The sequence below is a fragment of the Hetaerina americana genome, unplaced genomic scaffold, assembly GCF_022747635.1.
Source record: "Hetaerina americana unplaced genomic scaffold, ioHetAmer1.1.p SCAF_11, whole genome shotgun sequence".
In the NCBI taxonomy this organism is placed as follows: Eukaryota; Metazoa; Arthropoda; class Insecta; order Odonata; family Calopterygidae; genus Hetaerina; species Hetaerina americana.
The window spans coordinates 4,747,710-4,819,329 of record NW_027286181.1 but is presented as its reverse complement, the minus strand read 5'-3'; the positions used below and the strand labels follow the sequence as shown (position 1 = coordinate 4,819,329).

Genomic DNA, 71,620 nt, shown 5'->3' with positions numbered 1-71,620 from the left:
CGTTATAGCTGTTAGGGATGTCCAGACCCAACATCAAAATAGGACACTGCCAATACCATTGCTGAATGAATATACTATATTTTACCAACATTCCAAAAAAATTCACAATTAGATAATACACAGTGTCATAGTAGATGAAAATTTTTTACTAAAGCATTTGACATGATTTTTATAACTAATTTTACTATGTAAATAGTTCAAAATTACCTAAGTCAATAGTATGGTAGCAGCTGTAATATGCATCCTCTGCATGATCTCCAATTCTGAGAAGTTGAATGGACCTTACAATTTGATCTCCAAATTCCAAATCACTTTTTTCCTCATACAGATCCTTAGGAATCTTAAATATTCTCTGAAAAAAGAACCACCTCCCATGAGCTTTATATATTGAGCATGAATGATATATTACATCTCTGTTTGCAATTAATTCGTATCAACAATCGATTACTAAACCAAAACAACTTTAGCATACTATTTATTCAAACCTTATTCAAAAAAATTTCTTCATCTGACTTATAGGATTACATTTCATTAAAATTTGCTGGAAAATTCTATTGCAAAGCACATACATTTTTAGACACTCCTAATAAAAAGTTATGAAGTAGGTGTATGACCTATGATGTAATCCAAGGTTAAGCTAATAACCCAATACATATCTATTTCCAATATTTCTTTTGTTTATGTTTATCTTTGATTGTTGCTGATTTTTCCATGGAACAGTTGTTGATTGAGCAATGAAGATTGAGTGTTGCAAGAGGAAGGAATAAGGGTTTTTTGTTGTTCCGAGACTAGAAAAAGATAATGAGAACCTATTTGGGAAAGGTAGTGATATGGTCATTTGTCGTCACTACTAAGTTAAACTGGTGACTAGGACAGAACTCATCTAAAAAGAGTTTCCAAACAATTTCCAAGTTCTCATATTAGCAAATAAGGTGAAGGTATTTATAAAGGCTATGGGGAATCAAGATGGTGTGGTGGCTAACATACTGGCTTCCCATCGGGAGGGCCCAGATTCAAATCTTGGAGAAAACAAATATTTTTCAGTAGTATCCCAATCTCTACTTGGGTGCTCTGTGGAGTACGACATCCTTCGGATGGGACGTTAAACTGTGGACCCCTTGGTGCCTTTCGACAAGAGTGGACTGATGCCGATGCCGGGCCTCTCTCCACCCTTCCTTTCTCATCCATCCCTGATGGCGCAAATGACCTTAGCTGTCTGTCGCCTCCCAAAAAAACTACTACTATAAAGGCTATGAATATCATGCAACTCAAAAGATCTGGGAGAGACACGGCTGCTGACATTGGGATCAAAATATGATCTAGAAATGCAGATTCAACATGAGTTGCGGGCTAAAAAAGAGAATCATAATACTCAGTATCCAGGGAGACAAGTGATATCCTGTCAAATTTAACCACATTGGAAATATATGCACTGATCCAAATTCAGTTTCAGTTTCCCAACTAGTATTGTGATAGTGGAAAATCTATAAGAACTGAAGTGTTTACTCAACATTTCTGACAATATAGAACCATAAATAGGACCATTTGTGAGAACGTGGAATATTCTCATGGTTCATCCAAGTGCAACGAACACCATCAAGATTTGGGCTTTTCACCACATCATTTTAAAAGACTAATAGCTTCACATTTGCGGTCTCTTTTTCTCTTCCCATCATCCATAATAAATTCTCAGATTTTCAATTTCATGATTTACATATCCAAAAAAAATTTAATTTTAAACTCCAAAATTCCTCATCACTTTTCAGCTCTCATGTCAATCAGCTCAAAAGGTCATAATGAGTAGTTTAGTCTATGAGTATAAAACTATATAATAATCTACCTGAATGTATAAAAAGAGAAGGACGTGTACCTGTGTTTAAGAAAATGGTTCGAGAATTGCTCATTGAAAAGTTTTATTATAGTGTCAAAGAATACCCGAGGCCTAATTTATAAATTTGTAGCATTTTCTAATTTTGTAATATTTCTTATTTTGTAATATTTCTTATTTTTGTAATAATTTCTATTTTTGTAAATCTTGTACTTGACAAATCCTATGCACTTGCCAGTGTTATTACTGTGCACTGTGTCTCTTGGACGAATAAATATTATTATTATTATTTCAGGTGTGATGTAGTGCTATTCAAACATAACAAAGAATGGATAGTAGGAATTTTTCACTAGATAATTAATTTATCCAGAGGAAAATTGCTGTTATCCATTCTTTATCAGCTCAACAGATATCCAGTAATTGTATCATTATTATTATTATTATTAGGTGCAGTCTAATGGGTTAGGGTAGGTTTTTGATGGATTCTGGCACTACACACGACTATACCTACCCATTTCTCCTCAGTATCTCCTGTATCCACTCGTCCCGCCTTCTTCCAATATCTACGAACTGCCATTTATCTTCCCATACCATTCCAAGAATGTACATAACTGTATCACTTGTTTACCTTTCTGTCCATTTTATATTCTCAATTCTCCTCCACATCCACATTTCAAAAGTCTCCAACCTGAGCTTTTCCTCATTCCCCAATTCCTTCTAAACACGTTCTAAAGAGGTGAACTGTCTTACCTGTTCTAATTATGTTGCCCAACTAGTATCAACCCCACATCCTCCCAAAGAATAATATCAGCTGCCTCTAAAAGCTCCTTTTTTTGCTACAGTTAAGTACCCTAAATTTGATTTTCTTATACTACTGCCCTTTCTCACTCTCTTAAATTTAACATTATGTTTATTTAGCATTGAACTGTGATCCTAACCCGCTCTCAGGATACTGAGTTGATCAGGCTATTCCTAAATCTTTGGCTAACCATTATGTAATAATCTATCGGATATTTCTCAGTATCTTCCTGGATATTCCATGTGTACTTATGTCTACCATGGCGTTGAAACCTGGTAATAGTTATTATTAAGCTATTTATTTCTACAGCAAAACTACACAGTTTTCTCCCCATTGAAATTCCTTTCTCCTAAACTGCACTCTCCTGCCTCACTCTGATATCTCCCTTTGCCTATCACCACAAGTCCTAATACACAATTAAACATTTTCTTCCATGTAAATGTGCAAAATTTTAACAAAATGAATGTAACCCCTACCTACTTCTTCCTCCCAATGACTACTTGTCGGAATGTGCACCTGGACAATTACTAGATTTATCAGGTCTGCTCTGCATTCTACTACTAATATTCTGCCATTTATCTGCTTCACATTCACGATTCTTCCTTCTTTTCCTATTCAGTACCCCACTCAGACTCTCCTCTCCATTATAATTTACTCTGTACTTATCGCATTAATAATCCTCACAATCTATCTCACCTTGTGCTGACTTAACATATTTATATTCCCTCTCCCTATATCTCACTTGCTTCACAATTTCCGTCCTCAGCATATAGCATTCCAAATCTATTTTCATAAAGTATCCCTGATCTTTCTCTTCTTTTCCACTGTCATTCTTAGCTCAGCTGGGGTTTAATGGCATTACGATGTCATCTAACATATTGCCGAAAACAATTTTTTTCAAAAGGAATTCCTTTTGGAATCATTCGTATACCTTATTGCTACATTTTTTCAAGTTTTTGCTCCATGGGGTAATTATGCTGTCCACACTCAATCAAAATTTGATTGCAAATTGTAAGAAAGTAAATAATTTTTCATAGGGCAATTGATCCTAATAATATAGGATATTCAATCAAGGTAAGATAGTCCAGCAGTAAAGCGTTGGAATACTGAACAGGGGGCCCGGATTGGACTCCCGAGGAAGCTTTATGAGCACCCTCAGCTTCACCTAAGCTGTGCGATTTTTCGGGTACCTGATCTTCCTGGGAAACCACAACCGGAACCGGGAAAGGAACTAACCATCCTATATCCTGATGATGAATTATACACACCGCCGTTAGGCTTCGTGTTGGTGCACTGTAACATCACCTTAAAACCGACCTAAGGGTTGATAACTGTGTTAAGTTTTTTTATTCAAGTGACTTTCCGTATCTCTTACCTTTTTCCTCAATGACTTATCTCTCGACATCTTCATCATGGTCAAATGAGGAGAAAAGTCATCAGTCACAACCAAACCCTCATCAATGAGGGCCTTAAGTAATTCTACATGTATATTTTTCACTTGATTTAATGGCTCGCCAGGCTCAACTTTGGCAAACACAACCTAGAGGAGGTAAGCAAAGACGAGATGATTGATTTGCAAATTTCAAAACTTATGCACAGGATTACGTTTGAATAAATAATTTACCTCATTTTTAAAAGATCCAATCCCCTTGAATTTCAAATTTACCGGATTTTTCATCAACGTTTCTTTGACATCTTGTTCTAACTTTACTAAGGCTTTTTTGGCCCTAAGAAAATGTTGAAAAAATAAGCATTGTCATATGTATCCAAAAACTTCGGCATTGGCCTAAAAATGTGAAAAGTTTCAATTTATTTAAGCAACTAAATCCATACCGTCTGATTTCATCATTTCCCTGAAGACAAAGGGTGCATAAAGTGATATGCAATGTAATAAGTTTTATTAAAACAGACTTATAGAGGGGCTTTTTGGATGTTACAAGATTCTGAACAACACGAACTGCCCGATGAATCTGTAAGTTCAGGAAAATAAAGGTCATACATTTTTCTTGAATCTCAAATATTTCGTCAGCCTTAAGTTCAACAATACTAGTCCGTTACAATCACACCTCTGGATTAGACACTTGAATTGCGACAAAAAAATTAGGCCGCGTACTGCCCGCTGATAAGCTTCGTGTCCTCTTTGGACTTGGCTCTTCACCTAAGTAAATTAATATTAAAGCACACCAAATAGTTTCCAAAGGCGAACAAATGAACAAAATAGCATGCACCCAACCTGATTTATTCGCTTCCATTCTCTTTTATGCTTAGGAACAGAAATCCTATTCCACAAAAAATATGACCAGCTTTATGTCAAAGCTTTGACCTTCAAAGGCAATAAAAATTATAATTATTTTAGTCAGAATTGTTCAATTCTTGTCAATAAAACCTTCAATTCCACCAATGTAAATTAATTCTCACATACAATGCTAACACTGTAATCGAAGACAGTCTTATCACTTGGGAAACCAAGTTATTTTTTCGCTCTCAAAAGCAACAGACAGGTTTTTGGCATTCTTTTTGTACTATATCTTTCAATGTTTACATCTATTTTATTTGTAAACACCATACAACGATATTATATAGTTGCGATTTCAACTAATCGAACCACTACTGATATCGATTGATCTGAATAGTAACTCTCGATAGTTTAACCGGGTCGTTTATACGTGGAAATTATTATAGGAATTATTATTAATGCCAGAATTAAGCCAGGCAAAGAAGCTACACTGACTACATGATTTCCCATTTCGTGAAAATATAATTAATAATTCTAATTCTTTAAATCAACAGATACTAAAACTTTCCAAGTATTTTCCCTAAGAGTAAAAAGGTTGCCGAATATATATGTACCATCGTACATATAGATAGATGGATAGCTTTATTCGCCATAGAACAATACATAATTGTATGGGCTTAGTTAAGATTCAATTGCATTTATAGGTGCATTAACATATATACAAATCCATAGGAATAATAATGTACATGAAATATATGAGTGATAAAGATTTAAAAAACAGAATTCCCTATATTGGCTCTTTCTTGGTCGCTATAAAAAATATTATTTAAAAAGAAATTTTTCAACATGTTTTTGAATTTATTTTATTGAGGGAGTATTCGTTTTAACTCTTCAGGAAGTCGGTTAAACAGCAGTCTTCCTGAAACTTCTGGGATTTTTTGTAATGCTGCTACTCTGCAATGGCCATTATGAAGATTGTCCTTAACACAGGTGCCGTACTTTTGAACATCCCTATTTCTGACCAGTGAAGGGGTTTTGCCGCAGGCATACAAAATCACATTATACATATAGATACAGGGAATGGTCATGATATTGTGACATTTGAAGTACTCCCTGCAGGATTTTCTTGCATATAGTTTAAATATAACCCTTAATGCCCGATTTTGAGGTGAGTATTCTATTGATGTTTCCATGTTTCCATATAACATCAAATAGTTTTAGGGGCATAATCCAATTCAAGTGCAAGCCAATAATTTTCTGTAAACCGATTACCGTGAATCGTGTAAATCGTGATCTTCCTGAATATAGCTATTGTTTTATTTTTGACGAAATATATAATTTTAGTAGAAATGAAGATATTTTTCAGTACGCATACAATGCTTGTATGTTATTCACTGCAAATCTTCCCTTCCCCATTACCCAACACTAATAATTAAAATTTGTTTTTATTAGCTCTGTACAAGAACCACCACCACAAATGAAACGCTTACCAATTATTTATCTATAATTTGGAGGAATTCCACGATGACTAATTTGGCATGCAATTTATGCAGTCTTATTACCTTGTACAAATATAAATTGCAGCACAAAATTCATATCCATCCGTAATAATGCCCTTTCGGAAAAAGTTTGGCGGAGTTATTTAACACAAACTGTGTCAATACCGCAACATTAATTTATTGTAAAGTAAGATGAGGAGACTGTAAATGACTATGAGGAGAAATCTCACTGCCCCAAAACTTTAAATGCCAGGATAATAAAAATTATAGCATCAACTTTCTCAAATTTCGTCAATGATTATAATAGCTAAAATTAGATTAGATAATTTACATATATTTTACATATTTAGATGTTATAGTACAGTCCCCATTTACTTTGGACAGACATGGCATTCGATGGAAGGATTTGTGCCTTATGAATTGGATGATTAGGTAAAAAATTACTCTTAAATGAAAAAACCTTGAAAGCTAACGTCACTGGGAGCCTATTTTGAGCGTATGAACAAGATATTAAATGCTGTACAGGAATGTGCAAGCCCTACTCGCCGGAACAAAATTGTATGCCTATCGAATTATTTGCATGCTCCATTGGCTTCTTACAGAAGTTGAAAGTCCACCATAATAAGAGCGCCTCAGGCTCATTTGCCAAAGGAGGTTAAAATTCCAGCTTGCTCCGTCTCGACAGACGCGTCCCCATACCCGTCAAATTCAATGAACAAAGAGGAATAACGGAGGAAACTTGGCAATCATGTTCCCATGAGTTTCGTGATCGTAGAATCACGTAGATGGCCATCAGTTTCAAGAAAATTTCGTTTAAACGTAAAAAAAGTGTCCGACGCATTCTGTAATGAGCACTTCTGAAATACTATTAGCTACTGTGTTTCTTGTCAATGGTCTTCGCTACGCATGCAATATTCAATATTATTAAAACCCGATGGACTCACAATTTTGTTTTTCGAAAACTGCCGTTAGTTCGTTCTAAATGCAGTTTTGAATAATTTCGACAAAAAGTCAACAAATTCTAGCCTTCAATCAATATTTTGTTATTATTTGTCATTGGTAAATAACCTTTGGTTCATTTCATTGGTATGTATAGTGAATATTTGTGGTTCATATGACAATGCGTTTCAGCTTTAAATTTTCACTTGGCATAAAACATTTTGTCTGGTTCTGTTCAAGCATTGTAGGAAAGTAAAATATTTGTTGTCATTAATTTTTTTAAGCACTTCAAGGTTTCGAGCAAATGTTTTTTCCTTTCCTCTTCATTTTTAATCTGGTATGAAAAGTTAATACCCATTTTAAATTTGCTGGAAAATTCAAATCGGTCAAAGTTGAAGGTTTGGCAACTCTGCTTAGGGCCAAGTGCGTGTTTTGAAAAGCTATTATCTAAGTGAGGGGAGGGTGCAGCGTGATGAGCGAGATCTACGGGTGAGATTCGTGGAAGTAGCTGCTACCTTTTTCTTTCGACCGGTGTCCCATCACCAAGTGTGCCTGGTTATCAGAACTTGCGCCACCTTTTCGTGACTTGTGACTTCGAGTGTTGGAATTTGGTGCCTGTAGGTTACAATTATTCTTTGAAATCGCGAAACTTTTAAAACTCTTTGTAGTTGTGTAATTCGTAGTGTGAGACATCCACGGTTTTTAAGTTAAAAGGCACATCAAGCGTAATATTATTAATGCCTATAAGGTGTTAGACCTTAAATTGCTACTTACATGGTATTTCTTTATTCTTTTGGTATTTATTTGGGTTTCTCTTCATGGTTTTATTTCAGATTAAGCCGTCAGTGAAAATGGCTACTCTGACAATACCCGCAGATTATGGATATGTCATCTTAAGTGCTGTCGGCTCCTCCTTCGTTGTTGCTTGGCAAGCCATGAGGGTATGTGAACGTATTTTTGTTGATTCGCAACTTGTGGGTATCTCTTTTCTAGTCTTTCAAAGAAACCTGTCCAAATACAGCAGTCCCTACGCCGCAGATTGCCGGAATATGCAAGTTTTTCATCTTAGTTATAAAGAGTGGGCGTGCATGTGATTTCATTATTATAAATAATGCATAAATTCCATAAAGAACTTAATGAATGGGTTACAAGTTACACTCATTGCAGTGCGTACAAATACTCTTATTAGTAATGGGCAAAGCATCAGTTCAAGTTATTTCAGTAATTTTTCTTTGAATAGCCTATTCGACAGAAATACCAACTTCACAACCTTTGGCAAAATCATTTCTACACTTCATATGAATGTAGTTCTGCATTACCATAATTTAACTAAATATTTGAAATGATTTATTTCTGGTTTCGAAAAATCCTCTCTCCTCAGGTCTTCATCAGAAGTTTTGTTTGCTTGGCATTCTGTCTCAGATTTATATTGTCATATTCTTTAAAATATTTTATCGGTGGTCACTTAATAGAATTTCATGCCGAGACAGGAATCGTCCATTGTGCATACAGGAGGGAATGCAAAATCTCTGACTAGACTGAATATTTCCGCTCAAATTTCATTCTGCATCTCCCCTTCAATTCTTGCTAAAAATGCGACTATATTTTCCAGATTTTTCTTGGTGTTACCATTCAGAAAGGGTTGTTTAAGATTATGAAACATTTTGATTCACCGTTTTAATTTCGCCAGTTTTCTCTGTCAATATTTATATTTGCTTGCAGTTTCTTGTGTTTCTGCTACTGATGGGATGTCATCTGCAAACTAAATCATGTTGATTTCCTCGCCGTTTACTTGACTGCTTTGATGCCCGATTCTGATGCATCCTCTATTACATCTATGTTGAATAGTGCTGGATGAATAATCTGTTGAATAATTGTATGTTGAATTTTGAATAATCCTCATCTCATTGATTTTATTCTCCTTCTGTTTTTTATTTGAATGGCTGTTACCTCATTCTTGTAGAGGTGGTGGATTATCCTTCTGTCAATGTAATCTATTTGAAGCACTTATAGTATCTTGAACATTTTGTTCCATTCAGAGTTGTTGAATGCCATCTCCAAGTCCATGTATGATGGGTTGTTTATGTGTATAATGTTTTTGGTCCGTATCCTGTAGCTGAGTATTGCCTTTCTTGTTCCTTGATTTTTTCTGGGCAAGTTGATTTTCCATTGACATTTCTTATCTTTTTCCGTTTATTCTTCAGTTAATTATATGAGTAAGTAATTCCCATGTGTATCTTCTTCTTCTATTGTGTTTGCCACTACCATGTTTTTCTTGTTGTAGAATTCTATCATTTTCCCAGTGCAAGCTCTCCCATACTGTTTACCTGTTGGCCCTTTCCGACCACACCTTTCCAGTCTCCCATCATTATTAGGTTCTCCTTCCCTTTCACCGCTATTAGTCTCTCCTCCAGTTGTCTTCTATTTCCTCTTCTGAATGACTGAATTTTAGCACGTAAACCTGTGTAATCCGTAATGTGTCAATAAGCTCTCCCTGCAACTTTACATTAGAATCGTCGCATTGTATTGCCAGCTAGATTTAACTCATCTTGACCATTCCTTTTTGTGCATGATACCCACTCGTTCAATCTTTTGGTCGTCTCCTAATATATCACCCTACTATATTAGTCTCTCCAGAAGTCGCCAGCCCACATAATCCCGCGCACTCCCAGAATATCCCTTCTCAGTCTGCCTTGTTCTTAGTATTTTCCATTTTAACATGCACTTGTATTGTCAAAACATTCCATACTCCTATCCGTCATTTGTCCACCTTGACTGATGTTCCCATCCCATAATCCCCACCTAGAGATTCAATTGGGAGACTGCATTACTGGGAGTATTTACCATTGCAATATTTAAATCTTCTTGGAATAGTAATGCCTTCCCATTGCCTACTAAATCTCATTACTGTGGCTGATGCCATGCCTTGCACTCTGCACTGATTTTGTGTGCAGATCGTATGTCGAACTCATGATAGTTGATTTTAAAATTGCTCTTAACCTAAATTTTCAGTTAAGATTGGGAAATCAGATTGGTTCGCTGGGTAGTGTATTAAGCTATCCATCCAGAGGCCCTGGGGTTTGAATCCTGGCAGTTGCAGAATTTTTCTTAGGTTTTCTGATCCCTACTTGCGGTTCAATGTGGATAGCACTTCAAGTGGAGTGCAAAATCCATCAGATGAGACGATAAATCATGAACCCCTTGCCACCTCTGTTGAAGAGTCTGCTATTTCTCCATCCTTCCCCCATTTCCTGAAAACCATACCCTTACTGAATTACCCAATTATCCCTAGGGGCACAACTGACTTAAACTGTTGATCACTCCTCCTGCCAATTACTACCTACAGTTACTTCAATTGTGGTTTTATTTTTTTTTATTTTATTGCATTCTAATATTTAAAAAATAATTTTTGTATGCATATTAATTAGACAGTTAAGCTTATTTGCAATTTTTCAGGGAAGGTGGCCTTATGATTGATAAATTTTGTTTATTCTAGTTTGCTATATTTTTCCCAAGTAGGTAAGAACCAATGGGACATGTCCTTTTGACTTACAAGGCCAAAACGAAACTTAATAATTTAACTGAAGCTTTATATTATCATTTTAGGTAGGGGCTGCTCGTAAGAAGTTCAAGATTCTTTATCCCACCATGTATAGCAGTGATAATGATGTTTTCAACTGCATTCAGAGAGCACACCAAAACACGTAAGTTTTGATTGTGCTATATACTGATGATTTTTTAACCAGTTTTTATTCTGATTTGGAACATATTTGTTGTGTTCAATTTTTGTCATTGGGATGAGATTTGGAAGAAATTTTATTTTTATCTTGAATCCCATGACAGGGGTACATCAGTTATGACTTTTAGTAAATTATGTCTGTTAATTTGTAAATGAATCTCTTTACAGTTTGGAAAATTACCCACAATTCCTTTATATGCTGTTTATTGGAGGACTTGATATGCCACGCCTCTGTGCAGCAGGTGGAGCAGTGTGGTGTTTGGGAAGGATTGCTTATACTTTAGGATACTCAACTGGTGGTATGTTCAATTACATCATTGCAAAAGAGCAGCTAGAAAGTTATAAATTCGCCAATGAATGTGATATACTTGAGAGACCAAAATTTTTAAAAACTTTAAAGGAATCTTGGCTGTGGCATAACAATGATAGTTAAACATTTTTGTCTCGGCTGAATGCTGGTTTTTTTATAAAAAACTAAGAACTGGTACAGCTTCCTTGAGTGAGGACACTTTAAAATATCAACAGTATTTTTGCATGGCATGGCTAAACTCCCTTAACTGATTGAGAACTTCCTGAGAGTCTTTTGACAGTTCTTTGAAAGTATCTTTAGTACTACCTCTATTTTTGTTCATTTTTCCCATAATGTTTGCAGTTGGATGCCGAGTTGACATTGGTTGTGTTACTTGTGGTACTTGCATATCTGTGTTCATTATTTTCAGAAGTCTTTTCATTTTTCCTTAATGTTTTTTAGAATGGCATAAGTTTTGTAAATGTTGATAAGTCAAGATGATGGCATTAGATCTCAAGGGTTTGGAAGAAAATTTGCTTGTGATGGTTTCTAGTTCTCGCCCAAGACATAAGTGCTCTAAAAAATAGATGTTGAAGAGACATTGTAGTTGTTCTTGACCCTTGTGAAATTAAAATTTGCACAGTTTTCCGTGGCATGCATGGGATTGGACTTGAAAATCAGTATAAACCTCTTCCTCCATGCCGGACTCTGATTTGATCTCATTATTGAATATTATTTGAGATTATAATTCAGGTATCAAATAAAAATAATAACAATATTAATTTATGAGCAATTACAATATTCGGAGACCAGACTTTCAATATTTGATGAATTATATTAGTTATGCCAAATGACAATGAGGAACCAGAGCGTGTCACTAATCATTAAGATTAATGTCTGTCATCTGAATAATTGACTGCATAATTTTCTTTTGTTAAAGTTTCCATTTGATATAAAATTATATTCCCCTTATGTTTCAGACCCTAAGAAGAGAATGAATGGGGCATTTGGATATATTGGAACATTCATGTTGCTTGGTGCAACTGTGAAGTTGGCAGTTAATCTTCTGAGATGGATTTAAATTTCTTTGCCTCCAAACGTAACAGGATGTTGAGTAGCAAGCCTTAAAATTGTTCTTATTGAACGTACAGATAAAAATATTAGCTAAACATCATTGTTGTCATAAGTATTTTTGTAATAATTTTTGTTATAATCATTCATAATAATCAAGAATTTTGAATATTGTTTATTGCATGTGGATAAGACCTCAAAGTGTAACTACATTTATGTATACAGGTCCTGTATACATAATACAATATCATGCATATAAAATACTGTATTAATATTAAGCTTTAATTATACGTATACAAAATAAAGTTATTCACAGGCATGGCAATGGCATAGAGCACTTGGAACCACATATTAAACTTTGTTTAAAGTCGTGTATGGATTGATAAACATTAATATAAGACTGTGGAATCCCCCTGAAATCATGGGTGAAGTAATTCATGCATTGTAAAAGGGCATAAAAATTACATGCAAAGTCATGAGTAAGCATTACCTAATATCCAGTACTTAAGTACTTTCATTATCTTATAAATCAAAATGGGTAGTTAACTAGGTAAAGTCTACGGAGGGGTCAGGTTCAATTTTCTGTGTTATACTTCTGAGCTGTCTCAGCTTGGGGCAATACATCTTCCTTTTTGAGCTTAGTGTTGGGTGAGCTCTGCCCTCAATTATGAAATCAATCTTCTTATTTACATATTGTTTGGTATAAATCTGAAATCCATGAAAGCCCATATAGGGAAGGTGAAGAGGTGTGTGGTGGCGATTGATTTGAGATAAAAAGAATGTGAATTGTAACTGCATACAATTAATGTATGGTTCGTATTTAAAAAATAGCTTAGTCAAGTGGTTCAATTGTAATTACCGTTAGGATTGAAACATTCTGTTTGCTAATTTGTCATGAGTTTGATATCGCAAAACATGAGTATTTTATCTTAGAAAGCTTCATCTAACTCATTACCTTAAGAAATGCGTGGGGTCCCAGTTAATACCAGAGCACCATGTTTTTTTGTGTAAATTAACCAATCACTTCACATGTGTCTTAATGCATTAATTGTTTTCCGCACAACTATTTGTTCTATAAATTTATTTTTGGGCAGATGGTTTTGTCTCCCAAATGTTATATAATTGATAATGAAGTATCACAAGCACTGTTACGTAATTGCAGTGTATTTTATTCATCATCTGTTACAATTTGGTACATAAATGATATTCAAATAAATATATTTTCTGAGGAAGAGTTGGTTGCAGAGAGAGTTTTTATTTTATGTAAACTTACTGAGAAATGAAACCATCCCAAATCAAATGCCTGAAGACTTAATACCTTCTGCTTGAAACACCAAAATATGTGACATTGGTAAAGAAGCCTTATGCAAGTAATCCTTAATGACATGTGCTGCTTTCACTCAATGAAATTATTTTCCTTTTGTCGAACGCTGTACATAGACTTGTAGGCTTCTTTAGCGATAATGATTTTCATCTCCTTTACTTACAAAACTTTCAAATCCCCCTAATTATCACTAGAAGTTGCTATCTTAAATAATGAAAGTGGTGGTAAACTTATGCTTGGTATAATTGAATGTACACTGTAATTTTGTCATGCCGGAATGAAAAGAGATTAATACTCAATTTTGCACTGCTGAATCATTTGATAAGAATTTTGATGAGGCATCCTATTTTCGATTTGTGTGTGCTCTTTTATTTTTATTATGATTAGGACAGTCAAGTGACTTCATGTTGTCCAAGAAGTTAGGTATGACACAAGATGTATTTATTCATAATCTCGCAGATGTATTTTTGTATTCCTACAATTACATCTTATAAGGCAATTTGTCAGGGTAACTTCAATTTTCTTTGTTTTAGTTTATTTATAAATACATTGTCCGTTGGGAGATTCCGTCTGCTTATATCCTCTTCGTATCTCAATACTCCACCTGTTTGTTTCTTCATTGGAGCGCACATAAAATCCTGTTGCCTATACGTGAAGTTACTTCTATTTTTTATTTACTGCATATCATCATTAGTCGGAAATCACTTTTTATATAAATGTGGGGCGCATATATTATGAATATATTCAGCATCTAGTATGAATGGCACTACGGAATTTCGGATATGGCGCTCATTGCGTATAAGAAACCGACACGCAAGATCATATTTTCGATCGTCATTTTATTCTTACTTGGTTCCTCTAGCCAATCAACGTTAACCACGAATATTATGGAGAGCCTCCGTCGGAGTTCATGAGTTTGTCAGAATAGAATGTTATCGTGGCCAAGGAGTTTGAGTGTGTTAGAGGAGTTGTCAGTTGTGAAAAATTGTAAGGTTTGAACTGTTAGCGATGGGCATTGATATCAATCAGCTTAACGTCTGGCGAACGTGGAAATGGTTATTTATATTTTTGATTCAGTTATTGTTTGAAGGTCAGTGAATTTTTATTTGAAGTAATATTTTATTTACAAACTAAGTGTACTGTTGTAACTTCCCAAAAAAACTGGAATCCTACTAAACACAGGAATTATTTATGCAAAGTGATTTGTTTCTTCATTTTTAGAATCTTGCAGCACTTCTCAGGCTGATGTGAACAAACACCTTGAAATGGGGCGAGATTTGCTCTCCAGAGGGGAATTACAAGATGCTCTCTCGCACTATCATGCCGCTGTCGGTAAGTGGTAATTAAAATATGTGTCTTACAATTTTATTCTACTGCAATGGAACTAACGTAAGCAAATTTTATTCCAGAGGGAGATCCGAATAACTATCTGACCTATTTCAAAAGGGGAACTGTATATTTAGCATTAGGAAAATCAAAAGTTGCACTTTCGGATTTAGATAAGGTGTTGGAGCTGAAACCAGATTTTATTTCTGTGAGTCATTAGTACTATACTATGCTTATGTAATCATGTTGATAGTGATATACGTATTGACATCTAATGGCATTCCAAACGTTTCAGGCTAGATTGCAAAGGGCCAATATTTTGCTGAAGCAGGGAAATTTGGACGAATCGCAAGAGGAGTATGAAAGAGTGGTAGGTCTTAAGTATACCATAGAATGGACTTAAAAGTGCTCGCTTGTGAGCAAAATATATCAATTAATTTTCGAGAAATCTTATTTTTCCTCTTTCTCTCATGTCTCTGGATTGATTTCACACGGGCTAATGCTGCAGAATTAAAATCCCCTTAAAATACAACACAGTTATTATTCGAAACATCCAACCTCCTTATAACTCTTCTCTTTTAAGCTCATTTTTGTGTGCTAGTAATTCGAGCCACTTTTTGACCTTGATTGTTATTTTTTTGACAATACCATGGGTTTCCATTACCCCAACGTTTTTTTATCTACATTTGAAGTTCTGTTATTTTCGTTTACATATTTCTTTAAAGAATGTGTTAATAAATAACAAAATTAACAAATTAAGTTAACAAATAATAAATAACACTGGAATTGATGTGTTTTCGATGGTAGTAGATTAACAAGATGTATATGTGATTTATGTTGAGTGATCATTTATGTAACTATCAATGAAATCCTTTTACTCTCCATTACATCAGTCTTAAGCTCATTCAGTTCATTTTTGTTAAGGTGCTCACATTATCTGAATCAATTATTTCCGTTTCATTACAGCTATTGCACGATCCAGAAAATATAGAGGCATATAATGGTCATGCAAAAATATACCCAATCAAAGAAGAGGTATATCATGCAAAGGAATTGGTTCGATACCATGATTACCACAATGCAATTGAAGTTCTTAACAGAGTTATCGAGGTAATATCTTTAAATCATAGCTAACTGTTATGGTTCTTATAATGATTGTCCTTAAGTTATTTTTTTTTTATAATGGAATTGAAACTACTACCTTAGTTGGCGAGAGTATGTATATTCATTTCTGCTATTCTAGGTTTGTTCATGGGACCCCACTTTGCGAGAGCTACGAGCTGACTGTTACACAAATTTGGATGAGATGTCTCATGCTATTTCTGATGTAAGGGCTGCAACACGTTTACGCTCTGACAATACTGATGGTTTGCACCGTCTTGCAAAACTACTTTATCAGCTTGGAGATGCTGAATCTTCTCTCAAGTAAGTGCTTAGTTAGGTCTAATGATTAATGGAATTTTTTCCCATAAGGAGAAGGTTGTTTAATTTATTGCATATGATTAACCTGTTATTTCCTTTACAATAAATAGCATACATTTGAGCTGGCCTGGTTATCTCAATGGGTATATAGCTTACTAGCCAGTCTGTCCTGTTTTAAACCATGGTTCAAATCATGTATTCATAGCGTATACGGTTCAGAGATATATTTAGTGTCCTGTAACCTTAGCTGTAAGAGCTCCTTTAGGAGCAGGGTGCTATGATCTGCTTGGAATTAATTATCATATTATTGCCAAGATTAGAGGTAAAATCTCTGGGGTTCTTCAAAACCTCTTGGGGTATTATTTTGTGCATTTTTCAATGGAAAATTTCAGTGCTAAGGTTTAAATCACTTCATTTCCCAGTGGCCTAGCGGCTAGAATTTGCAACACTCATGCCTGAGGTGGAACTTGAACCAATGGCCTTTGGGTTTGCAGGCAGGTTCATTGCAACTGTGGCAAACTCGGCCAGTCATTTAATGTCTCATTGCCTTTTACTTAATGGGAGATAGCTTGGCAGCTCTGTGTAGTGAACAATGCTAAACTTATAACAGAAACTTTTTGTTCTGATGGATCACTGCATTCTGTTGTTTAACTCAAGGATTTTCTACACGTGGTGATTTTTGTGTTCATAAAATGTTTATCATCTTAATCGAGTGGATGTAGAACCTGGTTGATAAATCAAAACTGTTTCCCTGAAAGATGAAAAATATTTTTTTAAATGTTGAAATATGAGAATGTGAAAGGGAAGGTTATGCCCTGCTGTCATGCAAACTCTTAAATTTTTTATGTTGTTCTCTCCTGATCAATCATATATTTTGTTCATAATGTGCCCCTTTTGGTGCCCTGAAGGTTCATTTTTTTATTTGGAGTAGAACCAGTTCAAAATTTAGTAGTACAGTATCTATTTCACAGTTGTGGGTGTGCGAGGGGAAAGAGTAGGTAGTTCAGAAACTCATATTTTAACTGTTTTCAGCTTCCCTTTTACTCACCTCCGTAAAAGATTGAACTGAATTTTGGTGGAGTGGAATTGTTACAAAATATATGCTCATTGGCATTCTTAGACAATAGTTTCCTATGTTCTAATCATTGCTGATGATCTTATTATAGGGAAGTTCGTGAGTGCCTGAAGTTGGATCCTGATCATAAGGAGTGCTTTGCTTTGTACAAACAAGTGAAGAAATTAGCCAAAAACTTGCAAGACATGCAAGAAGCTGAGTCCAGTAAATCATACAAGGAGTGCATTGAAAGTAGCAGAAAGGTATGCTCTACTTTTTTCCTAGCATTCAAAAGTGAAGATATAGCATGCATTTGGTTCAAGTGTAACGTAATTATAGTGAACCTATACCTCATCTATTTACAAAGGCATGTTTCCAATTGACAAATAAATGCATCATACCATGAGTAATATGAATATTAGTTTTGAAACTTTTATTAAAAATGTATCCTCGTTCAAGTTGTTGTAATATCAACTTTCTTGAAGGGAAACTTAAGTGATGTCATCTCTTGTAATCAGTTAAGCCAGAGTTATTAATAGGGTTTCATTAATGGTGCATCTGTGAGGGAAGGCAAAGAAAAATTGTCCCTAATGTTTGGACTTGGGGTGGAGGCAGGAAGTAGAACCCCAATGCAACAACTTGAGCCGCAGTGTTGATGACCAACACACTAATAACTCCAACGAGGTCACACCCATAAGGCCAGTTCGTAAAATTGCTGGAAATAATCAGGCACTTTATTTAATGCCTTCTAACTCAAGTGATAGAGCCCAAGTTTTCATGTAGCATAAATTTTCAAAATTTATAGGCATTGGTTTTTTTTTAAATGAGGATAACTACTTGTTTACTTTGTGTGGTTAAGGTGGCTGGGTCCCTGAAATCATTGACTCTGGTATAATCACTAGATGTGCCACATTTTCCTGATACTTAAGAAGTGGCGGTGGTCATTTTGACCAGTGTTTTTTTCTCATTCTCTGGGTATTTTGTATAAATTAATGCATTGAATTCAACCTGAATTCATAATTGTTTTACTCTCAGCTCATCTTAGTTTTTTTAGAATATTGTTTTACAAGTAAATTAGAATACCAGTTACTGTGTGACCAATTCAATACTAACGACAGCTATTTTAATGTCTTCAGGGACCCCTATCCATTTTTCTGTCCTCGAATGAAACTGGAGTAATTTTCAGCTAACATAATTTTGTACGATCTCAGAAAAAGTAAGATTTCATAAATTGCATAAATCAGGGGCCTAGTCTGTGTAGTTTTACCACAAATTTTCAATTCGCTTAAGGAAGATCCAACTATATTTGCTTTTGAAATGAAATGCAATTAGTGGCTGTGTAATTCCACATACTTTATTTTTAAAATGCAACCCATGTTGTAACGTCATCATTAGGTCAAAAAAATTATATTTGCTTCGTTTTCATACTATTTTTAATAGTTTTTAATAGTCCTTATCCTGTGTGATGTTTGAGATTAACTCCTAAATGTATTCATAGAAATATTCTCACGGAACCTATCCCACTTCTGAAGCATAAAATAGTTTAATATCTCCCATTGCATTTAATGAACTAAAATGGCATCATTAAGGTAATTGGGAAGAGTATAATTGCTCATTTAACTGCTGGACTGAACTTATTAATCTACATTTACAGATGAACCCATTCATGGACTCATTTACTCTCTCATAGGTTCTGAAGTTGGAGACCAAAGTAGAGGCAATTGTTTTTGAAGCTCAGTCGCATTTATGTCGGTGTTTACATGAAGAAGGGCAAATCACAGCCAGCATTGAGGCTTGCGGAGCTGCCCTAGCCTTGCGCCAGACTCCAGACCTTTATTGTGATAGAGCTGAAGCATACATTACTGGAGAAATGTATGATGATGGTATGTTAGCTACTTATTCACTTGTATTTTCAGGTTTAATCAATGCTATCAGTTCCGTCAAATAGAAATGTTGAAGTGGAAGAGGTTATTTGAAGATGCCGGCCAAGAGGAAAAGATAGTTTTATAATGATATTTGTAAAATTAATTTTGAATTTATCATTGCCTCCTAGATATATATGTACATATACAATCTTTTCTTTATTTTTATTGCCAGAACTTGTGGATGGTTGTTGTAATAATTTGTAATGAAAAAATCAACCATAGGCTCAAATTAAATGAAAAAATCAACCATAGGCTCAAATTAAAGTCTCTGAATAAAATTTGGTTTGTTTCTCAGTGCTGCACAATATCTAAGATAGAATAGCTCTTTTTATTGTTATTTTTTCCAACTAGAGAAATTTTTGTTAACTTTTATTTATAATCCATCCAAAGCGCAGGATCTAAAAGGTTTGTAAAAAAGTATCGGTAATAGTTTTGGAAAAATAGATTTATTTCCGATATTGCTACAATGCCTTAAAATTATTCCAAATACATCCGTTTAGCATTGGTACACTTGGGCAAGTGGCTTTTCCACAACTCAAAGGCTCCCTGGTAGGCAGACTCTGAAAGGTCCTTAGGGATACACGCGCCAGCTTCTTCGACGGCACGTAGGGTCACATGGTGGTGTCCGTTGAGGATTTCACTTTTTGAAAGAGGAAAAAGTCTGTCGTTTTTCTTTTTTTTTCTTACCACTTTTGGTTGTCCCTCAAGACCTTTGAAATGTTTAGTGTGAATCTTTTGCAATGCCAAATTTTCAGTGATAATGGTGTACACTGTTATCTTATCAATGCCAATATAATTTGTGATCATGCATACACTTAACTGACGTTCTAAATTCAGCACATCATGCACTCGAACTTTATTGTCAGTTGTTGACATCTACAGCCATCCAACATGGGGCTCATCTCTCTCGGCCATATTTGAAGAGCTGGCGCCACTTAAAAACAGAAGTGTGTGACATGCTTTCATCCTTGAACACTAGGCGAATCATGTCCAACTTCTCCATTCCTGATTTCCCCAGTCCAAAACAAAATTTGATGGCTTACCTTTGTTTAATTGTTCGCTGCATTTTGAGCTTGCACCAAGTCACTGGACAGGGGTCCACTAAAAACACGATCTAGACTGAACAATTACTCGCAGGCAATTGTTGCTTAGCACAGGTTGAAGGTCAAAACCTCCCCACTGAGCCTGTGCATCTGAAGCACGCTGCGATGTACATTTACCTCAGATAAAAATTGTTTCTGATACTTTTTATACAAGCCATGTATTTGCTTGTCAAGTGCATGTCAAGTAAATGTCAAGTGAAATGAAATTAAATGTATTAATTTTTTTTTATTAAACAAATGTTTACTGTCTGATATGTAATTGTTTGAAATCTGATGACATAAATAAGCAATGTCTGATTCAATTATTTAACTAACATTGTGCACTTATCTGATAAGTAACAGATATGCACTGTGATATGTTTTTTAATTACGATGAAAACATAATGTATCAATGGCTATAGTTAATTATGTGAAGATTGATAGAAAAGTGATGATAAAACTGCTTTTGAAAGAGTAGAGTGCTAGTGGTCTAATATTTGCAATGGCATTATTTTATTCATTTAAGAATGCTTTTGGAAACTCTCAGAGGTGGATCAAAATCAAGATGGCATTAGGTAACTGTGGGGCATTTGGCGTAGCTTATTTATTAAATAATTTAGGACACATTAATATTCATTTGCTAAAAATGCTGGAATTGGCGAGAAAGCTTATTAGTTTGTCTGTTAGTGCTGCAACCAGCAATAGGCATGCATCAGGGTTCAAAGGGCAGCTGGAACAAGGTGTACATTTTAGATGAAGTGGTACAATATCCCTCTGGGGAGGTTTTGACTGGTTTTAAAATTCCTTTGGGTGAAAATTTCATTTGTTTTGGAATACTACCTTGATCAAAAAGTTCCCGGAATAACCACCGTGTGGCGCTCCCATCGTTCCGATTTGAGTTCTGTTTTTTTTGTTAAATTGGTACATCTGTTGTTGATATTCCCTTTAAATCTTAGTGTCATAACTTGACATTTGCAAAAGTTACGGTCGGTTTTCGGTATGTCCATCAGTGCTTCCTGCGATTTTTCCATTACTTCCTCTCGGCTGCTAAAACGCGTTCCCCGTAATGGTTTTTTAACTCGATTGAACAGAAAGAAGTCACAGGGAGCCAAATCAGGTGAATTCGGTGGCTGTTGGATGGTATTTGTTGTATTTTTCGTCAAAAAATTACGAATAATGATAGCACTGTGCGACGGTGCGTTATCATGGTGCAAAATCCACGAGTTTTCTGCCCACATTTCTGGTCTCTTTCGGCGAATTGCTTCACGCAAACGTCTCATAACGCCCAAATAATACTCTTTGTTTACTGTCTGGCCTTCTGGCAAAAATTCATGATGCACTACACCGTTGTAATCCATGAAAACCGTCAGCATTGCCTTCTTTTTTGACTGAAAACGACGTGGTTTTTTTTGTCTCGGCTCATTTGGTGAACGCCATTCACTTGCCTGATGTCTGGATTGCGTGTCGTACTCATAAACCCACGTCTCGTCTCCAGTAATGATCCTTTTGATGAATGTAGGATCGGATTCAGCCTCGCAAATCATGTCTTTTGCGACGTCAACACGGTCTCTTTTTTGCATGAAATTGAGGTCTTTTGGAACCAACTTTGCTGCTACATGACGGAAACCCAAATCATTAACCACAATGTCTTGGGCGGATCCATAGGCAATGTTCAAGTCCTCCGCTATTTCTCTGATGGTTAATTTGCGGTTATTGACCAACATTTCTTTTACTTTATCAATTTTTTCACCGACTTTCGATGTCGATGGTCTGCCACTGCGTTCATCATCTTCGATTGACTCACGACCACTTCTGAACCGCTCGTGCCACTGGTAAACGACCGTTTTTTTTTAGAGAATCGTTGCCGAAACACTTTTCCAACATTTCCAACGTCCGTGCGCCACTAAATCCGTTTTTTACGCAAAATTTAATACAAGTTCGTTGTTGCAAATTTAAATCCATTTCTGAAATTGTAAAAAATCGCCAACACACACAGAGATAGATGTACTCTTGGCTACATAACTTTTGCAAATGTCAAGTTATGACACTAAGATTTAAAGGAAATATCAACAACAGATGTACCAATTTAACAAAAAAAACAGAACTCAAATCGGAACGATGGGAGCGCCACACGGTGGTTATTCCGGGAACTTTTTGATCAAGGTAGTATGTTGATTGCTTCATTGAGATGCTGGTGTTTGCTTAACTACGTGTGACATCCTAAGGCTACTGCCTAAAGGGTTGCCTCCAGGCACTTATCAAAATCCCCCATTGCCAGGTATTACCATTTTTTTCCCCTCAGACCTAATATACTACCTTGATCAAAAAGTTCCCGGAATAACCACCGTGTGGCGCTGCCATCGTTCCGATTTGAGTTCTGTTTTTTTTTGTTAAATTGGTACATCTGTTGTTGATATTCCCTTTAAATCTTAGTGTCATAACTTGACATTTGCAAAAGTTACGTAGCCAAGAGTACATCTATCTCTGTGTGTGTTGGCGATTTTTTACAATTTCAGAAATGGATTTAAATTTGCAACAACGAACTTGTATTAAATTTTGCGTAAAAAATGGATTTAGTGGCGCACGGACGTTGGAAATGTTGGAAAAGTGTTTTGGCAACGATTCTCTAAAAAAAACGGTCGTTTACCAGTGGCACGAGCGGTTCAGAAGTGGTCGTGAGTCAATCGAAGATGATGAACGCAGTGGCAGACCATCGACATCGAAAGTCGGTGAAAAAATTGATAAAGTAAAAGAAATGTTGGTCAATAACCGCAAATTAACCATCAGAGAAATAGCGGAGGACTTGAACATTGCCTATGGATCCGCCCAAGACATTGTGGTTAATGATTTGGGTTTCCGTCATGTAGCAGCAAAGTTGGTTCCAAAAGACCTCAATTTCATGCAAAAAAGAGACCGTGTTGACGTCGCAAAAGACATGATTTGCGAGGCTGAATCCGATCCCACATTCATCAAAAGGATCATTACTGGAGACGAGACGTGGGTTTATGAGTACGACACGCAATCCAGACATCAGGCAAGTGAATGGCGTTCACCAAATGAGCCGAGACAAAAAAAACCACGTCGTTTTCAGTCAAAAAAGAAGGCAATGCTGACGGTTTTCATGGATTACAACGGTGTAGTGCATCATGAATTTTTGCCAGAAGGCCAGACAGTAAACAAAGAGTATTATTTGGGCGTTATGAGACGTTTGCGTGAAGCAATTCGCCGAAAGAGACCAGAAATGTGGGCAGAAAACTCGTGGATTTTGCACCATGATAACGCACCGTCGCACAGTGCTATCACTATTCGTAATTTTTTGACGAAAAATGCAACAAATACCATCCAACAGCCACCGAATTCACCTGATTTGGCTCCCTGTGACTTCTTTCTGTTCAATCGAGTTAAAAAACCATTACGGGGAACGCGTTTTAGCAGCCGAGAGGAAGTAATGGAAAAATCGCAGGAAGCACTGATGGACATACCGAAAACCGAATATAAAAAATGTTTCGAGGATTGGATCAAGCGCTGGCATAAGTGTGTTGCAGTCGATGGGGATTACTTTGAAGGGGACAATATAGATTTAGATGAATAAACTTGTATTTTTAATTTTCTGAATAAATTCCGGGAAATTTTTGATCAAGGTAGTATATGTGATGTACAAAAATGCTTGAGCATAAAGCCTGCAAAAATTATTTTTCAACGGTTGAAAATGGTTTGTACTATTATTTGTTTTCAGTCTGGTAAATCATTCCCACATGTTTCCTCAATGTTCGTTTCATCCATAGATACATTTTTTTTCTTCTAACTCCTTTCCAGCCATCCATGACTACAAAAGTGCCCTAGACATAGACTCTAATTTCCATCGAGCTAAAGAGGGTATGCAGAAAGCACAGAAACTTCAGAAACAGTCCGAGCGAAGGGATTATTACAAAATACTTGGTGTAACAAGGAGTGCCTCAAAAAAAGAAATAATTAAAGCATATAGGTATGTGTCTAATTTTAAATGTTTATTTTTGTAATTTAATACAGTATTCTTTACTGTAACATGGCAATATATGGTTATTTAGTCAGTATTGCAGGAGGTGATGTAAAAATTTAATGAGAGAGTATTTTGTTCAGCAGAGGAAACTAGTCAAGTATTTGTTTTGATATAACACTCCTAAGATTTCTAATACAGGAGTACCAATCCGCTCCTGCCTATTTATTCTGGTTACTAAACAAGGAATTGGAATATCAATAATTGATTATTTTCTTCTACCTATTTTGCATGTAATGTACATTGTTTGCCTACATGCAGCAAAAGTTGACAAGAAGAGTTTTTAATGTTCAAAAATTTTTAAATTTCCTACCGAAATCATAAATATTTTGGACATTTCATTAAAGTAGTGTCACTGACTAAGCCCTGCCAGGAGTTTAGACTCACTTTAAATAAACTGCATGAATGATAACTAATGGTTAATAAACAACTAAATGAATGGTTTGCAGTATGAAAACATTGCAGCGTTAGAATTTTATGAGATACCTGAAGAAGTACTGAAAATATAATGAAATATTTGAATCCAAACACGACACAAAGGCAGGAGTGATGCAGTGAGCTGAAACCCCTCTTGCTGTGGTTGCTTTGGTACAAGTATTGGGAATAGATAGATTACACTCCTGAGAAAAGCACTGAGCTCTGCTCTCTGTCATCAGGCATAGCTTCTCATTGTACCCCTGTTATGCCATTTCCTTTACCACTTGCTGAAAGCCTTCCCCAGTCCAAATATTTACCTGCCCACCTTGACAACATTAGTGGCTTGAAAGGCCCATTTAAATCAGGATATCCTACGTTAAGTGGCAGAATTGATAAGCAAAGTCCCGCAGCCTTTTTCCTTATGGTTTTTGTATTTGATGTCAATTATACAGTGGTAAAAAAGTGAGGTATAGGCTGGCAATTCTCAAATTCCACTTTATAACAAACTGATTATTATAGCAGTGGTTTGGCTGCCACACTAGCATAAAATTTAATAAGTACATGTAATATAAAATGTACTGTTAGTTACTTTTCATTTGTGATAATTAAAAGTGTTTAATCATGGATATGTGGCATTTGTATTTGGTCTATCCCTGAAATGATATTTGATTGTTTTTTAATGAGTCAGCTATTTGCTCATCCAATCCTTTGGTCTTGGCATGCATTGGTCAAAGAAAAATCTGCTTACTATACAGAAGTAAAAAAACTAAAATTATTAAATTTAATTTGGAATTAAATGTTATTACTACTACCTCTTCTATCCAATAGGAAGAAATAGACCCAATCTTTTTTCCCTCCTTTTGAAATGAAAGCAGTATCTCAATTCCATTCCATAGAAGTTTAAAAATGAGCATGGTGCCAATTGGAGTAAAAAGTTATATATTATTATTAAAAATCAATCAATTTTCTTCTTATTATAACTCATATTACATTACTAATTTTATTATTGATCATATAAAGTAGAAACTGCATTCAGTGTTTGTATTTGTATGCAGGGGGGACTACTGACAGGAGGACCCGGGTTCGACTCCTGGGCTCCCTCGTAGGAAAAATCATAGGTGGCACAGGGAAAGGATCTGGGCCCCCTACCCTGAAGTGTGAATTTCACCTGCCATCATATACAAGACCAAACTTTGGGTGGAAAACTCTGGCTTGGATATGTATGCACCAGAGTTGTAGAAACATTCCCAGATTTTTGTTTCTAAATTTGTGTTGCATTCTCCAGGAAAGCGGCCCAGAAGTGGCACCCAGATAACTTTCAAGGTGATGAGAAGAAACTTGCAGAGAAGCGATTCATAGACATAGCTGCAGCCAAAGAAGTTTTAACAGATCCAGAGAAGAGGCAGAGATTCGACAATGGTGAAGATCCTTTGGATCCAGAGTCTGGGAACCAGTACGGGGGTGCACATGGCTTCAATCCATTCCAGCATTTTCACCAGTTCCACCAAGGAGGCAGTCCGTTCCAATTCAAGTTTCACTTCAACTAGTGGTGCTCTTGAAAGAGATTCATTGGTCAACTTCTATTTTTTGTTCCTCGGTGAAACTCTATTAGTTAGAGTTTGTGGGGGACTGTGAAAAACCATTTCTCGGTGAAATTGTGCCCATGCTGTTTATTTTTTAAACTTTGTGTGGACCAATTATATGGTACTGACATTGCCAAGTGTTTTGCAGAATTGTGCAATGCATGTTCAGTGGGCTGCCTTATGAGTGCAGTTAAACTGTGATTTCTTGTGAGTAACAGGCCTTAGCCACGTATTTATTCTTTTTGCTGTGAGTGGGTATTGGCTATATTCTACCTCCACAAGTCAGCTATAGCAATTGGGGTTGTCTACTAGGCTCAAAAGGCTCAGTAAACAAATATATGAAAATGATTTAATAAATGATCACCAGTGTTGTGATATTCGAAGACATTTTCTATTCATTGCCAGTCAGTACCTTTATCGCTGGAACAGCATCAGCCAAGTTAAATGCTTGGAAAAAATGTCCTTTCATATAATTCATTTTTAGGTAGGGTATTTTCATAAGTTTTGATATTTTCGAGGCTCGAGATGTCGGGAAAGTGACAAAATAAATTTGATGCTTTTTTTATGTATTCTTCTTTTAGAAAATGTGTGATTTAGGAACATGGCTCTTATTATTAAAATGGTACAAATGTTGTTTTACCTCTTTGCAGGATCAAGTAAACTAATTATTTGGGGAGTTTTAGTTCAGTAACATTGACCTCAATTGGGTCGATGAAATTTGATTTATCACGAAGGAAATTGAAAAAGTATTTCTTATGAGTTCCCAGTATTATGTAATACATATCGGATGCCAAAATGATAGTTTAGTTTTGAATGCATACATATTTTAGGGTGTACATCAGGTCATTTTCTATGAATATTTGGTAGCATAAATGAGACCAATGTGCCACAGGCATTCAAAGGTGTAGTGGAGAGGACAATTATGGACCAGGTGCCCACATGATAAGAATCACAAAAACAGTACCGTGTCCTGAGTTCTAATTAAAATTTATGAATTTGAAATTAGTCATAGTTTATAGCTGTTAAGTGTTCTCTTTCATGAAATTATTTATTCTGGAGACTCATTCATAAAATGTAAAATTCTTATAATATCAGTCATTGTTGAATTGAGGAGGAGAACTTGATTTTTGGGATTTGGTTTAATTTTGTTTTTTTCCTGGGCTTTACTCGAAAACAAATGTGAACTGAATTAAGTTGTCACTCTGAGTGAACCAAGGATTGCATTCATTTCATTTTTCTATGTACTGCTGGTAATTATTTATATTTGATGAAGCTGCTCAAAAAAACACGGGTTGAAATGCTTACGTGTCAAAACATCATCGTCTTGAAAAATTGATTTCCTTTCTAAATTAAATGTTGGTGTCATTATCTGCCATGTCTACTTTTGGGTTTTGTGAAAATACGTGCTCCCCAATGGTTTTCAATTTTATTGGATGGAAATAAACTTATTATTGTAAAGTTGCAAAGTAATTTATAGTTGATGCAATTGGTGTGCTGTGATAATTGTATATTTTATAAGTACAGATGAGCTAAACAGGTATAGTTAATTAACAAATGCCAATCTTGTTTTATATCCTTGAGCTTTTTATTGTTGTTTTTACAATGTTATATTGCCAATGTGGTTGGTTATATGATTGTTTTAAGGAATATTTTTGCTCAAGATTTGTTTTCAAGCTCTGGATATGGTCAGTTGGAAGGTATTCAAATACATGGATTGACAAAAAATTAATCATGACTGAATTTTGCTGTTGTGCGCTTAAATAAAAATGTCAGTGAAATATTCACTATTTTCCAAGCAATTTAGTGCTTAATCTTTGGTGTAAAAAGAATCTGGAAGTAAAAGAATTCAAAAAATTTTTATTACAAAATGTTAAAAAGGAAATATAAGGGGATTCATTTTAAAGGATATGAATATTAATGGACAGTAACAACCTCTGAACAAACCTTGTTTGGTCTTACAATATTCCCAAAAATTGTTTTGTCTCATTTTCTACTTATTTCTGTAAGTTCTCCACTAGCTATGTTCCAGTGACTGGCATATGCACAAATTAATAGTGAAGTCAGTAAATAAATCTGAAGCATAGAGGTTGATTGCAATGATGAGCCACATTCTAAAAAAATGGAAAGATAAAAAAATCATATCTAACTTTATGCGGGATGGTTATTGGGAGCAAAGAAAGATATTAGTTTTCCTGATCTTTTACTTTGGTGGAGAGCAGAACAGCTTTCTATGATTGAGGCCTTGGAAAAAGACTGACCTTCAGGGAAGAGTTTGTGTGGCATTGCATTTTGCAGAAGTTTCTAGATAACCGTACTGAATCACCCATAGAACCCAGCTGTACTGTATTGGGACCTTACACCATTGTATTGCCCAGTCCACTTCAACACCGCCTCCATGTTAATTTAAAGAACATTTAGCTTGGTTCATGTAAGGAGAGAAGACTAATCTGCAACATATCTCAGGCTGCTCTGGTGTCAGTGGGGGACTGAGAGAGCACAGGTCTGCTGTGTTAGGAAGAGGAATAAGGAAGGGTTGTCCTTATCACCTGCGCTGTTCAACATATGTAGAGGCATGAGATAGGAATGAAAGTCAGTGGGTTATTCATAAAATCAGGTTTACTGATTGCCAATCTTTAGTTTGTCATTCCTCAGAGGGTTGCAAGCATTGCTGAGTAAATTGGAAACTCAGCACAATAGATATGGGATGAGAATCAATATAAATAAAACCGGTTATGCGATTTTTCAGAAAGACAAGGGCTAAGTGAAACGTTAAAATAGGAGGGCAAAAACCAGGGCAGGTGGAACAGTTTATGTATCTCAGAAGTATTTTGGACCAAATTGGTCCAAGTAGTTGGGACACAAGAAATAGAATTGTGTTAGACAAAGAAGCTTCCACAAGGAGGAGAGAATTGACGACAGGGATGTTGAGGAAGGATGTTAAGAAAAGACTCGTCATAACTTTGATATGGAGCGTAGTCATGTATGGCACGGAAACTAGGTCATTGAAGCAGGATGATCAGCATTTAAGTAGAATGATACCATCTTTTACAATCTTCTTCACTCCCACATTTCAAAAACCTTCAATCTATGCCTATCATCTTGCATCAATGACCTAGTTTCCTCCCCATACAGAATCGCAAACTGTATCAAATTTTAATGGACCTTTTCATAATGCCCTTACTCTACATCCCTGTCATTAATTACCCCCTCCTTGTTAATTAATTCTACCCAATTCAACCTCTCGCATGCATTTTTGAAATCTAAAAATCAGTCGGCCTACTAGGTATCTTCTATGTACCATTTCCTCATCCATCTTCCCTAATTTATCCTCTTAAATCTGATGTTTGACTGCATTAGTGCTCAATAATGATCTGAATCCAAATCTGCTCCCAGGAAACTGCATTAATATTGCTGTTCTTTAATTGGTGCTTTACCATAGTCTTGTTGATGTTTATCTAAATCTCTGGGTATTTTCCATGAATATCTGTAACTATTGCATTTAAGCCAAGTGTCTATTGTTGTTCAACCCTGTCTCCTACAAAACCTCATCCCTAAACCGTAGTCTCGTACCTCACTACCCTCTTTTCCTTCAATCACTGTCACATTCCAATTCCCCATAACTATCAAATGATTTCCATACCGGTACACCCAAAATTATTTTATCTATTTCCTCCCTATGATTGCTAAAAAGTATGTAGACCTGAACAATCACCCAGTTCACTGGTTCAGAGTTTAATTCTACGGATAATGTTCTGTCAAGACTCTTGCTTTTATATTTACTCCGATTCTTCTCATATTTTTGTTCAATATTGTTGCCACCTTTCACTGCCTCTCTTCCCTTCCCCTGTATATTACTCTGAAACTATCACTCCATTAATCCCTGCTATCCTTCCATTTCACCTTGCCCAGCCCTTTAGTATCGTTAATTTTTTTTCCATTTCCCTCGTACACACACAGATGCAAACATGCTTTTTCATACACTAAAATATGTTTGCACATATACATACCTACATATGTTAGCATTCATATGGATGATTCTATTTAATCCTTAGTTGATGAGAGTAGTCTCAAATGGTTTTCTGAAAAAAGGACGTATTAAACCTACCCATTCTAGAGTACTATTATATATTGCTATATTACAGCGGTAAATGGAAAGGTGGGCATGGCTTGGAAATAAAACTAATACCTACCTTTCTTTAAATAGCTTATAAGCATTTTTATTTATGATTAATCATCCGTATGTCAAAATATTTATAAAATAGGATCCTTTAGAAGAATAGAGGATAGTGAGTGCAAATGACAAATAAAGAATTTAAGTAAAACTGTTTGCATAATACATATATCACATGTACATCATAGGTCGGCATTATATGGTCATGAAAGAAATGGGAAATTTTTAAGCATTGTAGCATACAGGGAAATGGTAGCTGGAGGCATTTTGAACAATATTCAGGACTCCATGCAGCATTTCTTGAAAACATCCCAATCACCCAATTATTATTAGGTAGTATTTTACTGGGCAGGTGAAATATGGATGGCCAAAGATTGGACAATAATAAATTTCCTTGCTTCTCCTAACAAAATATAACCTGATATCCAGCATAACAACAAGGCCTTTTTCAATACAGCAGACTTCCTTCATTCTGTCCATCGTGCACATCTTATTCTCTATCTCTCAATATCAATCTTCAACAGTCTATTCCCTATTAAAACACACTGAATCCTTCTTTCCTGCCTCCTTCGGATTTCTCCCAAAAAAACCCTACTCTTCACTCACCATGCTTAGCACTTCCTGATTTGTTTCCATTCCTTACTCAAAGACCCTGTAACCAATTCCTTCCTCCTTGTGAAAGCTTCTTTTCCTAATGCAATTTGTTCTCCTTATTTCCCTACTACTTTCACCATTTTAGTTCAAAATACCTCTGAGATACACAAACCTTTACACCCGCTCCAGTTTACGAGTTCCTATTTTAAAGTTAAACTTCTTGAAAACTACATAACACCTGTTTTGTTTGCATTATTTTACATACCCATACCTATCACACTGATTTCTAATGTGCTCAGCAATGCTTGCAACCACTTGGATGATCAGCTAACCAAATCTTGATCATTCGCGAAGCTTAATGATTTTATTAATTCCCCACTCACTGTCATTCCCATCTCCAGTTTTTTTCATTCCTCTTTTACCTTTCCTACACATATGCATTGAAAAGCATGGGGGTGACACCCTGTTAACCCTTCTTTCTAACACTGTCCATCTCAACTCCCCATTAGCCAAATCCATCTGAGCAATCTGAGAGGGACAGGACTGGGAAAGGACATTTAGAGAGATAAAATTAAATAGCGCAGTGGGGTTGGACAGCATTCCAGCGGAACTTGTAAAAGGTTTAGGAAAATGTGGGAGGAAGTGTCTTCATGGACTAATTTGCAGCATCTATTTGAGGAAGGAATCTAGCTGGAAGACTTTGTGAGATCAGTGTCAGTTCCTATTCCAAAAAAGGTAAAGGCTACGTCATGTGAGGACTACAGAACAATGTTTGATTTCCCATGCAGCTAAAGTTGTTCTCAGGATCATCAACAAAAGGACAGAGATCAGGGCAAATGATTACTTAGGGGATGATCAGTTTGGGTTTAGGAAGGGGAGAGGCACACATGATGCCATTGCAGCTATGAGATCACTAATTGAGAGGAATATAGATTACAATCAGGACATATTTGCCTGTTTCATAGATTTCAAAAAGGTGACTCATAAGAGTGAATTGGGAAAAAACTAACGAGTATGTAAATATATCAAAACTTATGAGGCTAATCCGCAACCTGTACATGTCTCAGACTGCTCGGGTGCGAGTGTGGAACGGGGAGTCCGGATGGGCAGTGTTAGGAAGAGGTGTAAGGCAGGGTTGCCCATCTTCACCGTTGCTGTTCAACCTGTATCCAGAGGAAATGATTAAAGAGGCATGGGAAGAACTAGAGGTAGGAATAAAAGTTGGCAGGGTATTCATAAATTCAGTTAGGTTTACTGATGACCAACCTCTAATTTGTCAGTCAGCATTGCTGAGTGAATTGGAAATCCTGTGCGATGGATATTGGATGAGAATCAATATTAATAAAAGAAAGACTACCATTTTCCAGAAAGAGAAAGGCTAAGGTTAACATTATATAGGATGGCAAAAACTAGAACAGGTGGAAAAGTTAACGCATCTCGGAAGTGTTTTCAACGAACAATGTCAAAGTGGTATGGATGTAAGGAGAAGAATTGCCCGAGGCAAAGAGGCTTTCAAAAGGTGGAGGGAGTTGATGACAGGGACATTGAGCAAGGATATTAAGAGAAGACTTTTATAAACTTTGATATGGAGCGTGGTTATGTTCGCCACGGAAACGTAGTCACTGAAGCAGGAGGATTGACGTAGATTGGAAGCTTTTGAAATGTGGGCGTGGAGAAGGTGAAATGGACCAAGAAGAAAACAAATTAGGAAGTACTAGGTATCATGGGTGAGGAGAGGGGTTTGTCGGGAGAAATCCTAAGGAGGCAGGAAAAAAGGAGGAAAAGCATATTGATCAGCAGTGGGATGTTGAAGAATGTGATAGAGGGGAGAAATTTAGGCAAACAAGGAAAGTGCAGGAATAGGATAGGGATGTTGGACTGGATGAAGGAAGTACACAGAGATGAAGAGGGACTTGTTGTAGAGTAGGATTTTGTTTGGAGATATTTGGTAGTGGTGTCCATCCAAAAGCTACCTTAACCTGTAGATTACCTAATCAATCATTATACATATGCCAATACATGATGAGCTCCAAAATGGCTTTGTCACAAATGTCGCCACTTCATATTTTAATGTACAACTGTGCTTCATCTCTTTTCACATTCTCTAAGCAGTGTAAACAGTTTTGGTGAAAATAACATTTTAGTCAAATTTTAAATCTTTAGTGCATCTATAAATATACAGTCAGCTCAGAAATGGTCTTCACAAGCAAAAATTATTTTGAACATTATAGTAGCTACTTAACAGGAGGGGGATCAGGATGGTGTGGTAGTTAATGTTCTGCCTTCCCACAAAGAGGGACCACATTCGAATCCTGGAGGTGGCCTTTTTCAGTGGTATCCCGATCCCTACCTGAGGTGCTTTGGGGAGAGCACTTTAAGTGAGTACACTGTCCTTCGAATGGAACTTTAAACTGAGGACTCCTTGGCATCTTTCGTTAAGAGTAGGCTAATGCAGACATGTTTCTCTCCACCCTCCAACCCTAATGTCACAAATGAACTCAGCTGCCAGTCACCTCCCCAAAGACTACTACTTAGTAGGAGCATATAAAAACAAATGCATATTACATGGATCTGCCATTTATTATCATACAATTAAAGAATGTTTATTTGTATAGTTTTATTAATATTATTCAAAGTTTGAATTAGTCACAATTTACTTGAACTTGAATAATTGAAATAATAACCATGCCATCAAAGTATGCTAAATATGAATGGAAAACAATATGTAGAACATAAAATGAACCAAAAATCAATACCTCATGAAAGATTACAAATACATTTATTGAAATAATGACCTTTTTTTACAATATAGAAGTATTTTTTTTTTAAGTTTTATCATATGCTAAAGCATTTTTATGCAAGAATTTAACTGGAAATCCTTAATTCCTAATATAAGTATAGTTAACAATTTTAAAATTTTATCCTCAATAGTAAAGGCATTTCTTACACTAACACATCAGTACAAAGAGGAGACACATGTTACAAGAATAAAATATTATACAAAATGATATAAATGTTTTAATTTTTTAATTTTGCAATCCTCTTGAACCTGCTTCTGACAGTGGACAAAAATCCCTGAATGTCATTTGTTTCCTTTAACATTTCCATGAGTGCATCTCCATTTTTCAGTTTTGGTACCATTGCAGTGCCTGTTAGGGTTTTAAGCAAAATATAAATTATCCAACTCTAAATGAATTTATATTCGAAAGTTGTTTAAGTAGCATAGCTTGTAAGAAACACTTTTTGACCTTGGGCAATGCCATTTATGGCACAGTCATTCATTCAAAGTATTCTACCGAATACAATAGACTTTCGATTGTCCACACAAGATTATTATCAAAAGAAAATCCTATTGCTTTCCACACATTTTTTTGTCACTTGCCTCCTTTGCTTTACCGCTAATACCCATAATTCTTCTTCAATCACCGCTTGTCATCTTCATCACTCCACTACCTTCCTATATATCCTTTCCAATTTTAAATTGCTTATCAAAGTGTTTTATTGACATAATTTCATAATGATACATATTAATGCAAACAGTGTCTATTATAGAATCATACAGCTAAATTTCATCCTCGTGAAAGACCAAAGATTCATTACCACATTATTTTATAGATTATGATTACAACTCTGAGGACTGTTATGAATTGGGATCATATAATTACCCTGTTTTTCAACATGCTTAGAGATTTAGCAATTTAATGAAGTGAATCAACTAAAATAACTTAATTATCCCAACAAACATTCAAACAGATTAAGCATGCTGTACCACTAGGCTTCCTTGCTAATGGCTGACTACTAGGGGCAGTCAAATGAAAACTGAACACCTGCCAGAGCACTAAAGTCCACTAAAAGCTAGCTTTTAAGGCAACAATTATAAGGGAGCACTGTGGTAGGAGAACTAAATAGTGACAACTCACAGGTGCACACAATTGCTGGGTTTTTTCATTATCAATGAATGGACATTGCTGTAGCGGGTGTTTGTTTTCATTTGACTGCCCCTCATTTTATGGCATGTGGAGAGATACATAAGAGATTAAGTTACTATTAAATAAATGGTATTCTGATGAGGGTCAAAAAGAAACTGCACTTCCACATAAAGATTTAATCCGACTTCACTACCATGGTTTTGATGTTGCACAGCATCACCTGATGTTGATGTTCAGCATTGGAACCATGGTCATGAAGTATTAAATCTTTATGTGGGAGTGCAGTTTCTTTTTTACCCTCATCATGAAGGAATTCCACAAAGTCAAACCTGACACTGTTATGTTTAAAAGGTACATTGTTCATAGATAAATAAACACCAGCATTAACAACATTATTACATGACTAGACAATATATGTACGTGCCTGAAATCTATTTTAGCGAGATATTTGTATTCCCTAGTATGTACATACACAAGTTAACTGTAAAGGTAATGATTCTCAATGCTAATGCCGGATCTGCAAATTGACAAACAAATGGTACTCTATTTTGTCTAATGTACAAATGAAAAATTCTAGAGCAATAAAATCATTTCATGGTATACTCATTTTTGAAGGATATCCTAGTTTCTAAGGATGTAAATATACAAAAATGAGTTTAGCCTTCATCTGTGCAGCTTGTTGGTTAATTTCATAAACTTGGAATGACCCCAAGGGGAAAAATTAAGGTACAAAGAAAATGGGTGAATATCACACGAAAACATCAGCATTCAAGAATCTAGAAAGTTACTTCAAGGGTTATCGCAATTTAAGACTTCCATTAAGTAATTTTGAAACCGGTTTTTTTGGGGACAACCATTTTAAATAAAGGTGCCTCCAGTTGATCCCCAACAAATAACTACTTACTCCCTAATTTGATGGATTTCAGATTTAAATCTGCTCACATATGAGCACCCCAGCTATGACTCAAAATACCAAATTTAAAGCTTAACATAAACTCACCAATTTATGCAGTGCATGAATGTAAGAATGGGAAGTCGGTAATTCATATCAATGCAAAATACTCCGTTGCCCTGACAACCCTTGCCACATGCTTTTATGGTCGATTGCAATGTATTTTGTGCGTGAAATAAAAAATCGTTCTTAGATTTCCCATTCTAGTTAAAGGTTTATTTTGAGGTGGCTTTGTGGTAGAAAAGGGAGGAAACTAAGGCATGCAAAAGAGAGAGAGTGAAAAACATTCATGTGACCTAGTGCTTTAGATTTCGTAGGGATAGATAATACATCCTGAACAAAAGTAGGTGTGCAAACTTTCAAAATTAGCTTCAAGGTAAGGATTACAGTAACCATAAACACAGTAATCAACCCGAGGGTCGGTTTAGTAGGTGATGGTGGAGTTCACGCAGTACTAAGCCCTATACGGCCTGTGAAATCCACACATCAGGGTAGGGTGGCCAGTTCCTTTCCGTGTGCCGGTTATGGTTTACCAGGAAGATCTGGTACCTGAAAAATCACATAGCTTGGGTGACAGTATTGGGATATATATGATTGGCACTTAAAAGTTGCCCATGACCTAAGGGTTTTCCAGCCCTGCATTTGTGACTGCAGCCAAGCATACAAAATATTTGGTTCATAGGAATTCAATGACTAGCTATACTTACAAGACCACCTGTCATCTTGATTCTTCAATTTCACCATAAATGCTTTCTTGCTATCAACAGATAAATTGGTAAATGACCAAATTATTAAGTCGTCCAGGAGTTCTATGTGACAATTAAGTCTGCTCTTATAAAAATCTATGGCTAGTATATATGATTTCCAAAGATATCTGACATGTGCCACTCTGCTTTCTCGATCTAGATGGAAAAAATGTTATCATTAATATTTTTATATTATATTCTTTTTAAGTGCAACAAAATATAACAAAGAAAAAGCCAAAAATGATTGTTTTTAGCTTTTGGCCATAACTGTCGTTTAATCACCAAAATCAATTTTCCTAAAAACCATAAACTTAAAATGCTGACTTAAGCTATTCATACTATGATGCTACTCCACTGACGCGAGCATTCTTAGAGATTACTTCTGTTCTTAGAGATTCTTACTCTGTTAGACAATAAAACTTACGTTTGATAACTTCCTGCTCTTGAGTCTTTAGGTCACTTATTTCTTTTAAAAGGTTTTCCTTCTTCATATTACTTTCTTTTAACTTTTGTTTTAGTAGCTGATTACTCTCTAAATAACTTTCTTTTACTTTCTTCTGGTCTTCAACCTGTTGACGCAACCTTTCCATGTCACGCCTATTTTCTAAAACATAAAAATGAAATATATGATCAAAAAATAAGGGAAATAATCAGAAATAGGAAAACTATAATTTCAATATAATATTGATTCCTCATGCTTTGAATTCACTCACTTATTTGTATTGTCATGAACTGTGTAATAGCATCACAACGATGGAAGAACTCAATTCGAGACTGTAGTTTTGCCTTGAAGTCTTTCCGTATATCCACGCAAAAATCCATCATAGATGATTTGAGTACACTCAAGCCACCTTTCAAAGCTTAATCACAAGAGTTAAGAACACATAAACTGTTCCTGACGTAAACATTCACATAAATGATTCAAACCATTCAAACATTGTAACGTCCCTCCACAATTCATTTGCTTTCAAAATAAAAGTTATCCACCCAATCAGAACATTAGTAACAAAAGAAATGCAATATCATAGCTTTCGTAACCGTGTTTTGTTTTCTACCCGGCAGTAATGGGGTGCAGGAGATTTCATTAATGTCGATACTCGAGTTATCCTTGATTCTGGAAGATCTCATTTTGTCGTAAAATTTTGTCTTTTGAGTTTATTAACGGAAATTAGATCTTTTAACGGCACAATGGAAGTCGACGAGCCAGGGAAGAGTGTTATGGCATCATCTGGAACAGTAGGGAGTGTTTCCGTGTCACTTCATCCTCTTGTAATTATGAATATATCAGAGCACTGGACAAGAATAAGGGCCCAAATAGGAACGTCTCATCAAGGTAAATTAAATACACTGCTTTTCCCTTAAGTTTAGGCGGAGGGAAATTGTATGCATATATACGCTGTGCCCACTTTCAAAGTAATTACGTTATATCCGATATACAGTAACAATAGTTCGTTATTTTTATTCCGTTTCATTCTTATTCGTATCAGGAAAAAGCATCCGTTAATCAAGTTTGTTGTACTTAAAAATGGGCATAAAAGCTAAGTAGCGGTTGCAATTTTGATTGCCGCCCGTGAATGTCGACATTGGTTGCATAGGTTAAATATTGTTCCGTTTTGAGGAAAGGTCACTCACTTTAATTTGTTCGTTCTTTATTGACTAAAGTATGTTTAGTAGATGTTCCAATGGCGGTTTAACAGTTAAAGCTTATGAGACAAGTAATGTTATTGTGGTTCATCCTCATGATAAATCTGAATAAGTATTTATTTGGAATAACATGTCTTAAGAAACGTTCGTCATACGTGAACACATGGTGATTTTACCCTTCACTTTTTATATAGTGCATATCATTTCTTAAAGGTTGCATTTACTTACTGTTCTTATTTAAGTGGAAATTTCTTTCTTCTCCGACTGATGAAACTATCTTTACGCATACCATTTTATATTTTGCTTTAAATTTCCTTGGTTAACGTGGCCTACCGGTATTTTACTAATTATTACAAAGTTCACGGGTTATTTAGTTATGTAATCCTGTTGATCTTCAGTAATTTTGATACGGTCCCCATAAAAATTATTTTGCGATCATCAACGAAAGTTTTGATTAAAGCGGAATCGATGGCAGGAGCGAAGAAATAAAGAAGAGCGAACCAGTTGCAATAGGGCTATAGAATGTTAGGACATTGTTCTTCCGGTCATCTGGTACAATAATGTTCGAACGCATTACCTGAACCAATTGCCCAAAGTGATAACTTGCCCTGAACCATCAACATTATTTTTGCATTCCGCTTTTCCATTCTTAAAATAATTCAATATCGATGAAAACTAATTTTCAATTATATCAACTTCCCTGTATTCATTTTCATTATCGTTTGCATTTCTTTAAATAGGTGCATACTCTACACCACAAGAATGAAATCCATGAAAATACTCCCTCCAATGGTATCCAACTCTGCATTCATTCCATACAATATCCCTACCTCTTCTTTATTGCATACATCACTTTGGCCTCAACTTTTTAAGCACTGTGAAACCGATTTCTAAAACAGTTTTTTTTCAAAAGTTGTTTTTGTGTTTGCGATTCATGTTCATTTCTTACTTTCATTCATTCCAGAGAAATGTTTTAAACTCTCCCAAGTGTCATTCACACTTATGTTCTCAATATATTTTCCTTATTCCATCAGTTTCAAGTTAAGCTTTTTGTATTTTTTATTGCAGGAATGTATATAGGTAATTATAAATAAGCAAATTTAGCTTTTACTGCTTATAACCTACCTTGATACCATGGTTCTCCCCAGATCTAATTTTGAAATTCCTAAATAATATTTTTCACTTTTCATTAAATGAAGAACACAATGTATATTTCCACTGTTCTTCATTTACGTGCAACTAGTTTCAATGCCTAGGCGTCATCATCAGGCAAAAAGTTGATCCGGGAACAATCGAATATGTTTCACATTCAGAACCTTTCCTTGGATTTTTATCATACGCTAAAGCCCTCAGGTTTTCATCATGTACAACACGCTTTTAGAATTACCCCTTTGCTCTACAGTATATGCAGTGAAGTGATGTGTGCTTTCACTGAATACAAAGCAATTAATCTTTTCCCATGCATACACTCAACCAGTTTTTACTAATATTGATCACTAAATGGCCCTATTTCCTCTTAACAGGCATCACTTTTAACTTCAGGTGAACAATCATGTCTCCAATGGGGTCTCATTCAAAATGAACCAATTTTGTACTGTAGTCGTCCTATCTATGAACTGATCTTTTAAGTAATCATTGGCTCTCTTCTCCATCCTTTTTTGATGATTTTAACTGCGTATTACCTTTATTTGGAGTGAATTTACACTAATGGTCCTCAAAATCTGCTGCTTTTCCCTTTTTTTAGGATGAATATTTATACTGATCCAACAAAGTTTTCCAGCCAAATTTCACCCTTATAAATGCTGTGAATACATAATAGTATCATCATCAGTATTTAAATCCTGGGATTAGTGGACTGCAACCTCCATTTTTCTCCATTTAGTGTTAATTCCCTTACCCCCTAACAACTTCTATATTTTGCATTCTTTGCAATGTGTCATATTTTATTGTCTCTTGGACTTTCTTGTGGGAGATTCCCTTTGAAATTCCCTTCTAATATGTTCCTATCCAATCCCATTTTGTCTCAAGGTGTGTCCAATCCATGTAATTCTTCTTTGCCATAAAGTTCTCCGAATGATGCTTTACTCCTCTATGTTACTTGTTCCTCCCTTTATTTTTCCATTTAATCTTCTGTGTTCTCCTCCAGCATCATGTTTCAAATGTTTCTTTATTTGTTGGTTCAGTGTTCCTTGTTTGCAACCTCAGGTTGTTTGAACACAGCAGTTGTCTCTTCTTCATGAATTCCTCCTAAGCTTAAGGTGTTCTTTGTTTGATGTCGGCCAAAATTCTTCAATCCCATGTGATGATTAATTAACCAGAAAGTGGATGGCTAATGTAATTCAAGAAGTGTAAATTCTGATTAAAGTTTAAGAGTTTGTATTTTAATATTGCAGTGTTTGGTGCTTTAATTGGAAAACAAAAAGGAAGAAAAATTGAAATAATGAACTCTTTTGAACTATTGTATAATGATATAGCTGGTGATATTATTATAGACAGAGATTATTATATTACTAAGGAAAAACAATGTAAGTACTCATTTTCATACTTTGCTTTTATCCACTTATTAGGTCAGACATTGTGATGTTTTATAAATGTGGGTTTACCCTCTTTCATCATTCAGTCTAATGAAATGATGAAAGTGGATTCTATCATCCGCATGCATATTTTTATCATTCTGATTTAATTTAATGCAGTATAATGAAATTCCAGTGAATATAGCTGGAGAATATTATGGTTAATTGTTTAATTATTATTTTATCCACTGCCTAAATATTCATATTTTCCAGTTAAGCAAGTATTTAGTGACCTTGATTTCTTGGGTTGGTACACAACTGGAGATGCACCTGATGACATGGACATCAAAATTCACAAGCAAATTTGTGAAATCAATGAAAGTCCCGTTTTCCTTAAAATGAACCCACAAGCCCGGCATAGCGATGTGAGTTTCCCTCATATTCACATAACTTGACAATTATTATACATTTGATGTTATGATTTTCCTCTTTGTTTTGCTGTTGACTGATCTAAATGTTTTTCACTGAACCAGTTGCCTGTGACACTGTATGAGTCAGTTATTGACCTTGTTGGAGGTGAAGCAACAATGCTTTTTGTTGAGCTTCATTATACTCTCGCCACAGAGGAAGCAGAGCGCATTGGTGTTGATCATGTGGCACGCATGTCCAGCAATGAAGCCGGCGAAAGCTCCCTTGGTGAGAAAATTGAATTTGACCTAACTGAAAAAAAACCCATTACCTCAAACCAGGTTTCTCCGCAATTATCAATTAGCTTATTGAAGGCCTTCTTCATATTAAAGAATGTAAAAGTTTCAAATTACTAGAAAAGCCTTTTTAGCATTAGGGGTAGTTTTTTCAGTATTAGTACTAGCATTAGCATTATTTTAAGTTTAAAGGGAATGTCATTAACTGTGATAATGTTGGGTAGTAGTAGTTTTTAGGGGAGGCGACCGACAGCTAAGGTCATTTGTGCCATAGGGGATGGACAGGAAAGGGTGAAGGGAGGAGAGAAACCTGGCGTCGACATTAGCCTGCTCTTTACGAAAGACGCCACGGGGTCCGCAGCTTAACGTTTCATCCGACGGACGGCGTACTCACTCAAAGTGCCCTCCACAAAGCACCTCAAGTAGGGATCGACATACCTCTGAAAAATATTCAACACCGCCGGGATTTGAACCCGCGCCCTCAGGGTGGGAAGCCAGTAGGTTAGCCCCCGCACCATCTCGATCCCCATGTGATAATGTTGAGTGCAAGTTTTATTTCACTAAATAAGTCATGGTATGATAAAGCAGTAAAAGAAGCATTCACTGAGGATTAGCCCATGTAGGGGAAAAATATATTGCAACCACAAAAGGACACATTTGTGGTTGTTCAAGGGAAATTAATTTCTCAGTAGGAACCACCATGAGGCCTAAATCATACTCCTATATAGAGGATTCGCTAAAGGAATAGCACTACCGGGTCACAAGAAGACTTGGTTTTCTGGGGGGAAATGAAGGCCAGAGTAGCCAAACTGCAACCACCATTACTTTGCACCTTCCCTGCAATGTCAATTGTGGCAGCATGGCCTGGCAGTATTCTATGGCTATGGGATTGGAAGCTAAAATATTTTATGGACTTCAAAACCAAAAGTCCTCCACCAAAACTTCTTACAATGAATATGGCATGTCCTTTTTCAATCTGTTATTTAGTGTGAGCTGATGAGGCAACTCACTGAATTTGGGCTTCCTGGCAAACTCAATTAGAGATGTGCATTTCCTGCCAGTGATTGGTTGCCATTTCTTCTACTTGGATTAAAACAACTCATGGTGATCATGATGAAGGCTACGTGATGGTTATTGTGAAATATGCGAAAGATATGTTTACATTAAAAGCTTCAATACAAATTTGGGTGCAGCATAGCATATAAAAAAGAGGGAATCAAGACACATTTTATTACAGTTACTACTTTTCAATGTACAGACTTTGTATGTCATGTTTGTTTCATGCTCCCACAGCCCTTATTCCTTATATCCCTCCATCATCAATCAAGTGCCCCCTCACTAAAAGAAAAGGGAAAATGCTTCTTCAATATTGATTGATGATGCATTACCAGGTAAGTAAAGAACATAGTTAACTATGTTCAATGGTCATTGTAGAATAACCTTGTTATCAATTGATACCTCAACGAAACTATCTATTTAGATAAAAATTGTAAACCTTCTGTATTGGGGTTTGATTTTAGTGATATTTTACAGAATGCATATTTCAGAGGAATGATTCAGCTCAACTTCTGCTGTGAGCACGCTTAAGCATCTAGTTTAAATATTTTTCCATCAGAAATAAATATCAATTATGCAAAGTTGAGTTTTAAAACTAATTACAAAGATGACCTATGCCGTAAACAAGTCTTAGCAAAAAAATCATGGCAGTTACATTTACTCTAGCCGATTTCAAAAGCAGTGCTGACGATGTAGTTTGACTGATTTTAACCATTTTTACTCAGTGGCCGAGCATCTTCAAGCTCAACATAGTGCGATAAAGATGTTGCATAGCAGAGTGCGATTGGTTTTGCAGTATGTTCAAGCTGTGCAATCCGGAGAGCTTCCTACCAATCATGAAGTGATGAGAGAGGCATATTCCTTGAGCCATCGCCTGCCTGTCCTTCAGGGGCCCCGCTTTCGTGCTGATTTCTACAATGTAAGTTGTAGTTAAGTAATGTAATGTAGTTGTTGTGCAAGTAAGAAAGTGTTATAGTTCCAGACCTTTTATTAAGTACTTTTCATTAACTTAATGATTTACTGTATCAAAATACTTAATAATTGACAAATGCACCAAGTTTCTCAAAATCACGATTTCATGAAGTGTCAGCCTGGGCAGCACAGGTCAGCAATCATGGTAATAAGAGAAAGCAGTTGAAGGAATATGAGCACATTTGTTGTCTCTGGTATAACTTTATGGAATTCACACGACATATTGAAATGAAATAGTTCTCTTTTATGTGTGGTGACCTAACACCACGCCCTTGTGGCAGCTTGCAGGGTATTATGTAGATGCAGATGAAATAATTAAATTAGTAATTCCACCCACACTTTATTAAAACACGACCTAGGATTTGAGATTGAACATCATCTTCAAGTGGCAATGATGTCCAACCTTGAAACCTAGGTCATGTTTTGATAAAGTGTGGGTGGAATTACTAAGTTATTTATTTCATTTGGATATGATCAAAGCTAAATTATTTATTATGTATACTCTTAATTTGTGAAAATTTCTTAAATGTTTTCTGCATGTGACCTGGTACGTTTGTAAACTATTTAAACATACTGAACCACTTAAACTTCCTGCATCAGCCACATGTAATACTCGTGACTATTGTCTGTAGTACTACCAGCTACCTCTGTGGATTTTTTTTGTGTTTATTTGAATGAGGGAGAATCCCTTTATTTTGCAACTAAATAATTTTTAATGTTACCGAAAGTATTTTTCAGTTACTTTAGCAATTTCATGAAATTCAATTTTAGTATATATTTCTTAGAAATATTATGCACCAAATAATAACCTTCAAGATAACCTGGGTTTGATTGCTTTAGTATCATCATCAAATGTGGAATACATTCAATGTTTCCTGAATATATAACAATAAAAACCAAAAGGTAAGAAGAATCAAATGAGTTACTGCTTTGAGGGTGAGAGAAAGCAAGGGATGGAAGCATTAGTAATATTTTTTAACCAACATTGAAGAACTCCAGATTCAGGGATTCCTTTTCAAATTTCCAGCCATTTAAAGCATTAAACCGTGGGCACCGTAGTCCTTTGTGCCATTCTTTACATTACCTGCCTGCAACAAATAGACTGGGCACTGTGATTAGGTCATTCATCCAAGACCAATTGTTGCTTAGCTTTGGTGGTGGAACTGGTGTTATAACATTACTTCACCATTACCCTTACTGGACACCTCTTACTTCCAATTCCACCATCATCCTATAAACAAACACAAGAGCACGGCAGTGGGAAACTCTCTCCTCTCATTTGTTGCTAACATATTCCTGCATTACACAAATGGATTGCAAAAGTGACTTTGTATATTTCCCCACAACATGGCTTAGGCATGCACCCAAAGGTTTTGCCATATTTGACAAAAGTATGTACGCTGTCAATGGATTTGTTGATGAATTGAATATTGAATAACAAGTTATGAATTTTACCTATGAAATCAGACGAAACAACTTCCCATTTTGAAAAGTATTAATTGTAAAAAAAACCAAGGGACCTAAGAGTTCAATATTCACAGAATAAAAGATTCACGTGAAGAATTGCATTATATTAGTTTGTTACCATCCTAACGAACAGTGAATGGCAGCATTTAATTTTGACTGCTCACTACACCACTCAATGCACATGAATATATCTCAAAACTTGAGTGCATCCTAGGCCTAGCCATCATTAATAGATATAGATAACCGCTGAAAAAAATGACAAAATTATAGCCTTAAAAAAAATATAGCTGATCTGCAGAAATATATTACAAAGGCCCCAAATCCATTGCTCATCCTTTCCTTCCATAAATTACCAAAGGCATCTTTAAAACATCTTGTGAGCAAAAAGAGGACACAAACATTGCCTAAACCAATTAGAACATGCTCTATGGCTTACTCTGGACCTCAAATGTTAGAATGTCCTTATTTGAGAAAAAAGCATTTGCAAAAGAAAGTACGAGTGCTATTAACTTTCATGATTGGTCAAAGTAAACACAATTCTGCCCTTGGATTCAAAGAACACTTCGTGTATCTCGAAAGTGGACATTTTTCCTTATTAGTAGTCATACAGTAGATTTTCCACTCTGGCCACTCTATCTCTCCGTAGTACTTAAAATGTTAAAACGCAACCAATATTTACAAATTAGATACAGGCTGAGAGTCTCAATATAAATTTGCTTAAAGATGCCTCCACAAACAATGAACTCTGTATCGTTTGTAGCACACTTTTCAACTTTGTTTCAAAACCAAAAAAATTAGAGGAACCGGAGTCCTTATCTCTATTGGAATCTCATTCCCCTTGCCACTTCCCTGCATGCACTTCTCCCGCTTGCTGTCTTCACCCACTTAACCCAACGTCACCTGGCTCTTTCTCATGCTCCAGCATAGATGTGTTTTCCCCATGAGCATGGCACTCACTCACTCTAGTATGCATATTGTGGAAATTCGACTATGCCTCATCAGATGTCAGCTATCTTTGTCAAACAGTTGTATCATGTGCCTATATCATGATTCCTCAGACTCGGGTAATCTTTTTGGTGATTCATGTGATGAATGATTTGGGCTTCAATCCTTAGGGTTTGTGACATCAGCAGAAAAAGATAACCAACTTGCCCTCCATAGATGTCTTGATTAAGAGAAGAAGTAATTGGAATCTTAGCAATAGCATGTAGGAAGAAGGTTCTCCTGAGCATTACTTGTATGCTTCTTCAATTACTAGCTGCAGAGAAACCTCACTTAATGACAGCTTTACAGAGGAATGGCTACTTGGGAACTTGGTCCTGCAAAGGAGAGAGTTCTGAGGAAGCATGGCTTTTGTTTAAGATACAACATTACATCCACATATATGGGGATGTGTGATTAGGTTTGCAATTTTGAACTTAGCATTTTAGAAGATGGTGTTGAATCAAAATCGGATAGAAATATCTATATGCATTTTTTTTTATTCCTTACTGATGAATTTCTCCATAACTAATCCTGGAAAACAAATTACTAATTCCATTGAAAAACTTAAATTTTTGCATGTAATTTAAAATTCAAATTGATTTTGCAAGCTTTAGTTAGATTTTTTGTGTGCAATTTCATTACCTTTGGTACAATTTAGACTTTAATAAGGCCTATGCAACTTGTGCTAAAGTTCGAGTCCTGTCATAAAATTTATAGATGGTCTAGTGAACTGTATTACTGTGATGAGTTACCTTTACCATTTCATTAGTCACATTGCATCATCAGTTGTATTAACTCTTTGTGATTGTTATGATTTTTCAGCAATGCAACGATGTTGGCCTCATGACTTACTTGGGCACCATAACCAAAGGATGTAATGACATTAACCAGTTTGTGAACAAGTTTAATGTGTTGTATGATCGCCAAGGAATGGGCCGTCGGATGAGAGGGCTATTCTTCTGAGAGGGTGCCATTAGTGGATTTTTTGGTAACTATTTTATTATTTTTATCATTGCTGCATTTACCACCCATCGGTAGCTTCTTCTAGTAATCTTATAATTTTCGTAGTGTGCCCTTAAATTTTCTGAAAATTCACATCAAGTCTAATGGCAAATCATTAGCCTTTTAATTTTTCTGATCATAATGTGTGTCTAGTGATACCAACTACAATACAGAAACCCTAGAATACAATTTCTAAAGAATTCTCACTTTGTTTGAAGTTCTTACACTGTGTGTTTTCTTTTATTGCCTCCCTTTTTTGGTGTCATTATCAAATATTATAGCAATATCTTAGAATATACACCCTTGGCATTCATAACTCATTTCATCTATAGCATTTTCGAGTAATAAGGTGATAGTTAGGGTTTCTGATGGATTTCGTGCAAGTTAGCTTGGTGTAAAAATTGTCAAGAAGTATGAAAGAATACCTGAAAGTGATCATGAAACCTGCTAATTATTATTATTTTAGAATTACGTTCCAATTAGGCGATTTTCCTGGTGGCAACATAATTGCAGTGGATTTTTAAAAATGTGCATTTGTTGGTACAGTTGCATTGTTGTGTGCAATTACAGTTATAATTTATCAAATGGGATTATTCAGAGTATGTATGGAAAATAAAATAAGAATACTGTGGTTTTTCAGGTTAGAATTTATGAAAAATATGTGCATCAGATGCCAAAAAAATTAAAGTATTTTAATGTTAACATTTAATATAAAGAAAATTTAATTTTTACATTAAAAAATTAGCAGCTATATTGTTTATTCGTCATAGAATCACAGAAATTTGTCATCACTGCTGCTAAATCATTTCCAGAGTTATTTTCACTTTCCTTATACACGATTTCATCATCACGTCGTCCAAGCACACTGCTAATGCCAAATTTTAAAAAGACATTATGATAGTCTGACTTTTAACATTGTGCCAGGACCTTTTCAATCAATCACAGATGCTAGAAATTCACAGCAGTTTCATTCATTTTGCCAGTATGGCATCATGAATTGGTTTTTATAAAATATCTTTGGTATTTAAGTTACAGTTTTTGTGGTATCGTGGTACTGGTTTGTATGCAAATACCATTTCTTTTCATGAATCACTTGCACCATGTCCTCATCCAAGAAAAATCAGCGAAGCACTTTCAAGTAAACATCAAATTTCTATTGCTTATTTCTGGCTCAAAAGGGTGATTTAATCAAAGTTTTTAATTAAGGCTTAAATTTTCTATACTTGTGAGAAACAAATACTCAAGTGTATTTTTCTGTGAATTGCCCTCCGTGTTGTAGGTTGAAGTTATATCCCAATGCCCTTGGCTCATAAGATGCATCCTTATATTAGAGCACATTTTGGAGCAACATAAAGTGTGTTATGGGTTGGGAAACACTGTAATTAATTTTATTATACCAAGTTGTTAACTTAAAAATGATGATACCTTTAAACTTTTAATTTCAGGGTAAAATATTGAACTCTACAATGAATGAATTGCTGCCCTCCACTACTACAGTTTTGGTGGTAATATTTGATGCTGGTTGGACCCATTGATACTCGGAAGTTCATGAATTGTGAAGTGTAATAAGTTGTTACCAAAACTACATGGTACAAATGGACTTGCTTAGTGGTCACAAGCGTTGTCAATCAATTTTATTGATAAGCTCTCACAGCAGTATAATCTATGTTCAATTGCCAAGTGTTATAAAATTCCTTATGTCAGCCTTTGTTTGGGCTGGTGCTACCCATTTATTGCTCGTTCTTTCTCTCTGTGAATTTCAGATCATGCAGTTATTTGTGTGTACCAAAATATAAAAATTTGATGTACAGTCAAATGTTGGAATCAGAATTTTTTTCCATAAGTGGCATGACATCTATTGTATTTTTTGAGTAAATTACATAACATGTAAATGAATTTAAACCAGGAACCACAGTGTGCTGTGACACCTTTTTGCTTGACATATCTTTAAACCTCACCTTCCCTTGAAGGTCTTGATTATCAATTGATCATGGGGATTTTTCTAAGTTAGGGCATTTTTTTTGAGAATGTGCTACCCATTGCCTATTTTTCCGCTTCTCTTGTCATAGGGAAGCAGTGCTTCAGCAGCATCTGCTAACATATAGAGCACTTCAAATAAAGCACCATATTGCAAAGCATGAATTTTATTATACCCATATTCACAAGTAACTAGGAATCATTTTAAAAAATAGAGCACAATATTATAATAAACACCAGAGGTTTGTTTTATCCATGCAAATCTAATGGGAAGAAAGGTATAAAACATTGTAAAATCAATACTTGCCAAATATAGATCAATGCATTTCCATAGACACCATGAAACCATGTACAATGGCAATTCCCTGAACATATCATTACTAGCATTGGAAATGGGGAAATATTAATGCCATACCTTTCTGTGATGAGATAGTTCTTCCAGTTATATGTATGAAATTGACATAGGATACAACCTTCCATATGGATTGTGTGAAATCACTCATTCTTTAAGAGTGGCTACCACTAATCAGGGTATTTTCTAAAAATTTTTACTAGCCTGATTGATGACTAGAAGGTTTGCTTAGGCTGAATATGCCCATAGCATTAATTAAATCTATCATGAAAAGCATCCATTAATGCAGTGACCAGGAGCTTCATTGTTTAACGTAACAGAGTGGTCTCTGACAAGGATGTGCACCAAATGAGAAAATGAATTTCTATAAAGTTTTATGAACCACATGAATTTCATGTAAGACTAAAAACATCTCTTTTGGGTAAATTTTTAAAATAAGTGGCAGAGAAGAGTATTATTGAGAGGAGAAGGCAAGGAAGGAAGATCAATTCTTGTTGTGGTGGATATGTCCTTTAAGTTGTTACTTTTCTTTGTTAATTCCTTTTTTGATTTCTTGCACTTCTCAAGTTAAATAATACCTTAAAATGTTTCAAGTGGATTCTTTTAATTTCATGCAGGGTGTGACATGTCACTAACTCACTGTAAATATACTTTACGTATGACCAAATTTATTATGATTCCCATTGTCTCCATCAACTGCAATGGTGTTCCTCCGGCATATAAAGACATTGATATCAGCAGCTGTCATCCTTAGCTGGCTACATTATCAGCAATACTGTTGATCAGTGTTTGCAATGGAGAGTAACATTCCAATTTATAATGCAGCAGCTCCTGAAATTATATAAATCAAGAAGCACTGTGAAAACCTTTGTTCAAAAATAAATGAGGACAATATCTTGTATCAGAGTTTAAGTATCCAAAAAGTGTCCTGCCCAAAATACCAATAAAGTGTTGGTACCTGGAAGAGTTCATCCTTGTTGTGACTTCGGCCAAATCCTGCCTAAATTGCAGGATAAAAGTATTTTTTGTGATATTTGTGCTTTTGTATGTATATCATTGTAAATGAAGGGAATTGTCTGATATATCTCTGAAGGCGCTCTGCGATAGCAGGGATATATATTGGAAGTGTTTCCTTTGTCGCACCAAGACGTTTTGCCCCACCAAAATGGCAGACAATATTGAGCTTATGAAAGCTGAAAAAGTGCCCTGAAAAGCCTCGGAGGGAACAACCAACATAAAATGAGTAACCACTAAGTGAACAACCAATATAAAATTTCATCTCGTCCAATGAAGAAGGTATCTAATGCTGTTGTAGTGAATCCAGGGGATTAAATATCTTTTACTGCCCATGGATACATCTGGTATCCCAATTCTGAATGCACCGTCCATTGAGCAAGTGAGCAGTTCAGCGAATGTTTCTGAGCTGCAGAATATAACAAACACAGTTGAAGGCTCGAACGAAGAGGGTTCCTACAGTTAAGAGACTACAATAAGGTAGCAAACAAAAAATGGCATCAGAAGCACTGGTTTATTGGGAATGACACAGTCACTAGTAACTTTTCTGATGTACCTAGGTGAGTGTAGTTATTCGTAATCCATGCTTCATCTCATGCTAAACCGGAGGAGATCAAAAACCACTCGGTGAAAAAGTTCTGCTGCCAGGAGTTTGCTTGCGAACAATTATTTGATTGCAAATCCAGCTGCTTTTAAAGTCAGCGTTTGCTTGCTGATCAATAAGAAATTGAAAAAAAAAGGAATCCTGTCCAAGCAGAGTGACAGTATACCAATTTAATGCATCGATATTAAAAAAGGCAAAAAAACCATATCAACCACCCAGGAAATGGAGTCATCTCCCATGATCGGGATGAACTCAGTTCACCACTTGAGTCTGTGTTATGTATTTCTGCTGAGTCCTGGTAACCTCGGAGGCTGACCCAAATGGTAGCAAGATACATGAGTAGTACAAGATCGATCCATGCATGACTAGGTCACGATACTAAACAAGATTATAAGGCCATACTTTGCTGCTAAAAAAATTGTGCATCACATGGTTGAAATCAACCATCTGCAGTCTACCGACAAAGATTAAGAACCATGTCATTTCTGATTTCCAACTTAAAGACCACCCAGCACCCCACATTACAATAAGCTCATCTTCAATTCCACATATAATCTACCTCCCTTCCTTCCATCATCATACTTATTCTTCTCCTACCTCGCTTGCCTAAAGTTCACTCCTATACCACAGTATTCAGCATCCCATCGCCAATCAAAATGCTCTGCATCCACCTTTCTGTCTCATTTGGATATCTCCTAACAACCATCCCTCCCTCTACCTCCATAATCCCAAGCATTTCTTTGTTTTCTTTCTTTTCAACCCACCATACCCATCCTCCAAAACCACATTTTGAAAGTCTCCTATCTTCACCTGATATCTTGCTTCACTGGCAATAATAATGCAACACATGAAACGATACTCCATATCAATGTTTTTACAAATCTTTTCTAAAAATTCTTATTCAACCATCCTGTCATCAACTCCTCCCCCTTTACTAAACCTTCCTTGCATAATGCATGTCTTGTTCATAGGAACCTACTACATATTTTAACCACCTCGGCCTGAAACACTTCCAAGATTGGTAAAACTGTTCTACCTGATTTAATTTTTTCTTCCAATTTTAAAATTTATCTTAGGAAACCATTATAGGGATCATAAATATTCTTCATTTAAAAGTTCTCGGGACGAGAATCAGTTTGGTCTGGTGCCTCCTCATGAGCTGATGGTCCAGACTTCATTGATCTCTGTTTAAAACCACTGGGTTGTACCTCTCCATAATGTCGACCAAAGTGATTACGAACGGAGTGGTACCACGCTAACGGGGCGGAGGTCCACCGCAGCCAGGTACCTTACCTTTGTCATTCCACCTGGGTATATTTTCAATATGGCAGCAGTTGGCTTGTATTGATGAACTTCATCTGACTTATTGAAATCATTACATTTGAGTGTAGGAGTGCATTAAACACTATTATTTTGTATTAAAAATAACCAGAACGGTCGAGTAAAAACAGATTAAGTGAAATCAGGATTATTGGTTGTTCAAAAAAGTATCTCGTAAGAACTATGCTGAACTTCTTTATTTTATTGATGCAGTGTAATTAAAAATTTTGTTTAGGGATACCTATGTTACATAAGGTATATATTTAGTTAATTCCAAGAATGAGCTCATTAATTTTTTGTTGTAAATCCAGGTTGGCAACCTGTACTTCGCTTTCATTCGTCGTTTGAGTAAAATAGGAGGTGTAATGCATTCATGTTAAGATTAAATCCACAAAATGACATACTTATGAATGCGGGGCTTAAGTAACCACTTTGAAATAAGTGATGATGAATTTGTGAAACATGCAGTCGTGCATGCAATTCGTGTGTTACAAATGAATTTCCACAAGGTATCGGCCTCAATCTCTCAAATCAAGTCGGGGAGAATTCAAACTAAGGCCTGGCTTCACCAAAAACAATATTTGCTTGATCCCTTATATCCCGACATGACTATTATTGTGAGTTTTAGAAGCAAACAGACAAGAAATTGTCAAGTTAACATCAGCAAAATTACCCATCAGCCAACAATTAATGAAATAACTAAATGAGTCTCCCAGCTCAACTTGCGAAACAACTTCCAGGAGATCCAGAGAGGGGGTCCTTAGCTAAAAGTTTTCTCCCTAAAAGCATACACGTATTTTGACAGTGATTTTTCGATTATTTCTGAAGCTGGGAGCCATGTTGAGGACCTGTGAGATTAATTACCGTATTCTTGGAGTATTCAGATGAAACCAATTATGCACGAGTTAGCAGAAGAATTTTAAATATTTTTCCTTGGATCACAAAATCCCTTCATTACCCGTCGCAATATCCCTTCCACCCGTCTATCTTCAGCCTGTTAGTGTGTACAACTTTAGAATTTCTATTTCATGTAAATAATAATCTATGCACCGAGTGGGAAGTAGTATGTGGATATTGCCAATTGTTGCGAATGATTAACGATTCCGATGCAAATGAGCAAGATTGTAGCCAATTTTGGTTATCTAGGTACTTTTAATTTAAAAATTGTTGCTCTTCTAGGTAACCCGGGCTCCGACGGAAACCTCTTTTTTAGGGTAAATGGGTAGCTTTGTTCGTGCATGAAAAGTAAATTACTCGTCTGTGTAAAACTAATACAGGTTAGTTTTGGTCGAGGTGCTTTTATAGACATCAAACAAAGTCTTCCCTACATTGAGGTACAGACAAAGGCAAACAAATTAATTATGGCTAATATAATAAGGAATTATTTCTTTTAAATGGGGTTTTCCAGAGTTCGAAAATTGAAGCCGGGAAATCATCGAGGACAAATGAAGAAATGATTGCGACTACTTTTGAAGTTACTGCCGGCCGCGTCGTGTGTATTTTAAGGGAGATTTTAGAAGTCTGCAATGTCAGACGAAGAATTAATTCCATTCGAAGAGGAAGAGCTCTTTATTCCTCCAGTTCAATTTGAATGTTTGTATTGAAAGTCAATATTTCTTTTTGCCGTGCATAAATTTACTTGGTTATGTTCACCTAATGTTTTCACTGTTTCAGATTTGGATCACACAGCTGATGTTCAGTGCGTATTATATATTGTAAAAATATTAGAGTAAAATAAATTAATATGTTACTCTGTTAATACTGATTCGATTCCTTATGAATTGAAAATGTAGACATGTAAATTATTTTAGGTTACATGCTTGGGGTGAGACTTTGGAGGAAGCATTCGAGCAATGCGGCATGGCCATGTATGGATACATGACGGAAATCGAGTATGTTTCTGTAAAATACATCAAGGATATAGAAGCCGAAGGTCATGACCTATTATCACTACTTTACCACTTTTTGGATGAGTTGCTGTTTATATTTTGTGCGGACCATTTTTTTATAGCCAGGGTTAGTAAATAAAATTACGGTTAACCTGACGTTTGATTAAATGCCAGATAACTATATAAGACATTTCATGTCAACTAGAATTGTTTGTAGTTTCTTCGTTTGTTATACATAATTGTACATTGAGCTGGTACAGTTATATCATAGCCAGATAACCAGTATGGCATCTTGGCGCTTAAAATGTAAGCTAACCATTCCTGTCATTTTCTTTGCAGGTTGTAAAGATTTTAGAATTTGATGCTCAAAATTTTAAAATTAAAGCGCGATGCTATGGTGAGCCATTTGAAATTGGAAAGCACCCTCAAGGTAGCGAAGTAAAGGCAATCACGTATTCTAACATGCAAGTTCATCAAAATGATGGGAAGAATGAAGTTTTTGTTATAATTGATATTTGAAGTTGCAAAATATACGTGAAGTTTCTACGTTACCGTTGACTGAATCGAATTGACTTAGTTTGCAAGGCGCCACGCAGTTTCAAGTAAGTTTGTTTATCATATGTGATAAAGAGCAGTAAATTCCGTACTCTTTCTTTCTGGGCCCTTGAAATGAATTGTCAATGTTTCTTGTACAGTGCATGTAAATTAGCTAGTTGCGATTTGATAAATTTCCATTAATTACGGTGATAGCTCGCATCTATTAGGGGAAAAATGACAATATTTATAACTTGTAATTTCGTGACCCAAAGTTTGTTATTGCTTTACTGTTTCATAATCGAATCAGTATTGTAGTGACCATTTATCTCCAAATCCTGAAACATTCTTTGGTGAAATTTCTATTTTTTTCAAAATAAAACTGAGTGAGCTGGATGTTTCAAACATGTACCATGCAATTTCGCGTTTCCACGCATTGGGGAAGTTGTGCAAACAAGTTCAAAACATCAATGGGTGTGCAATAATCACGATTGTGTTAAAGAAATTGAATCTTAGTCTACCTTGTATTTTAAAGATAAGAAAAACAATGCATGCTGTGAATGTAAATATGTGGTTTCGATTAATATAGTTGGTAAAACGAGGTTTTTAAATGTAATTATATGGAAGCTATTATTTTTAACAATAGCATCACCTCATTTAGTGAATGTTATCCTAAATATTAAGTTATGTAGAATTAAATTACGGCACATAATTTTATACGCTTTTGAAGTGTCATTGTTCATCGTACAAGTTTTAAAATTTGGATTTATATTTTAGGAGGCATTTCTGAATAATTGTGGAAAACAATTCTTAAACGTAGAATGTTGAAAATAACTGCATACGATACGGTTATGCAGTGTATCATTCAGTTCGATCTTTGTTTACATCATTTTTATGCCAGTAAACAAGTTTACCTTAATTTGGGTGAATCTGTTATCAATAGAAAATTACAAAATGATTATTTACATACTGCCAAACAGTAATTTATGCACAAATGTGATTGTTTCATCTGTAATGAATTGGGGATTTTACGTTATTACTATGTTAATGACAAGAAAAGTTTCAGTTGAAACTGAAAGAAAAAGTAAATCTTTTTTGGCAACTTATTATAAAAAAGGTTAACTAGAAAAGAAAATGTGGTGTTAAACCTATTAATGTTGACCATCCATGAAACCTCAGTAGCCAAAAAATCTGCAATAAAGTCCTAAGTTACTCTGCAGTGCCTAAAACATACAGTGGGAAAATTTTGACCGAAGGGAAATATATATATTTCTAACAATAATTTCCTCAATTTTGTGAAGAGGAATCCTGAATGAAAATATTTTTTCACAGACTTGTTTATTACCTGTACAATTATTTGTAAAATAAACAAGGCATTCTCCATTTGCCTGCAGTTGAATATAAATACTTGAAGATAATCTCTTTTGTGACAGCATCAGTAATGTTGTATTCCTTGGCACAAGAGGCATTAAGTGGAATTCATGGAAGTCATAGGAACTTGATTGATTCCCATGTTCATTTCAACTTGAGAAATATGAAGGTTGATGAGACAAGTAAGCCGTGAGTCTTCATCAGTTATCAGTATCCTCTGATAAGTGTAGAATGCACAATTACAATTCCCCAACTATGGGGGTTACATATACCCAGCAAACTACAAGCTGCATGCTTAGTGGTGCATACAATCTTTCCTATCACCCCTTGTTACTTGAAAATAAAATCATTCAATATGCACCTACCCATTGGGAGGTACAGAGTATGAGGCCTAGAAATTTTTATTTTCTCAGGAGTTAGTTCTAGTGATTTTTTTCTGTCCAAAAATGGTGACTGTCACAATATTCCTCAAAGATTCAAAGACCGATTTCACCGTTAACTCATTATCTGTTGCAGCACCCTTGAATTGGGTTTTATACCCAATACCATAGAAAAGTAAAACTGGAAAAAATATATATTTAATATGCTGCTATAAAAAATTAGTGAAGTTTTATAAACCTCTGGCCCATATACCATGAAACCAATATTCACAATGCTGCTCATACCAATATTTATGCATTATGAATTGGCTACAAATGTGTACTAGCTTTAGAAATAGTTAATCATGCGAATACTGTGCAAATTTATTGAAGTTCTTTTAAAATGCCTAGTTACCTGTAACAAGTGTCATTTCTTCCTAATTGAATGATGTGTAACTCCTGAAATTCAAAGAAAGAACATGAGGATTCAAAAAAAATTAAAGAAATGTTCTGTAGTGGGAGATCTGAACTTATTTTTGGTGTAGACATTTTCGAAAGTGGAATAGTTAACAAAAATGCGACAGTCATTGGCTATCAATAACATACATACCTAATATGACATAAAACATAAAAAAAATATCTAAACCATTGTTAGGTTATTATAAAGTGGTGGCCAAAATGAAGGTTTGTTTCTATATTGCAGTTCATTTTTGTTCATTTCCTATGGAAAATCAAATTATAGTAATTTAATCAATTTTTCAAAATGTAAATGTGGTTTATTGATGCCTTAATTAACAACTTTGAACCACAGTACAAACTTCTGTTGTGTTCAATATTTCCGTCAGTTTTAGAAATCAACATTAGTGACCAAGCCATATAGATGCAAATAAATCTACAACCATCTCTTTTGATCAAATTTGTGCTTTATCGTGAGAAGTTTCTGTGTACTTTTGCCTTTTTCTTACTAGATTTTTGTATGCTACTTGCAAGAATTGTATTCTGCATGCTCCAAAGTGAATCACTGATGTCACAAAACAGATCTTTATTTAGTCAGTAATGATCCATCATTTGTATGGACTCAAATTTTAATAAAAAACATTAACATCTTCCCTACATTCTGATAATTGGCATAACATGCATATGATTATAATAGCTGTAGAGTCACTTTTCAAGAAAATTAGTGCTTTTTGAGAGCATATGTTAATTTTTGAAAAATTGATGGGCAGTCTTATGCATGAATATTGCTACTATCAAATGCTATATTAGTATTCAATTTTTATAGCTAAGAATATGAATTTCACAAAAAGTCATCCATATTGTTATCCTAATAGTTCCATGACTTGTATGCTAATGAGTGTAATGAAATAAACTTCTAATGATTTATAACTGGATGTTAAATGATTTTAAGGATAAAATTATCCTCTGCACTAACTGTAGTTACAGGTTATTGGGGAGTAATTCTTTGGAAATGTAAAAGTGTTGTCACTGCATCAAGAGGCATATGTAATTTAATAACCAAAGAAGTTGTCACCTTGGGTGCAGACCTTCTGTGATTCTTGATGGCTTGACATTACTTTATACTTGACGATATTATTTCTTCATGGTCTCATTTAACATCAGCAAGTAACTGAAGAAATCACACACATGAGCCTTGAATTTTATGTTAAGGTTAAAAAGGGAAATGTACTAGCAGCTTCCTAGTGTCAAAGGGTAGAATGAGAGTTGGGTACTATCAAGCACAGCATCAAGGAACACACTAGCTCAGCATTACCTCTTTCGCCCACAAAAGTATCTTTTTGTCACACCAAGATTTTAGCGCAGTATTTTAACTGTCAAGCTTGTAGAAGTGTTTTAAATGGTTGATTATCAATCACTTGTATGAAATTAATGGAACACTGGAACAAACACAGTAAAGCTTATGGCTTGCAACCTGGTCACTATTTCAACGAGCATGGCTAAGTCTTAGTTTGTGATTTATTGTATTGGTGACCTCAAGACCGTCACTATGGTTCCCTTGTCTGAATGTGGCAAACTGGTTAAATATGGGTTAGCTTAATGAACAAATATGCTTAAGTGCCCAGAGCTTCTGTTAAATGCATCTCACTGCAACAATCGAACCTGCTATGCATTCAGTATCATTTCCCCAGATTAAAGAGATAAGATTAATGAAGTGCTAGCTTTTCATTATCAGTGAATTGATTCAGAATGAATTGTGCAGTATTTATTCAGCAGAAAAAAATCATTCTCCCAAAATCCTCTTCTAATTATTTAGCTTTACATGACTTATATTCTCTGTATGAGTAGGTAACTAAACTTTGCATTTGGTGTCAATATTTTCAAAGACTGAGAGTATGAGCACACTTAAAAGAAATGAAAAATTCCTGAGAAACTCTAAAATCAGTTAGGTATCATGGTTAAATTCTTTGGTACTTGAGTAACGGCTTCTGAATGAAAAGTCTCCACGTGCAGCATTTTTTTTTTAAATGAGTAACATTTTAACTGGAAGAAGTATTCAAACGAGGTTATTCAAATTAAGTGCTCAGCTGTGTTTCATATTTCAAATGATTTGGCTCATTACCAAAGAAAGCATTAAATCAATTTTTTTATTTTTAAAATAACTTATGTGATTACAAAGTTTTGGTAAAATTTGCTTGGCTCTTATCAAATGATGTAAAAATCATGAATTTTTATGATAGACTAAATTATTTTAGTGTTTCACTAACACCTCAATGTGGGCCTGAATATGTTCAATTATTGGCCGTCCAACATGGATGTGGCTTGGTGAATTACCAAATCCTGCGACCTGCGTGTGTTTATAATCAGTCCTATTTATTGCTGTGTTAAACTCATTTTCCATATCAAGCATAACTAAGTCCTGGGATTGGTAGTGGTCTAATGTTCCTAATAGAATATTTTATGCTTTACTACCGCATATAAGTAAAAGTTAAGTTTCACATAGATTGAACTTGTGATTTCTGTATAAAGATGTTTTCTTCATTAGATGTGGTGCATTATTGAATTTATGATGCCTTTTGCCCAATGAGGCAGAAATATGAGCCTGACCCTTCCTAAGAGTGTTATTTTTTTTAAATTAATTCCTGCTTTAAATTTATTTTTAGGGAAAGTTTGCCAGCAATGAAAGAAATGTCTTAATTTCAATTGTAATAAACTTCATGGAATAGATAATTTTTACTTCAAATACTGTCATTAATGATTTTCCATTATTTTAAAACTTGTCAATAAATACCTACACAAACTCTAGTATTGTTCATTATTTTCATTCACATCAGACAAAGGTAGCTGTCATTTCTGACACCACAAGGAGTAAACTTTTAAGCTTCCAAGAATATGGACTTATATTCCACATTTCACCTCATTTACACATCTTTCACTTTTCATGTTAAATACAACCTCTCCATGAACACATAGTGGAAGGGTTTCTGCGTTCTGGTGACCTTAGAGCTGTACTGATGGGATCAATGATAATTGCTCTTGGTAGGGTCACCCAGATAGGTCGATGGGTAAGAGCCAGAAGATAGGTAGTGCGCTCAGCTTCTGTTCCTCAGCAAGGAGGCTGCAAATGTTTCAGAATCAGCCATGGGCAACCATTTGAAGGATGATGACATGTCAGCAACACTATTGAGAAAAGCAGTGGAAAACTGCCACAACCAATTAGCCTATGAAATATCGTTGGACATACGGTTGAGTTTGAGTCCTGGCAACTATGGGAATTGTCCCACTTGGACATGAATTGTGCCCAGCAGCAGGGTTGGCAAGGCTTCTGTGGTTGTGATTTCATGAAATCATGGTGAAGCAAAATTGAGAGCAGCAGCAAAGAAGAGGTCTAAAGCAGTTAGTTAGCTAGGAATGCTAGGACAGATAAATTAGAAAATATAAAGAGGGGGATGGAGAAAATAAATATAGGTATTTTAGGGCTGTGCGAGGTAAGTTAGGAAGATAGAGGGGATTAGTGGAGTGACAGTTGCAGAGTGAAATACGGTGGATCACAAGAGAGCCAGGCTATGTTATGGTTTTGCACAGATTTGGGAACAATGGGATTAATTTTCACAGTTTACCAGATATGTGGGGAACTATGGATTATATGATTCACAGTTCATGAGATGTGAATCCACAGCATGTGGATGCAAATAATGATTTAATACTGATGAAGTGTAGCATGAGATTCAATAGGATAAAATGGGGAAAACAGTTGAGCAAATGGAATGTAGAATTATTAATTGGTATGAAAAGAAAGGATTACCAGCTTGCTCTAGAGAAAATTATGATTGAGCAGAGGGAGACAGGTAGAACATAAAAAAAATTAGAATATATAAAAAATGGGATATCAAAAGTTCTAAAGAAAACTAAGGGAGAGCACTAAATAGTAAAATAATGAGAAAAATATGGTTTAAAGCAAGATGGTTCAGAGTGCTGGATCTGAAAATGGAATGGATTGTAAACGTAATGTAAAAGAAACTTCAAAGAGATAAATAATTATTTGAGGTAGGAAAATAATTGGGTGAAAGAAGCATGAGTGAAGAAGCAGTGAGAATATTTGGAAAGTTGATTGGACGAGTCAAATTTTTGCAACACAGGAAGGTGAAAGCACCTTCAGGAAGTAAGAAGGAAAAGTTGGTCCAAACTATCCAAGAAAAAGAATGTTAGAAACACTACAAGAAAAAATAATAATTGGATTAGGAAATATGGAAGGAAAGAATTCAAAGAGCCTATATGGTAGAAATTAAGTCGGCAAGCTTAGACTTCAGGAAAATGATGTAGATGAGGATATCTTAAGTCCAGGTATACTTGGTGGCATGATAGAAAAAGCATTGAGGGAGTTGAAATCAAATTATTCTGAGAGGATGGATGGCATTCCTATGAATCTACTTATGGGTTTTGGAAAATGTAGGAGAAAGTTTTTATGGACTAATTTTTAGCATTTATGATGGAAGAATTTGGCCGGAAGACCTTTCAGATCAGTGTTAGTCTCCATTCCAAAAAAGGGAAAGACAGTATAGACTGTATGCAAGGATTGAATATCAACAGTTTCACCAGAACAATGAGTCCTGTTGACCTAACTCAGAAATTTTTTGGATCGAAATGCCCCAAGTAGTTGGAAAATGAGAAGAAGAATCATGTTAGTTATGGAGCTTTCATAAGGAGAGAGTTGACATGGGCGTTGAGTGAGTATGTTTGGAAAAGACTTCAAAGCTTGAATATGGAGAGTCGGTTAGTACAACCCGGAAACATGGTTACTGGAGCAAGATGATAAATGGGTTTATTGTAATGTTTTATGTCGGGTTGTGTTTTGCAAGGAGAGGAAAAAGATTTCTTGTCAGGTTTTTGTCCATCCATATCCTACTTTAAACAATAGACTGGCTATAATAAAAAGATAAGGGTTAACTATTATTTTTTAATTGTTTAAACGCTTAAATTTTCTAAATGATATAATTATTAGGTAATCTACCGGTTAAGGTAGGTTTTGGATGGGCAAAACTAAAAAATAAATATTATGTTACTCCAATAAAAACACAAACTACTCTACCACAGGCCCCTCTTCATCTCTGTATACTTCTACCTTCATCCTGTCCAACATTCTTATCATATTCCTTCCCTTTCCTCGTTGGCTTAACATTCTCCCCTCTATTACAGTCGTCAACATCCCACTGCCGATCAATATACTTTTCACCCATATTTCCTGCCTCCTTATGATTTTTCCCAGCAATTCCCTTTCATGCCCCACTTCCTCATTCGTTTTCCTTTCTGTCCACTTCACCTGTCTGCACGCCTTCATTTAGAAAGCCTCCAATCTACACCTGTCATCATGCTTCAGTGACCATGTTTCCGCACCATACATAACTACACTCCATATCTAAGTTTTCAAGAGCCTTTTCTTAACATCCTGACTCAACATCCCTGTCATCAATTCTCCCTTTGTGAAAGCCTCTTTGCCTAGTGCAAATTTTTTCCTTTTGTCCCAAATACTTCGACCATGTTGATCCGAAACACTTCCAAGGTACGTAAACTGCTCTAGTTTTTGCCATCCTGTTTTAATGTTTAGCTTAGCTTTATTCTTTCTGGAAAATCGCATAACCTTTGTTTTATTAATATTGATTCTCATCCCATATCTATAGCACAGAATTTCCAACCCACTCAGCCATGCTTACAATCTCTTGGCTGACTGATAAACCAGCTTGGTCATTCTAAAATATGATGTTATGGATTCCCCACTGCTTCAGTTCTTCCCATGCCTCTTTAACCATTCCCTCCACAAATGCGTTGAACGGCAATTGTGTATTTGGACAACTCTGCCTTACACCTCTTTCTAACACTGCCAATCAGACTTTGTTCCCCACTCGCACCCGAGTAGTTTGAGACATGTACAGGTTGCGGATTAGCCTCCTTTCCCTCCAATCTATTCCTATTTTCTGCAATATACTCATTAGTTTTTCCCAATTCACTTTATCAATTACCTTTTTGAAATCTATGAAACAGGCAAGTACGTCTTGATTGTATTCTAAATATCTCTCAATTGGTGATCTCATAACTGTAATGGCATCACGAGTGCCTCTCCCCTTCCTAAACCCAAACTGATCAGCCCATAGGTATCATTTGCCCTACTCTACATCATTTTGTTGATGATCCTGGGAACAACTTTTGCTGTGTGGGAAATCAAACTTATTGTTCTGTAGTCCTCACATGATGTAGCCTTTACCGTTTTCGGAATAAGAACTAACACTAATCTCATGCATTCTTCCGGCCAGATTCCATCCTCATATATCCTACAAATCAGTCCCTAAAGACTCTTCCTCCCATATTTTTCTAAACATTTCAGTAGTGTCACAAGAATGTTGTGTACACCAATGGCCATATTTGATTTCATCCCCCATAATGCCCTTTCTATCTCATTGCTGAGTATGTGTGGATCCAATCTATCTTCATCTACATGATATTATCTGTCTATGTCTAAGCTTATTGGCCTAAGTTCTTTACCATATAGTTCTTCTATTTATTCTTTCCATCTCTCTTGGATGTTTTCTGTTTCAACTATAATCTTTCCTGACTTATCTCTAACTGTTAACACAGATATTCCCTTCGGACTTCCTGATAGTGCTTTAACCTTTTGTTTAGCACAGCAATGTCACCCTTCCTCTGCCAACTTCCCATATCCTGTGTTTCCCATTACCCTTCTTTTGCTGTATTTGTACCATCTCAATTTATTATTAAACTCTGTATATCCTTCTGCCAATCCCTTTGTCTATTCTTCAATTTTCTTCTTTCCTCTTATCTTTCTAATCATTTCATTGGTGATCCATGGTTTCCTTGTCCTTTTTCTATTACCAATTCCTATAGTGTCTTTTGCAAAATATGAGAAGAGTGAAATTTATTTTCATGTATAAAAACTATGCAATTTCTTGCAATCTTAAACTGTAAGTCACAGCATAACAAGTGTATATTTATTAAGTGGTGTATTTTGGACTAGGTAGGTTTTAATAAACCCTAAGCTATGCCACTCTTCTTCAGCCTCACATAAAATGGCACTAAATTCAGTCAATTTCAAGGTAAACTGTTTTTTAAAATCACTGATACTTTCTACTTCCCTTCATTGCTTTCAACATGCTTAACCTTCTCATCCTCCACCACTATTACTCAACATATAGTATGTCTCTTTATCACAGTCTTCACAATTTCAATTCAACTGAGTTACTTTTACTTTTCCTGTCTTATTTGAATTTATCTTAGTGTTCTCTTCTGTTCTTATTTACACCAACATCTCAAAATCCTCCAGTTTTTGATTCATACAAAACTACACTCCATACCTTTTCATCACTGCATTACGTGCCATCCCTGTTGTCAGCTCCTTCCTCCTAGTAAAACCTTATTTTCCTAGTTCAATTCGTGTTTTGATATAATTACTACTTTTCCCATCTTCATCTAAAACACTTCCTTGATGGGATACTATTCTACCTGCTTAATTTCTACCCTATAATTTTAATGTTTAACATATTGAAATGTAATGAAATAATTGACTTTGTAATTCCACACATAAAGTGTGTGGAATTACAAAGTCAATTATTTCATTACATTTCAATATGTTATGCAAATTCCACAAAGTTACGCCTGAGACAACAAATTTTAATGTTTAACTTAGCCTTCCTATTTATCAGGGACCTCTTTAAAGTGATGCTTTGTATAACTCAAGGGACATTTCTTAAAGGCTTTATGTTATGCAAATTTGTGTAAAATAAAACAATTTTATTTGCAGGATATTGGGGTACTCCCAGGATTTGTGTGTACATAGAACAAAAACCATTGTTTAAAGTGATCGAAACTAAAATATTGGCTTTTAAGCTTTAAAAATATGTGTTTGTCTTGATGTTTTCTATCATTATCATATTAAAAGGCAATAAAACATAATCACCCTCAATCTGCTGTAAATATCTTCTCCCGTAAAACTTTGTTACAAATCACTACCTGTGCAAAAGGCATATCATGAAACAGCTTTGAATCAGTCTTTCGAACAGTAGTTTTTTTCTAGTAATATGCCATGACCAATGAATGAACATTTTTTGCAGTAACTTTGGCAGATGAAATTGAACTTAATATATTTATCAAGGATTGTAATGATGGTTTATATTGTTAAAATTGGGAAATTAAATGTACGTGCAATTTTATCATGATGCAGTCAATGTTAAAAGCCCTAATTATTTTAGTTTATCCTTGAGGTTAATGCTTTACCTGACAAATTTTAAAGAATTTTATGTTTTGTAAACTACGCATTGCCATTTGTTCATTCATTTTCATGCCTGTCACAGTAAATTAAGTCTGTGTATTGTAGGTGATGATTCAATAACTCTATGCTCAATGATTGCTGCTGGATCTGAGAGATATGCTGCAAATATAAACATCAGTTACAGTGAATGCCTACATTCACTTTACTTTTTTGATGCATTCAGTTAACTATTGAGTTTATTGCTCTGTGCTTAAGGAACCACATCATCCACAGAAGTTTAGCTGAAAGGTCATTTTGCATTATACGAGGGTAGACTGTTGACTGGTGCTGTTTAACTCGTGTTGACGGAGCACTGGAACATGTCTCCATATTTCTGCTTCTCGAAACACACTGGATGAATGAAACAACCTCAAACCTGCGCATTCATGGTGAGGGGGAAGGTTACTTCCTCATGCCACCAGGAGTGCTTCTGAAGGTTACTTTGTTTTTGGTCTACAAGCATGTGTGCATTAGTTTTCAGCCTACAATTGTAACAAAACTCTTCTAATCAGATTTGTACTGCTCAGGAGCATATTTGTTTTCTTTGGACTGATTATCATCACACCAGTTCTTTATTATGTTCATTTATGCTTTGCAAACGTTGACTGGCTAGATAAGTAAAGCTTATTCACCTTCATATCTGCTTTTCGGTATTCTTGTAGGCCTTACCCCCAGTCCTCTCCAAGTCTCTGTTACCTCATCTGCCTCATACATTGAAAAGTACATCTAATAGTGGACTATAATGCCTTAACACCTGCCTAGTATTGTCCATCCTGATTCCCTATCTGCTGCCATACCTGGGTGGTCTGGAACAAGAACTGGCTTTTAATAATTTTTCTATCCCAGTATCCATACCAAAAAGAAAGACTTGTACTTTTCCACAAACTTTATTATATGGTACAATGCGTTTCACCGACTTGCGGCATCACCTGATGATGCCGCAAGTCGGTGAAACAAGTTGTACCAAAAATAAAATCTGTGGAAAAGTACAAGTCTTTCTTTTTAGTATGGATATTAAATACTTCCACAAAGTGAAGCCTGAAACAATAGAATGTATCCCAGTATCTTTTATCATCTGTAATATGTTTTTTAATTGTACCCAATGTACTCTTTTCAAATGCTTCCTCAAAATTTGCAAAGCAAACATTTTTCCTGGGTACATTTGATACTTGTTTCTGTGATTGACCTCATTTCTGCTGTGGGCTATTTTGTGGCCCTCTCCCTTTTTCATCATGAACTAATCTTCTCTTGAGTAATCATTTCCAAGAAATTCCTCTAGGAGGGGATATTATTGATTTTGCAATTTTTAAGGCTGAATTTCAATCCATAAAGATTTTAGATGGAAATAAAGAAATTGAGACTACTAATAGATCCTCCTGAAGAAGATAAACCAGGTGGAGGAAAAGGGTTTGGAGGCAAATTGAGATTTCATTGTTGGGAGGAGTTCTCATCTCTTCATTTGCTGCACCTTATTAAAGTTTGGGCCAGCATTCATGACCAATTTCTGGTCATTTGTACGCTTAAGCTGGGCCAAGTTGTCATCAAATTTAAATACTTCATTTTGCTCCAAATAATGCTGGATCGTGCAGCTAGTCTGGTGATACAGTTGGACAGCAGTCAATATTAGAAGTATAGTTTTTTCAACAAGGTACAATATGAGATTTGAATGAATTCATTTCTAGGGGAATGCCAGTATAAATTGTACAATCGACTCAGGGAGGGTTTTTCAAATTTTTTACTGGAAATCATTCTTATAAGTACCCTATATTCTGTGTCTGCTGTTTCTCTTTTTCACCCAGTGCCACGTGTCCATGATCACAATTAAGTAATTGAAGTGGAAACATTATTGGTAAGTGGGCTAAAATGATTTTCATATGCAATAACTATTCTCAACCATTAGCCATAAAATTCTTGTGGAAAAGTTAGAGGCTAAGGTTTTGTAAACCCTTTTGATCAGTTTAAAAAAAATAATGCTTGGATGAACTTAAATATGTTATCTATATGAATATTGGTGAATGGTATTAAATTCTGTGGTCATACTGATTTGTAAAAATGGTGCGAAATGACGTCAATCCTATTCACACCTTTAATCTACTCACTACTGGCACTAAAATAATTTAATACTAAGAAATTTATTAATGTATGGATTACCTACTGAAATATTCTCTTGGTGGTAGTGGTGTCATTTTTATTGAATGTCAGGAAGGGCATGGAAAAAAGTGATAGCTCTTAATGATATATAACATGCATGTGCTCATTCTACGTGATACTGTCCTTTTGAAAGTGCTGCTGCTCCATGATTTAAGAGATTCCACGCATTCTAGTGTGTGTTGATGGCTCAATGTGAAGAGTTGTTTTTGAAATGAGGGTAGGATTTACCTTGGCGTAAACCCTACAGAAGGGGGTTGGTTTCATTCCTTTGTAGTATCTGTGATTTCCAGGAAAGATATAGATTCTTAAAAGCTCTGTAATTATGGATATCCATTTCACACATCTGAACCTGGGCCCTCTGATCACTAGCAACATTCTGGCTCGAGGATAATATTTCCCCTATGATTTTTTCTTTAGATCTTATCATTCCTGTTATTTGAATGCATCCATATTGTTCCTTATTAGCCCATGATATTTTGTGAATTTGGATTCGTAACATTTGAATTTATATTTGTGGAAGAGAGTTTGCTGAAGTGCCATGATGCTGACACATAATGGGCTGCATTCTATACAGTTACAATTAGATGCATGGTTAATTAATGGGCTATGAAATTTGCTTATTAATTGATAAATTTACCTGCAGTTCTCTTAATCTTTGTACAACACTTGCCCATTCTGCTGAACATGTAAAGAGAATTGTGCTGACAGATTTGAAGTCTTTTAAACTATTGTGTTATGAGAAATTTTGAAATCTTATCCACAGATAATTGTAAACCATTATTTTCGCATTGGTAGTTTATTGATTAGAGGCAGAATGCAAAGAATCCATGAAAATACCAGGGTACAAAGTACATGATAATGGCAAACAGAATTTCTCAATATAAAGTATGGTGCTCCTTAAGTTTCCGTGCCTGGGCTCTTTAAGTTGTTGACTAATCTAATCGCTGAATGTGTCTGCTGAGCTGATGGTACAACCTTCTTGCATAGTTATTACATCTGCATCTCTTGGAGCCTGCATGTGTATTGGACAAGCCAGTGACTGATTTTCTGCTAACCATTACTATGAAAGCACTGGAAACCCAATTTCTTCCTAGATATATAAAATCTGTGGCAACTGAAACTACTAGGTCAAACTACCTCGATTTTATCTTTCCATAAACTAAGTGAATGAGTGTCTTATCAATTCATCTCTTCATTTTTTCACTTCCATCTTGCACGTATTCTTATTTATCCATGGCACAACTCTGGTGATTGTTGGTAGTCAGTGCTAAATACAGAGTAAATTGAGTGAATGGAAAGCATACATTGGAATTGCACTACCATGAATAGTTACTGTCGCATCATCATCTGCATTTTCTTCGCATTTCTCTGCCATATCTCCCATGGTCTTCATAGTTTTTCCCTTGCTATGTATTGGCAATTCTTTTACAATATTGTGTAGGTCTTCTAGCCCTCCCCAGGGACTAAAACCTTGACGTGTTGGAAGGGCTTGTGCTTTCTGAGGAGCCCTATAGCTGCACTGGTGGGAGCAATGATATTTGCTCCTGGTAGGGTCACCCTTGCCAGATAGGTCGAAGGGTGGAAGCCAGACGAAAGGTAGTCCACGCAGCATCTGTTCCTCAATGATGAAAGGCCCTCACCTTGTAAAGCGGGAACGACAGTAGCAGCAAATAGAGGAGTGAGTGAGTTAAAAAAGGGATGTTGAGGGCATGATAATTAGATGGAAGGATTACTGGAATGATAGTTGTAGCCTAATGTACAGCTGAGGGTAAGATATGATAATATTGAATAAAAAGTAAGGAAGTAGCCTATTTAACGTAGAATAAGCAACTGTATGTTACTAGTCCAAGTAAAAGTGTAACCAATGAACTTGGTCATTGTTCATAAACGTCACCAAGCAATTATAAGGAGGAAGAAGTTGACAGAGTATATAACCAGTTAGAGGCCTTAATCGTGGGTGTTCCTGGAGTGAAACATTTAATAATATGGGGGATTGGAATGTGACAGTAGGCAAAGGAAGAGATGGTAAGGAGTTAGAAGGTTATAGTTTAGGAACAAGGAATGACTATGGTCAGAAAGCAATAGACTTCTGCAGGAGACCAGGGTTAATCATCACCAACACTTGGTTCAGACACCAAAAAATACATACATATACAAGGAAAATTCAGGGGCATTCAAGAAGGTATCAGTTAGATTTTATTATGGTTGGGCACAGATTTAGGAACAGCATGATCAATTTGCATATTTCCTGGGAATGGATTTGGACATATATCACAATTTTTTTTTAAACAGACATAAAAGGAACTCAGGGAACTGAACTGGTCCCCCTACCTTAATGTGTGAAGTACTCATCATAGAGCACAGAACTGGGTGAACTCTGCCATCACCTACCAAACGGGTTATGGTTTTTTTTTAATATAGGTATGATACCTGTTTCCACCTCAGTGGTGAAAAAATACTCTGATCACGGTGCATATTCAAATGTCTCCTAATATTTGCATTCTTGGCAATATTTAAAGAGAGAATTTTTTGAAATTGAGAATAAACAACTTGGCTTTTCACATAGAAAATTTTTTATTTACGACCTAGGTTTCGTTATGGTATAACATTGTCAGGTTTTTATGGTATATCATCAGAGAATTTTTTGTCAATTACATAGATGGCATGAATAAAAATAATTTGCTAGACAATGGGTAGGCCTATGGTAACAGGTTTTTATCTGATCTATAGGAATGCTATTTGTTTGGTATAAATCTTGAAGTTTTGCATTTGTCCACTAATTGTTAATCTAAGACCTACCTCCCACTGTCCACAGATGTACTTTATCCACAGGTGTACACTTGCTATTTGGACAATTATTGCTGGATGCAGTTATTTGAATGAAGGCCTTCTTTGAGGCTTGTAAACAGGGCCTGTTAAAGTAGCATTATTTTTTTGCGACATTCAAATCTACTGTTAAATAAGAATTTTCAAGTAATTTCATTTGTAATACAGAAAAAGTAGATATGCTGTAGATGAAACTTGAGAAACATACTAATATTTTATATGCTTTGCTTTATGTTTCAAGGATTCGGACTTTGAGTGAAGATACGAAAATAAATTGATTATTTTAACCATTTGCACTTGCAAACATACCTTGTCCATTTTTTCTTGTTAACTTTTTCCCTTTTATTTTTTTTTTAATGGTCATCTAATAATGCATAATTCATATCTTGAAAACGGGCTTGTCTTTTCCCAATTGGCTACCTACTTATTTTTCAATTACTTTTTAGGTGAAATGAAGCATTATATGCCATAATTTATTCCAGTTCGTGCCATATTAAAGAACATGAAACTTAATCCTGTGAGATTAATCTGATGCATGAGTGACCAGATAGTGTTTATAGTTCTTTGACTGTGACCTATCTGGTATTGCTGTGTTCTGGACCTTTCAACATTGTTGAGGCCTCTTGAAATGTCATTCCTGGCAGCGTCAAATATAAGAGAAAGAATTTCAGCTTTTGCATCCTCTATGCCAGTAAGCACTTCACATATGGGTGCCATATGCATGACAGTAGGCAATCTTTCCTCATCTCTCTGCAATTTGGTTTCATTTGGTAGAATTTTTTATTACTTGCCAATTTGAAATTCATTTATTGAAATTAATGTAAAAATCAAACTCATCTTTGGGAAATCTTGTTATGACCTTGTTTGTATTGGTCTGTAAATGATTGGTCAAAACTTTCATTGCTAGTAATAAAGTACCTATTGTCTTTGGAAATTATAAAGAGAAAATAAAACCATATCAAGGATTTCTCTCTGAAGGTTTTTCTTTAATCTGTAAATGTATTGATTGAATGAATTATCAGTGTTTTAATTTCTCACAGCTAGCTTACTTTTCTGGTATCTCAAGAAAATGCTAAGACTTAGTAATTTGAATCCGGTAAATGCGAAGGAATTGGTGTCACATGCGTAGATTGTAAAAATCAAATAT

General features: G+C 35.5%; 6 protein-coding genes across 9 annotated transcripts in view; 4 read left to right on the top strand and 2 right to left on the bottom strand.

Annotated features, from left to right (window-relative positions):
* The window catches only part of LOC139700890 (A-kinase anchor protein 7-like), a 9,144-nt gene extending 3,970 nt beyond the window's left edge, over window positions 1–5,174 (bottom strand). The window contains exons 1-6 of one of the 4 annotated variants that reach the window (XM_071599333.1): window positions 5,050–5,174; window positions 4,694–4,950; window positions 4,461–4,597; window positions 4,252–4,354; window positions 4,003–4,167; window positions 208–352 (exon numbers count right to left, since the gene is read on the bottom strand). In XM_071599333.1, the coding sequence (XP_071455434.1) occupies window positions 208–352; window positions 4,003–4,167; window positions 4,252–4,354; window positions 4,461–4,597; window positions 4,694–4,879 (736 nt within the window). In that variant the 5' untranslated portion in view covers window positions 4,880–4,950; window positions 5,050–5,174. Of the gene's footprint in view, window positions 1–207; window positions 353–4,002; window positions 4,168–4,251; window positions 4,355–4,460; window positions 4,598–4,693; window positions 5,010–5,049 lie in introns of those variants that run through there. The other 3 variants (XM_071599334.1, XM_071599336.1, XM_071599332.1) reach the window with 3 other exon arrangements.
* A 2,579-nt stretch (window positions 5,175–7,753) lies between these two features.
* LOC139700889 (glutathione S-transferase 3, mitochondrial-like) lies at window positions 7,754–13,634 on the top strand. Its single transcript, XM_071599331.1, has 5 exons — window positions 7,754–7,918; window positions 8,135–8,242; window positions 10,908–11,005; window positions 11,209–11,339; window positions 12,310–13,634. Exons 2-5 carry the CDS (start codon window positions 8,153–8,155, stop codon window positions 12,408–12,410), a joined length of 420 nt encoding a protein of 139 aa, XP_071455432.1. The 5' UTR covers window positions 7,754–7,918; window positions 8,135–8,152; the 3' UTR covers window positions 12,411–13,634.
* Window positions 13,635–14,583: 949 nt separating this feature from the next.
* P58IPK (dnaJ homolog subfamily C member P58IPK) lies at window positions 14,584–28,509 on the top strand. Its single transcript, XM_071599330.1, has 10 exons — window positions 14,584–14,814; window positions 14,946–15,056; window positions 15,134–15,258; window positions 15,346–15,420; window positions 16,017–16,160; window positions 16,294–16,475; window positions 17,639–17,789; window positions 19,217–19,409; window positions 24,350–24,518; window positions 26,272–28,509. Exons 1-10 carry the CDS (start codon window positions 14,733–14,735, stop codon window positions 26,531–26,533), a joined length of 1,494 nt encoding a protein of 497 aa, XP_071455431.1. The 5' UTR covers window positions 14,584–14,732; the 3' UTR covers window positions 26,534–28,509.
* Window positions 28,510–33,978: 5,469 nt separating this feature from the next.
* On the bottom strand, window positions 33,979–37,899 carry LOC139700777 (kinetochore protein Spc25-like). The gene is made up of 4 exons (XM_071599198.1): window positions 37,675–37,899; window positions 37,386–37,565; window positions 36,923–37,117; window positions 33,979–34,483 (listed from the first exon to the last, which is right to left on the bottom strand). Exons 1-4 carry the CDS (start codon window positions 37,784–37,786, stop codon window positions 34,353–34,355), a joined length of 618 nt encoding a protein of 205 aa, XP_071455299.1. The 5' UTR covers window positions 37,787–37,899; the 3' UTR covers window positions 33,979–34,352.
* A 123-nt stretch (window positions 37,900–38,022) lies between these two features.
* CSN6 (COP9 signalosome subunit 6) lies at window positions 38,023–50,456 on the top strand. Its single transcript, XM_071599197.1, has 7 exons — window positions 38,023–38,294; window positions 40,999–41,130; window positions 41,392–41,543; window positions 41,652–41,814; window positions 43,604–43,797; window positions 47,124–47,289; window positions 48,749–50,456. The coding sequence occupies exons 1-6, from the start codon at window positions 38,150–38,152 to the stop codon at window positions 47,262–47,264; spliced, it is 927 nt and encodes a 308-aa protein (XP_071455298.1). The 5' UTR covers window positions 38,023–38,149; the 3' UTR covers window positions 47,265–47,289; window positions 48,749–50,456.
* Window positions 50,457–54,055: 3,599 nt separating this feature from the next.
* On the top strand, window positions 54,056–59,808 carry Archease (protein archease). The gene is made up of 4 exons (XM_071599329.1): window positions 54,056–54,163; window positions 54,245–54,269; window positions 54,382–54,586; window positions 54,799–59,808. The coding sequence occupies exons 1-4, from the start codon at window positions 54,097–54,099 to the stop codon at window positions 54,976–54,978; spliced, it is 477 nt and encodes a 158-aa protein (XP_071455430.1). The 5' UTR covers window positions 54,056–54,096; the 3' UTR covers window positions 54,979–59,808.
* Window positions 59,809–71,620: the final 11,812 nt, after the last annotated feature.

Excerpts from the sequence above, each read along its gene's own strand:
- LOC139700889 (XM_071599331.1), top strand. The coding sequence starts at position 8,153 with ATGGCTACTCTGACAATACCCGCAGATTATGGATATGTCATCTTAAGT. Across the intron at positions 11,006-11,208 it reads CAGAGAGCACACCAAAACAC|TTTGGAAAATTACCCACAAT; the intron begins GTAAGTTTTGAT and ends ATCTCTTTACAG. Across the intron at positions 11,340-12,309 it reads TTTAGGATACTCAACTGGTG|ACCCTAAGAAGAGAATGAAT; the intron begins GTATGTTCAATT and ends CTTATGTTTCAG.
- P58IPK (XM_071599330.1), top strand. The coding sequence starts at position 14,733 with ATGGGCATTGATATCAATCAGCTTAACGTCTGGCGAACGTGGAAATGG. Across the intron at positions 14,815-14,945 it reads GATTCAGTTATTGTTTGAAG|AATCTTGCAGCACTTCTCAG; the intron begins GTCAGTGAATTT and ends CTTCATTTTTAG. Across the intron at positions 16,161-16,293 it reads TTCTTAACAGAGTTATCGAG|GTTTGTTCATGGGACCCCAC; the intron begins GTAATATCTTTA and ends CTGCTATTCTAG.
- LOC139700777 (XM_071599198.1), bottom strand. The coding sequence starts at position 37,786 with ATGATGGATTTTTGCGTGGATATACGGAAAGACTTCAAGGCAAAACTA. Across the intron at positions 37,118-37,385 it reads AGAGCAGGAAGTTATCAAAC|ATCGAGAAAGCAGAGTGGCA; the intron begins GTAAGTTTTATT and ends TTTTCCATCTAG. Across the intron at positions 34,484-36,922 it reads TCAAGATGACAGGTGGTCTT|GCACTGCAATGGTACCAAAA; the intron begins GTAAGTATAGCT and ends AAACCCTAACAG.
- CSN6 (XM_071599197.1), top strand. The coding sequence starts at position 38,150 with ATGGAAGTCGACGAGCCAGGGAAGAGTGTTATGGCATCATCTGGAACA. Across the intron at positions 38,295-40,998 it reads AATAGGAACGTCTCATCAAG|TGTTTGGTGCTTTAATTGGA; the intron begins GTAAATTAAATA and ends TTAATATTGCAG. Across the intron at positions 41,131-41,391 it reads TATTACTAAGGAAAAACAAT|TTAAGCAAGTATTTAGTGAC; the intron begins GTAAGTACTCAT and ends CATATTTTCCAG.
- Archease (XM_071599329.1), top strand. The coding sequence starts at position 54,097 with ATGTCAGACGAAGAATTAATTCCATTCGAAGAGGAAGAGCTCTTTATT. Across the intron at positions 54,270-54,381 it reads GATCACACAGCTGATGTTCA|GTTACATGCTTGGGGTGAGA; the intron begins GTGCGTATTATA and ends AAATTATTTTAG. Across the intron at positions 54,587-54,798 it reads ACCATTTTTTTATAGCCAGG|GTTGTAAAGATTTTAGAATT; the intron begins GTTAGTAAATAA and ends TTTTCTTTGCAG.